Genomic DNA, 72,089 nt, shown 5'->3' on the forward strand with positions numbered 1-72,089 from the left:
AACATTTTCTTTATCTGTTTTTCCTCTCATTAAATTAGTTTTATAACAAAATAATGCAATTGATTAGAATGTGGTTATTCTGGATTTGTATTAAGGTAATAAACGAAGTATTACTCCCTTTGCTGTTATATCTTTGGCTCTAATAGCTAGTCTTAGAGTACTTGCTAAATTAGACCCTTCAATAGACAAGAATGATGGTATGTCTCTCTGGCCACCAGCTGTGTATGGGGAGACATTAATGCGCCATGTGGAAAATGAAGCTATAAACCACAGACTATTCCACCAAAGTTTTCTGGCATCAAAACCCAGGTGCTTGCAGCTAGTTTACACAGCAAAGAGGGTAGAGGAGAGTTGAGCCTGATTAACCTACCCACCAGCTCATACCCTCCTCATACCCTCCAGGCAGCTTTGCCAGCTTGAGATGTACTTGCCCTGAATGCATGTTTAAATGCAAATAGGAGAGGGGAAAAGTGGAGGGTAATACAGAGTATTTTTATGTGCCAGAATATACAGGGGCGCTGTGGGCAGTCTCAGATCTGCTTTGCCTTGTAGTCCTCTAACAGCACCTATGAGCTCAACCCATTGATGCAGGCTCTATCATGCGAGGTGCTGTGCAGCATAAAAAGGCTGCTCCTAGTCTAAAGAACAGTTAGGAAATGTATACATAAAATGCTAGAAGGGACACAGTGATGCTRATAGAGACGTCTGAGGACTTTTCAGCAGATCTTAGACTACTTCATAAGTTTCAGGCTTTATAAACTTTAAGTCTCATAAGTAAGTCTTTAAGCTTGACAGGACCAAAAGAGATGTCAAGGAAAAAAGATTCAAAGGGAATGATTGTAGATTATAGACTACAGAATAAACGTTTCACTTCCAGATTGAGAACTAACTGAAAGTAAGGCCTGACTGATATAAGTAACTGCAGGGTATAAATATTAGGCCTGACAAGTAAAGTGCATCCACTTGCCATATTTGTTTTAATGTAAACTTATATTAGTGATTAAATAACAAAAGAAGGGCTCTACCCTAGAGCAGTATTCTCTGTCAGTGTCAGTGTTCATGCTGTGGTTACTGTTTGCAGATGCAAGAGACTTCTGCTTCCTCACAACTTAATTTCTGAAGCTTGGGTGGGACACAGACCCAACAGCCCTTGTGAGTATTTCTTCATATCACAGAATGGTTGAGGTTGGAAGGGACCTCTGGAGATCATCTAGTCCAACCCCCCTGCTCAAGCAGGGTCACCTAGAGCACATTGCACAGGATTGCATCCAGGCGTGTTTTGAATATCTCCAGAGAAGGAGACTCCACAACCTCTCTGGGCAACCTCTTCCAGTGCTCTGTCACCCTCACAGTGAAAAAGTTTTTCCTCATGTTCAGATGGAACTGTCTGTGTTTCAGTTTGTGCCTGTTGCCTTGCATCCTGTCGCTGGGCACCACTGAAAAGAGTCTGGTCCCATCCTCTCAACACCCTCCCTTCAGATACTTGTACACGTTAATAAGATCTCCTCTCAGCCTTCTCTTCTCCAGGCTAAACAGGCCCAGCTCTCTCAGCCTTTCCTCATAGGAGAGATGCTCCAGTCCCCTAATCATCTTTGTAGCCCTTCGCTGCACTTGCTCCAGTAGTGCCACATCCCTCTTGTACTGGGGAGCCCAGAACTGGACGCAGTACTCCAGATGTGGCCTCACCAGGGCTGAGTAGAGGGGGAGAATCTCCTCCCTCCACCTGCTGGCAACACTCTTCCTGATGCAGCCCAGGATACCATTGGCCTTCTTGGCCACAAGGGCACATTGCTGCCTCATGCTTAACTTGGTGTCCACCAGCACTCCCAGGTCCTTCTCCGCAGAGCTGCTTTCCAGCAGGTCAACCCCCAACCTGTACTGGTGCATGGGGTTATTCCTCCCTAGGTGCAGGACCCTGCACTTGCCTTTGTTGAACTTCATGAGGTTCCTCTCCGCCCACCTCTCCAGCCTGTCCAGGTCTCTCTGAATGGCAGCACAGCCCTCTGGTGTATCCACCACTCCTCCCAGTTTTGTATCGTCAGCAAACTTGCTGAGGGTGCACTCTGTCCCTTCATCCAGGTCAYTGATGAAGAAGTTGAACAAGACTGGACCCAGTACTGACCCCTGGGGGACACCGCTAGCTACAGGCCTCCAACTAGACTCTGCGCCRCTGATCACAACYCTCTGAGCTCTGCCATTCAGCCACTTCTCAATCCACCTCACTGTCCACTCATCTAACCCACACTTCCTGAGCTTGTCTCTGAGGATGTTATGGGAGACAGTGTCAAAAGCCTTGCTGAAGTCTAGGTAGACAACATCCACTGCTCTCCCCTCATCTGCCCAGCCAGTCATTCCATCATAGAAGGCTATCAGATTGGTTAGGCATGATTTGCCCTTGGTGAAGCCATGCTGACTACTCCTGATCACCTTCTTTTCCTCCACATGCTTGGAGATGGCCTCCAGGATGAGCTGCTCCATCACCTTTCCAGGGATGCAGGTGAGGCTGCCTGGCCTGTAGTTCCCTGGGTCCTCCTTCTTGCCCTTTTTGAAGACTGGGGTGACATTGGCTTTCTTCCAGTCCTCAGGCACCTCTCCTGTTCTCCATGACCTTTCAAAGATGATGGAGAGTGGCTTAGCAATGACATCTGCCAGCTCCCTCAGCACTCGTGGGTGCATCCCATCAGGGCCCATGGATTTGTGGGTGTCAGGTTTGCTTAAATGATCTCTAACCCACTCCTCCTCCACCAAGGGAAAGTCTTCCTTCCTCCAGACTTTGTCTCTTGCCTCCAGGATCTGGGGTTCCTGAGGGCTGGCCTGAGAAAATCTGAAAATCTGTAAGACATTCAACATTAAGATTCTTTTCTTTCTGCTAAGTTTATAACATTATATCACTTAGGTATTTCTTTCACTAAATATTTTGATTTAAAAACAATTTTCTTTATTCATGGTTAATATTTCCAGCAAAACCTGGGGAAAAAAATGCTGCATGTATGCTACACCTTGCCTAGTCTTGCCTAGTYTACTAGACTTTCTGGCCTGACCTTGGTTCTGCCTCATGACTATGGATTGGTCTAGTGATCACTGGACTGTTGGCTGGACCTGGTTTCCCCATTGCACCTGCTCGTCTTGTTCAGGTAGTGTGGGACTGCGTGCTCATCTGTGAGGTTACAGCCCTGCCTGCCTTGCTGTCACCCTCAGCTCCTGGCTTGTCTTCCCCTGCAGAGCAGCCTGCTCCTGCTGTTCCCTGACACCTACTTGCTTTCCACTTGTGCTCCTTGTCACAGAGCTACTTGACAGCTTAGTGATTGACCGTGTGACCTGCTCCAGTTTCTGTGAGTACTTCAGTCCAGCACTGTGAAGTAGCACACCAGGTGCCTGCTCCCCTAGGCACGATGCTACCACACAGAGGAGCACATGCGGGGCTAGTCAACTTCTGCTGGCTGCCCACTGGCAATTATGACAGTAGTTTCTATCTACGACTGCTGCTGAATCTCTCCTGTCACCAAGACCCCTTAGTTCTCCTTCACAGTACAAGTCTTGCAGCCTTTACTGGTTTCTGAGCACTCCCTCTGTCTAAAGAAGAGCTTCACAAATGGCTTGCACTAGCTGCTCAGCCTGTGGGTGCTTTGCAACACAGGCAAGAAGTTCAGCCAGGGAGTAAGAGAACAGGTGATGCACTTCAGAAATCCATTTCCATAAACAGCCCAGACTGATCCAGGACAGATGTAGTCCTGCCCTGTGCAGGGACGGTTAGTTCAGACTTCTCCAGCTAGTGCTAATGGGGAGAAAGAGGTTCAGAACCTCATGTAAATCCACACCAAAATGATCTATAAAACTCTGCGCTCAGACAGTCTTCAGCTGCTTTTCCCTGGTGCACACACTTAGCTGCATGTGACCTGATGTACACACTGGCCTTTTTTCCCCATTTTTCATAGCTGTCAATGGGCAGTTGGCAGGCCTGCAGTGGTTCTTTCGCTCCCTTCTACTGGCTTGATGTGGATACCTAGAAAAGAAAGAACAGGCTGAAAGGTGCATACTGAAGCTTTTAAGAAAGCTGCAAAATTTCATGACCACATGAAATATATACCAAATTGAGAGCAATCAACAGAATTTGCCTGACATGGCAGTACAGATAGGCTGTAAGACTCTACCTCCTATTGCATTCCTGGCCTTCTTCATGCTGATGTTTCAGCCCTTTTAGGCGTTTATACACTTTTCGATCAGCAAAGATTCTATACAGAGATGTAAAAGGCTATACCGGGTTCACTTTAGTGTATTAGTGTTTTCTTTGTGATGGACACTCTGGGTTTTTTTTAAGTGGTGAAGTCCAAAATCTTGTCTATGGTAAGCAGCTTAAATATGATTGATATTCCTCTAAGAGGCAGCAGTTTAATAGGCTATTTTAGCATTTGGAACGTTTTTAGAACTGATACTGGAACAGTTTTATTTTGGTTTCTGGTAACATTTTGATCCTAGAATAAGAAATGTTAACATAATCTGACTTAAATGGAACAAATCATTTATATTTGGGTCACTTAAAATTACCTTCAAAGTTGTGGGGGCTAGAAAATTACTTATTAAATGGAAATTGTAATTCCTGAGCACAGAGTGAATTCTGAAAAAAACAACTAGTGTCACTTAATCATCATAAATAGGGCAAGGATCCAACTACAGCAAAATAGCACAAGTCATAAGCAACCTTACAGAACAGAGTGCCAAGAGCTGTGTTCTGAAATCCAGCTAATCTGTTTGTTTTGTTTTTCTTTCAGAATTCTGCACGTTGATTTGAATGCTTCACTAGGATATAATGAAAGATAACTGTTTTCTGTTAACATGAAAAATCTCACTCTTCTTGTTTAAGTAAGGATTACTTATTGAATAGTTCATTGGGAGCAACATCCATAGGAATAAAGATAGATAACACAGGGATGAAAGGCATGTTTTTGTAATGAATGTTACTGAGGTATCTAATACCCATACCCAAAAGCTAAGAGAGCATGCTAAAACACAGGGTTTGATTTCTACTCTTACACAAACAAATTGAGTATGTCATTTGAATACATCAGTGTTCAAGTAGAACAACAAACTGGTTAATCAGATCTTTGGCACTGGGGGGAAAAAAAAAAGACAGTTTTGTTATCTTCAAAGACTACCTGATTTTAAAAGATCCATGGCAGAGTTAAGCTGTTTGTGGGAATAGGTGGGAAGAATGCGAATTTGAAAACAGCTCCGAATATTTTTGAAATACCAGAACTCAAACTGGCTTGAAGTTTTTTGGKTTTTTTTTGACTAAGGATATTAATTTGGATTTATAGCTCAATCCTGTTGCAACTAGGAAGATGTTAGTTTCACTGAAGAACAATTTACAACCACCTTCAGAAACCAGGAAGCTTAGCATGCTGATAGATGTTTGCRTGAGTGATACTATGTGTGCAACAGATGTCTAGACAGGCCTAACTCCTAATAGTGCTAAACACTTTTTTCTGCCTACCTTTGGTCTAAAGATGACATAGGAAACAGTATTTGTAAAAAACCATAAARGAATACAGCTTTGTGGTCAGAATTCTAAGTCTGGCTCATTTAGATGAGCAACAACTGACACAAGTGAAGATATTTCTATTCATGCTAACAGATGCTGGGATGGCTAAGAGAATAATTTTGGCTTTTTAATACTAGCAGTATGAAGGAGATTTTGCATATACTTGCCCAGCTGAAAAAAGCTGATCTTTCAGGTATCAATATGTTCTCAGAAGACAACATGAAGGTCATGATTACATAATGCTCCTATGTGTTCTAGGACTCTCATCTATTGCCTCAACATTTTTTCTCTACTGAATTACTAATCTTACTGATTGTCAAAATACATAAACCGCTCATCCTGCTATGTATTTCTTGTATGATGCTATTGCATTCATTAACTGGCTCTTCTGTGACCACAATGCACATGATAATGTTTTCCCCACCTGAAATATCTACAAAGCATCACCTGTTCTACGGATATCCATATGAGTTGCTCCCACCTTACTGTGACCTTAGCACACTAGTTTTATTTTTAAAGGCTGTACAGTATATTTTTTATTTATATGCTGAAAGTTCATCTGGATAAATCAGGCAAACTATGAGCTTCAGTAGAGAATAGAGAACTGACTTCAGATAAGGAATTTGAGAACTTAGGAACTTCTATGCATCAAACATTTAATATCAAAGTTTCATTTGGCCATCCAGCCCCCAAAGAGGTGAGATAGAATAGGATGTTGAGTTTCTTGGACATGGGAATGATGGCACCTTTGTGTCCTCCTTTATTCCATTGCTCCAGCAACTCTAAATTGTTTCTGGCATTACTCTAAATATTAAAAAAGAGAATGACATTTTAACAGCCTAATTTAGCAAAATATGAACAACACTTCATGAGATGAAGGAAAGCACTTTTCTAGCTAAAGGGTATTCTTGAAGGGTTCCTACAAACATGGCACATATTAGAACTTTTCAAAGAAACAGCCGCAAGTAACTTTGTAACTGCAAGTCTGCAGCAGCCTATGCATAGGGATTCCTAGCACTGCCCATTAAAATAATCACTGAAACTACATCAAGAAAAGGGACCCCAAATCCTCTAACATCTCAAATAATATTAAGGCTAAAATTTTCTCTAACTGTTTTCTTACTGTTCCTTTGTTGGATGATCTGGTATGCAGATCACATCATCACTGTCCTTAACCTCTCATTCCTTTTCCTTTCACCCTCTGGAGAGTATTTTGCCTCAGTTGTGCTCATTCAGTTGTCTGTATAGCTCAAGTTTCAGGAGGAGATTAAATGAATCTGAGCCTGGGCTGCTGCTGCTGCCCTCTCTCCCTGCTACTTCCCTTGCGTCAGCTCTAGAGAACTGTACAGCTGTAGATGAACTGGATCTGAGAGCTGTTCTGACTGAAAATTGGCCTTTAAGAAAGAACTCTGTTCAGGGCGAGCACCCACACAAAGGAAGGAATGCAAGTACAAGGATGGGGCAGAGTGGAATTTGGGATTGCCTTTTCACAGTCAAAACTGACTCAAACCGTTGGGGCATTGCAAAGTAAATGGAATATGTGACATGATCCTTTCTAAAAGCACCTTCAAATTTTCAACTTCTTTTTTTTCCACTGACCTGGTTTGCAGCACAAACAACTGCAACAGCACAAGCAAGGGCATTGCTGATCTGCAGTACAAAGATCTGTCTCCACGCAACAACTGTGGAGACAGCGAGCTTTTTAACCTGAATTGCTGCCAGAGGAAATTTTTGTGGTGTTACATGGCAGGACAAAAGGTTGGAAGTCGAAGACAGAAAATCAAACAAAGAAATATACAGCCCTAAAATCCTTAATGGTAGGTCCTTAAAACGCTGCCCACCTCTACCCTGTCTGCAATTTCTGTGTAAAACTGATAACAGGGAAATTAACCAGTCTCTAGGAGTCAATGACTTTTGCTTATGTGTAGTGTATTTCTCCTCTGTTGTTAGGCTTTTAAAGTTGATGAGTGATGACCTTCACATCTTATACTGGAATTCTGGGCCACTTTTTTGCAGTGAAAGCACTTGGGCTGACCGTTAGAATGGTTTGCCTAGAGGTCAAGGTCCAGTCTCCAGCAACGCCTCCTTTCATGAAAAACTGGAGTATGGCCTATACAGCTGAAGAAGTTGGACTATTCTGATTCTATGTAGTTGATTTGTAGGCTAGCTGTATTTCTTTGGAAGCTGAATTAGACACAAATCTATTAAACATGAATCTACATTTTTATACCTGCTTGCGTCACTATTGACTGAAGCAACAGTTGATTATGAAAATTTCTAGATCACATTGGACTCAGAGGGCCTGTAACCAACTGTTCTTGTATCTTAAATCAAAACTCAAGAGTAAACTTTTAGCCTATGGGAATTATCTACACTAATGGTTTTTAACTCTGATTTGTGGTCCCCTCAAAATTTTCCAGTGAAAATGCAGAACTCATTATAAGTATCATATATGTAGCAACACATATTCTTAGCTGATAAAGGACTTCACAACTGTCGTACAGAACTGAGTCCCAGATGCCCGAAGGATGGAAATCAAACCTGTTTCTTTTAAGAACCAAATTAGAGGCCTCTGCATCTTCATTTACAGCATTTTCTTTGCTTAAGTTATTGAACCCATCAAGGAAAACAGGAAAGACTGATCTATATCCACCTTACATACTTAGTTTTCCATGTTTTGAACACTGAAATAGTTTAAATGACAGTACCATGAATGGTTATTACTGACATTTGAACTAGTAATACTTAAATTGAGTCTGGTGAGTTCCTTGAGCTATTCTGACTCTTGGCAAACTCAAGCATTAGCTATTCTCAATGCAATTTTTGAAAGGCTGATCTGCAGCTGTAACAGATGTTTTTATTTCATTTACAATGTGGGTTCTCAGATAATAAGTCGATAGGATGCATCATCATTGAAAAGAAGTCAAACTCTAATGTCAAACTAGGACTTACATTATTCATGTTGTTCAACAGTCAAACTGTGCCTTAGTTTACTCAATTCATTTAGTATAAATTTGTTTCCAGTCTCATTTGCCAGTAATCCATTATATTCAAGTCTCCGTCTTCCAGTTTAAGACGCATTTGCCTCTCTCATGACATTAAGAAGTCTTTAATTACAATATGATTGTTTTTGTCATTTCAAAGACTTACTTTCCCATCTTACCCCAATGCAGGTGAGAGCTGGTTAGCCCTGCCCAGCCGCACAATTATTCTCCAGTAACTACAGGGGCACCTAAAGCTAATGGCATTTAATGATCATCTCAGAAGGTAAGACCATGGTTTGTTTTCCTTTTCCTGCCGTAAGGTTAAGAGCAGCAATCCTCAGGCCACAAAAGGAAAGCAAACCAACTTCTCAGGTTAGTTTTTAGCCCGCTTGCTGTGGCTGCCAACCACCTTGCGACAACTCCAGTGTGTATTGCCTAATCCCACCAAAGCCGTCCAAGGGGCAGAGGTCTCCAAGAGCGAAATCGCCCTCAGCTTTGGCGAACAGCAGACCTCAGTGAGCGCAGCCGCCCGCGCAGGGCAGCCCCCCGAGCCCCGCAGGCGTGGGCCGTGCCGGCGGCTCCCTCAGGGGCCAGCTGACGCCTGCGGCCGCCGCCCCGCTGCCCCCACAAGGGGGAGGCGGCAGGCAGCGCTGGCGGCAGCAGGGACGCCCTCCCCCCATGGCCGCCGGCTGCGGCAACGGTCGCTCGCTGCGCGGCGCCGCGCGCGGCGGGTAGCGCGCGCTCCCTCCCCCACCTGCCGGCGGCGCGGCGCTCGAGCGTCAGGGGCTGAYGCAGCAGCCCCGCGGCTCGTGCCCGCCCCGCCACACGCGCACGGGCCCTGCTCCCCTCCCTGCGGCCCGCGCAGCGCCGGTGACGTCTCGGCAGTATGGCGCCCACGCAGCACGCGGGCGCGGAGCCGCCGGGTAACGCGCGCGGCGCGACCGTTGCGGGGGGAGAAGGGGAGAGAGGGGTCTGCGCGCGCGCAGGGAGCGCGGCGCGGGCGGGGCCGCCACCTGCCCCTTCCCCCCACGCGCGCCGCCGCCGCCGCGCGTGGGACGAGGCGGGGGGAGCCGAGCTGGAGCCCCACGCGGCCGCGCGTGGGGTGCGGCGGCGGGAGCTGGGCACCTCGGGAGAAAAGCTGCATGCGCTTTGCGGCGGCGGCCGGCAGCCCGTGGCGCGGGAGGCGGCTAGTCTGCCTGCGCCGCTCGCGCCTCTGTGGTCACGCGTGGCCCTAACGTAGCAAAATCCCCAGTTAAAGCAGTTCTAGTGCGGGTAACATAGGGATAGCCGTTTGTAATGTTTCGCTTCGATAAAACCTGCGTTTATGGTCCAGAGGCGTTGAACAGCATGCATTTAAAAGTATTATACCAACCAAAAAGTTCAACGTTGATGGTGTTACTTAATAAGGACATTTGTTTCAGAGGCCCTTAGCCACTCCCTTGCGTAATCAGTGCTTTGCGCGAAAAGGGCTTGATCTGGAAAGAGTTTTAAAGTGCCTGTAAGCCCACATGGGGCTGGTGGACAGAGTTAAGCTGAAAAAAAAAAGAGTGCTTTGTGATGCTGCTGCTTTGACGTAGGGCCTGTGTGTGCTCCACCTTTATCTGTTCATTGACTAAGCAAAAAAATCCATTTTTTAGATTACAAAAATAATTAAAAAGACATGGGAGAGGGGAGGGAAAGTTAGCTTCTAATTGACATTGCCGTATTTTAAATGGACAGTTCTTTTGGTGGGTGCTTTCAGCGATTCTGCTACATGAAGAGATCCCAAGCACGTTGCTTTTTAGTATTTCTGAGGGGATGCCTGCCTTTTCGCCTATGCTTCAGTCCAGGCGTGCATCCCTAGGCTTGTTAAAGTGGCCTGCAGTCATCCCCTCTGCAGAGTTGCATGCAGCTGCCACCCATGGAGGTATTCTCCGCTGATGCTGCTGTTATTGAAGGTGGTGCCTGTGACAGCAGGGGAGTGTAATTGATTCAAGGAGCCTTTTACGATCTTTTATATAGATATAAAATACATAGCTGAGGTTGCCTGGTCTTAGCACCTCACTGACTCTCGAAACTGCTTTTGTGTTGTGAGGTTCTTCCAGACTCTTCTGGCACAAGTGGCTTTGACCTGTCTGTCCCTTTTCCCACGCCACATAGGGTCAAACCAAGCATCCGTCACTAGTGACTGTTCTGCTGTTGCAGAACTGAGGGTGTTTGACTGAAGCAGGAAACGATAGAGGGTATTTGTAATGCTTTTGAGAAGTGCTGGCAAGTCAGAGAAGAGTTGGAATATTTTGTTGTGTGCATATGAGTGTGTCTTCATTCTGAAATGATCCTATGTAAATTCTAGAGAGGAAAATGAAGATAAGGTTCTCTTTGTTTCAAAGAAGGAAGAGATGCCACAGTTTTGTGGGGTGTTTGTTTGTTTGTTTTTTAAGGTCTCAGATTAGTGTTTTGGGTTTTGTTTTATGTATGGGTTGGACTTTYAGATCTCAAAGCATTAAAATACTATATCTTCATTCCTAATGACAGTTCTGCAATATCTGTTGCTTTCTATTTCAGTCAGTATTAGACTTACCCTATCCAATACCTTATTACTAGCATATGATTTGCTACATTAGTTTTCTTCTGGCATTGTTGTGGAGCAAGAGAAGATCTTCCTGTGTTTGTACAAAGAGCTTTATAAAGCCTGGGCATTATCTATTAGTGTGTCTGGGCATTTGCTAACTAGTAGAAGTGCGAAATCTTTACTTACTGTTCTAATCTTGGAAGGAGAAAGAGGTCCTGTGACTATCTGTGAATTTAGGACTCAGAGGTGCTTGCAGTTGAAGAACTGTCTCTGCTTGCTCAGTTTTTCTTTCTCTGCATCATTACTGTATAGTCAATTAAAGTAGAAATTTTTTTAAATGAAGTTTACTGGTTTCTGCTTTGCAGTTGTGTACCATTTATGGTATGGTCTCTGGTACAAAAAGAGGCAGTCTTGCGTTTTCCTTTTTTTTTTTTTTTAATGTTACGGCGATAGAAATTGTCATACTTTTCCATGTTGGAAACTAGATTGTAGAAAGACTTTAGTGTATGCCCTTGTGAACTTTCAGTATTCTGTTTCTGGAGCTGACTGTATGCAGGTGACTGTTGTACTTAGGCAAAAGACCAATTAATTCTAATTCTACTTGGATAGATGCAGTTGTTCCCTGACATTAAGTGATTTCTGCTCTGGGTGAAGTAAACCAATTATGGTTTGATTTCAATAGAGGATTAGTTATTTTATTCTGCTTCTTAAACTGGAAGAACGCAGGTTGCAGAAGTATGTACATATGGAATTTCAAAGCTGCTTAACTTCTGGGTTTATTTTCTTACAGTGAATACCCAGAAGAGTGTGAGAGAGGAAATTGAATCGGTTCTGCAGGAGCGGATAATGGTTTTGGATGGAGGCATGGGTACCATGATCCAGCAGCATGCCCTATCAGAAGAGGATTTCCGAGGGCATGAATTTAAAGATCATTCCAAGCCTCTGAAAGGCAATAATGACCTTCTCAGCATAACTCAACCTGATATCGTTTGCAGCATTCACAAGGTAGGGTGTTTTGATTTCTGTCTCTTGACAAGAGATGGAAGGAGAATTCAACCTCTGTGCTTCCCTTCCTTTCCCCAGGCTGCTGGCTCTCTGGAGTCTGCTGGGGATGTGGAGGAGAATGCTAGGTAACCACGTCAAAAAAAAAGAGCAGATTTGACTGTTCTCGTTGCGTAGGAACAGCATTTGTGTCTTGGTTTCTAACATCACCCAGCCAGTGTTGTTTTTAAATCTTTTTTTGACTTACATTCCTGATGCATTTCTATTAATTGTAGATTCTGATTTCTTTCATTATTCTTTCCTTTCCTTCTCCTCAGCTAACATTTAAAGTGCATCTAAGTAGGACAAATCTGGATTCTACGTGTGTGTTTCTATAACTGTGCACTAAAGAGCTGTTAAATGTGACAGTCTGAAGCAGACTTCTCCACAGAGCTTGAGTATACCTGTTTCTATGTGCTGTCTCCTAGAATACTGATTTGTGGCCCATAGAATAAATGGGTTGACCTTTAGGAATTTGCAATCAGATTTTATTATTTCCATATCATCGTTAAGACTTTTTGACTTGTCTTTTATTTCTTGAGCTGCAGATATTTATGGATCTTACTGTAGTAATTAGAACATTCAAATACCGTTGCAAACTAGTTATACAGTTGAAGCCTCACATCTGTTTTTCCAATCACTTACTAAAAAGATCAATATTTCATTGCTTAGAATCATAATTAACCTACAGTTGTGAAGCTTGGTATGCATTCTATATTTTTATATTCACATTCTAACTTTTGGTCTTTAAGAATGACAAGAATTGAAAAGAATCAGTGCGACCTATAGAAATTGACCTATAGAAATTTGATTGACGTGTAGAAATTTGAGGAGGAAACATTTCTAGATTGAGTTTAGTCCCTAGCCTGTTAACTAAGCTGTTGTGGTTGTGACCCTTAGAAGTTCACTAGGCTGCTGAGCTTGTAATATTAATTAGGTAAACTGGTATAACAGTTGAATTTTTACAGGTTTAGCAAGATGGAACACTACTTGAGAAGGAGTATTTTGAATTAGACCACTGGTAGCCTGCTGTCCTGTCTCTGACAATGGCCAGTTGTAGGTGCTTTAGGAAGAGTGGAAGAAAAGACCAAGTCTGTGGTGATCCTCATGCCTGCAGCAACTTGTGGGTCAGGAGCTTTCTGAGCCATCAGTGGTGTCTTCATATTTTATAGCTACCAGTGGGTATTTTTTCTGAGGAGTGGACAGAACTCAAATTAACAGATGAAAATATTTCTATAGAGTAACTGTAATCCCATCATATGCTTTTCTTTTTTTCTCTTTATTTATTTTTTTAATGGTCCAGTGAATCAGATCTCAGAAATCAGTGACTTTAAAAAGAAATATTAACTGTACCTTATTTGGCAAAGTAAGATTCAGTGATAAGATAGGTGACATTTTCAGAGACAGAACTGATTTTCCTGTTTAGAGCATACTACTTCCTATTATGGTGGTACACAGTAAAGTTGTAAAGGTGTTTGCCAGAATAAAGTTCTGAACTATACAAAAGAACTATACACAAGGCTATACACATTTAACAAATCTTTCTCTTAAAAAAGTAGTGAAACTCATCAGTCTAGGTGATGTTCTGAAACTCCATTACTTGGTTATTTGCATATATATAGGAGTCTGTATATTCTCATATTTGTATTTCCATACATATTCAGGAGAAAGAGTTGAGAGAAGCAATATCAGTTCKCAGCAAAACACATTTTAAAGCAAATTTAATTCTGTTCCATTGTCATTTGGATCAAGACTTTATTTGTCCTAATATCTCTTGAGCTCATCTGCTTCTTAAGGGAAAATCCCAGTGGTATGTTTTTAATGGTTGCATCACTATTTTTGATTCACTAATAGTTGAAATGTCTTTATCTCCTTGAATGTGCAGGGGAAACAATGTAACATAACTTGTTTACTTGTGTTGAAGCAGATTTTTTTTTTCTAATCATTTCTCTTCAAACCTAATAGATAAAGGGCAGTAATGCTGTCAAATTATTGGAAAGGCATTACAGTGATTGTTGTTCCCAGTTATACAAAAATATCTAAGAAACAGTTGATTCTCCCTGAGCTTGCTTAGTTCAGTTTTGATCTTTAAAGGGGCACTTACAGAAAGCTTATACATCAGCCTGAAGTTTCCTCTTAATTATTGTTATAAATCCACAGATGTGGAATAAATTGAATACTGGTGGATTAAAATCATGTTCCAATATATGATTTTATGTACTCTTGTCTCAGAATGAAAAATAGGGTGGTTCTTTTTTTCTATACCTTCAGTGGTGCCTGAAATGAGGAAGTGTTTCCTAAATATGTGGATGGATAATGTTCCTGTCACTGAAGAGTTAACCTGATCAGCAAGAGTAGTTAGGGAAAAAGGAAGGTAGTTGATAAAGGTCATCAAAATGCAAGCTAGAATCTACAGAAGTATTTCAATTTACATTGATTTCAGTTTACTTCACAGGGAGTTAGACAAATAACTGAAGTGGAACACTTAATTATTTTTGTGAGTCTGGGCCATTAGTTAAAGTTTAAATGTGATCTGCACAAACCATAATTCTCCCAAAGCTTGTATTCTGTCCCAATATGCTCTTCTGTGCAACTCCCTCCATGATGTTTTAAGTTTTCTATCCCTCGCTTGTTATATAACTACTGCCTTTTCTGGGATTGCCCACAGCAGACCCTGCTTGCTGATGGCAATTGGGCTGCTCCTCGCTGTGTCCCTGTTTGAAAATGTAGAGTCTGCTCCAGGCTATGAAGTCACTAGTGGAGCTGACTCTGTAAATGTCACCTGTTAATAGAAAGTGTGACTGACACTAAAACGCTGAAAACTTGTTATATGGAACACTTCTATTGCTTTGACCTTGTGCTTTAGACTTAGAGTAAGGACTTAGAATTTGATCTGCTTTGAATTAGGAGATGACTTGTGACTTCTTTCAACTGAATGTGACAAAATAATCGGGGGGCCTTCATTCCAGATCTCGGTTCTGGAAGTGCTGGGGATATATATATATTTTTTTCTTTCCTGTCTTGCAGGAATACTTGCTGTCAGGTGCTGACATCATTGAAACTAACACTTTCAGCAGCACCCGAGTTGCACAAGCTGACTATGGCCTTGAGCATTTGGTAAGAATTCTGATCTATTTAGGCATTAAAATGTTAATCAAGATTTTTGGCTCAGCAGCCAAGACTAGCTTAGTCCCAGAGTCCATCAGGATTGTGTTGACTGCATGCTGTCTCTTGAGCTATGTGACCAGGCTTTCTGCTGACAGCCAGAGATCATCCCAGTGTCTTTGCAGCTCATTTTCATTGTTGTAGACAAGAGAAAGAAAACAATTATGCTTGTTATGTGTAACAGTCATAGCATGCCACGTGTTGATGGAGGCACAGGCAGTAGTGATTTGGCCTAGATTTTGTTTGAGYGTTCACAGAAGGTCTTAGTTCTGTGAACAGGAACGTTTTGCTTCAGTGCTTCCAGTTTGCCAAGTGCTATGGTGGAACCGCTTGTTCCCGGTCAATGTCTGTGYGCTCAGCTCTCTGGCCCAGAGAGCTGTTGCAGGCAGGAGAGGATTGTGCTATGTGGAACTCCTCTTAAGTTTGCATTTATTTTATCTATTCTGTGGTTTATATTGTTTTGAGGTTGGAGATATTTTTGAAAGCAAATAAATGGAAATATGCCACCTGAATGAAAAGTCATTTTAAAAGTAGGTTAATTTTATCCACTTAATRTCCTGCTCTTGAGCTTCCATTGACTTCAGTAGGGTTTAATTAGTATGTTGCAGAATTAAATTTTACTATTAGCAGCTGTAGGGTGAGACATATGTGGGATGAGTTCTGTCATGTGATGCTGTTGCTCAGATGTATAAAACTGTTCCCTTTGAGGTCTTATAATAGTGCATGTGTGTATTTTTCTGGTTTAGGGAGCCTTCAGAGTACACTGCAGATACTTAATGAAAGAGTTGTGTTTCTTTGAGGAAGAGGTATTCTGTACAGAGCTAAGAGTTTGTTGGTAATTTTCTGTAATTGTTCTAGGCATATCAGTTAAACAGAGTCTCAGCACAGGTGGCCAGAAAAGCAGCAGATGATGTAACTGCTCAGACAGGTGAGCAATATTTATTTTAATTTCTTATTCCTTTATGTTTTTTAACTGTCTTGCTACAATTTTTGGAAAGTTGTTAGATGGAGGGTAACTTTGTGGTTTACATCACAGGGACACAGCCTGCAGAGACGAGCACACAGTAACAATCTTGCTGAAATCGGTGTCATATGAAGAAAGAGATGCATTTTTGCAAGGTGTGGTCCTTAGTATGGTCTGCAGGATGACTGTCCTGTGCCCAGCTGCTTTAGACTGCAAGAGATACACTTGCAAAATGACTTGAAGGTCTTCAGATGCATTTTAGAGAAGATAAATTCGGTAGTGACTGTTAGAAGTAGCTTAGGTTTGTAAGATACAGCTCTCATCTTTTTAATACAGAATTAGGATAATTGACTCTGGGTGGATGTGGATTACCAGTTACTCCTAGTGTAAATCTCTTTTTTTTAGGAGCTCGACAATGGCTGGAATTTTCCTAGTACCTGACCATCACCTGTAAATGCATAGTCTTTTACCTTTGTGGCTTTATTAATGCCTTCTTTCAAAGACAAGAAATTTGTTCTTGTATTCTAGCATCAAAGTGTATTTCAAGCTAATAGTGCTACTGTGTGTCCAGATACCACCTTATTGATGTGATTCATAATATGCAACAAAAATGTAAGATTTGAAACATGCTTTAAAAAAAATTTTTTTTTCTTTTGGATGAGTATCCAAGTCATGATATGTAATGAAAAATTCCAGAATAGTTTGGTGCAGTGCATTTGCAGTAGCTRAGTGAGGCTTCCTATGTAAGAGACAAATGATACTTTAAAGAAAATTTGAGTAAAGTAATAGCTTGCAGTTGCCTTTTTCTTAAATGTTCTTTTCTGTAGCGTGTGTATATACAGAACATCTTGTGGGATAAAATTAAACAAAGAAGTCAGCTGTGCTGGGTAATCATATATGCTATCCAGAGCAAAGTAAATTCTTGCTTTGAGACAGGAGTTTCTTGTATGATAGTTCTTCACCTTTGAATAATATCTATGTCTTGGAGACCTTGGAGGTTTTTTCTAATGATATGACTGTCATTGTGAAACCAAAGGTAAGTTGGGGTTTTTTGCTCTCTCTTGGTTTAGGAATTAGGAGATATGTTGCTGGAGCCGTGGGTCCAACAAACAGGACGCTCTCTGTGTCCCCCTCTGTGGAAAGACCAGATTACAGGAACATCAGTAAGTATTTGTAACAATCAAGTTACTTAACTTAGGTAATAGACTTAAAAAAGATACTTCCAGGTAATGTTAGCATAATTTCTGTTTTACAGCTTTTGATGAACTGGTTGAAGCCTATACAGAACAAGCCAAAGGACTTTTGGATGGAGGAGTGGATATCATGTTAGTAGAAACAATATTTGATACAGCCAATGCTAAGGTGAGACTCCTGGAAAAAAATCCTCAGTAATATAAGTATTTGGTGAACTGCCTAAGTAAATTCAGTATGGTACTTGAAAGAACTATCAGCTACTGCTTATTAAACGCATGAAAAGACTTCAGTTCATTGTAAGCAGATAAAACGTAAGGAAATATTTTTTTTTAATGATAAAACAACCTTTTCCACAGTTTTTTCCTTTGCCTTTTAATATATGCTGTTAATGTCTTTCTGGCTATCTGTGCCAGCTGTCCACTTTTATTCCAAGCAGCACTACTGTATTGCAAGACACCTCTGAATGTGTTTGATGTTTTTATTTTTCAGTGTAAGCATGTCTATCCAAAGGATGCTTGTGTTACACACTGGAGAGAGGATGTCCAGTGTGTCTGATTGCAGGAGTAGGAAGGCTTGTGAGACAGTCCTGTTAAAATATGTTTTTTGGGAACTCTGACACTTTGCAGGCAGCTTTATTAAAAAAGGGGGGGGGAGGGACAGGGAACCATGGGGTTAAAGCAGGTGATGAATTATGCTAAAATTCATCTGATTTTGATACCTCCTCATTTTTCAAATAATTGCTCAATGCAAGTGATGGAATTGTTAGGTAGCTTTTAACTGTCTTGCAATTTTATGTGGAAAAGTGTGGCTGGATATGCACATAGCATTCCTTCAGGTGTTTGCCACAGACTGATGTGCAGTGGAATTACTCATCCTTTGCAGAATTGACCAGTCTTCATAGAGGCTCGTCGTGGACCCCATAGGCTTGGCAATGCTGAAGGAAGTTTGTATTCACATGGAATTTCCTAGGGAGTCAGGAAGTTTTCAGGACCTTTCCAGGGGGCCACTGCAGTCCTTACTGTTACAATCTGTGGGGGTTAGAATTCTTCTCCAGGCTGCATGCCTCATCACATTCAAGGGCAGTTAATATATGCTGAGAATAGTATACACAGCCATTTTGAGGGTGGGGGTTATTCTGCAGAAAGGATTGATGAGTATAGGCTCATGTGATTTGGGGTTCATAAAAGCCCTGATCTTATTCGGTTACTCCATGATACTTACTTTCTCCTTGTTACCAAGATATGTTTGAAAATCTAGATGTTAGAGGTGAGGGAAACCTTTGAGTGCACTAAGTTCTCACAGGCAGTATGAAGTAGCAAGTTATATGAAGAGCCACAAAAACCTGGGGAAAAAAAAAAAGAAAAAAGAAAAAAAAAAAGGTGTTTGTGTGCAATAGACCAAACAGACAAAAAAATGAACTGAATAACCCCCAAATCAGTCATTAACATTTTGCAATTTATTATTCTATAGGCAGCTCTTTTTGCTCTCCAGAAGTTGTTTGAGGAAGAGTACGATCCCCGACCAATATTTGTAAGTATATATTGCTTATTTACTTATACTTAGGCCCAGTTCCTGAACTAGATGGAGGTGGCAGTTGATAAAGGCATTTTGAAATATAGCTTGAAATGAAGGAAGTCAGTGTTGTCTTAGAAATGTGCTTTTCTCTCCTGTCACATGGTTGTGTCAGGAGAAACTTATATGGGAAGCATTTCATGAAATCAGCCTTAAGTAGTTCCATCCAGCTTATCAAACTGAAGCTTAAGGAATGACTTCATTCCTGTGTCTGCATATTTATACAAGAAAAAGAGCTGGTAATAGGACTTTTTCAGGCTTACTTCCCAAGGTATAATAAGAACCAGTTCTTCAAAGATGAAATTAAGTAATTTTTTGCAAATATTCAAGCGATAGATGTATAAGAGTGGTGATTTTATGTCAAAAAAGGTCTGTCTAATGCCTTTCTCTGACAGTGGGCAATAATGAATGCATAGGGACAAATACAAAAACAGGATAAGCTTATTTTGAAAGGTTTTTTTTTATTCTTCCAGCTTTCTGTAGTTTGCAGCTCTGGCTTTCTGATCTACAGTTTGTATCTGTTCATATCTTCTGTTGAACATGTTTATTCCTTTCTTGAACCCATGTTCAAACTGTTGTGGGACCCAGGCATCCACAAAATTCAGTGTCAGTAAATTTTGCAGCTTAATGCATTGTGCGAAAGTGTGTTTACTCTTGGCTGTTCCACCTGATAACTTCTTTGGTGTCTCTCCCTTTCTTGCTTAAAAGAGCTAGTGAGCAGCTGTTCTGTGTTTCTCTTTGTTATGTGGTCATGGCATTTATAGATCTCTATGATATCCTCCCTTAGTCACCTTTTTTTTTTTTTCCATATTGAAGAGTCCTTGTCTGTTTAGTTGCTCCATACCATTCCTTCATCATGCTTGTCACCTTTCTGTTTGCAACTTCCCTGAATCAAAGGGGAATCAGAATAGCATAGAGTAGTCTAACTGCAGCAGGGATTTGTGTGATAGCACAGTGACATTTTCTGCCTTGTTCCATTTCTTTCTTGGTAGTTCCTGCCATTTCACTTGCTTTACTGGTAGGGAGCTTTGAGTTTGTCTTCGTAAAACTTTCTCCTGTTACTCAGATTTGTTTCTTGAGCAGTAAGGGCTAGTTCAGAATGTGTCATTATGTAAAGTTAGAATTTTTCCTGCATTCGCCACTTGGTATTTATCAACAGTGAGTTTCAATTTATTTTATTTTCCATTTAGTTGATACAGTGAGAGTTTTCTGATTTCTTGTAGTAGGCTTTCTGTCTTCATTATTCTGAATAGAGTTGTCAGTAAGCTTGGCTGCCTCATTCTCTACTCCCTTTTCAGTTCAGTTATGAATATGTTGAAGAGTACAATCTCTAGCACAGCATTCTTTGGGATTCCACTGGTCACCTTGACTGAGTAGTTTGCTGAAGCAAAATAGCATCGGCATTAAGGCATGTTTTGGAGGACATCATGGGTTTACCTTTGCATGGAGTCTTCTAAGGCAAAACCTATTCCAGCTCCTGGAAAAGGGCAATACTGTATAGATGTAGAAAGTCTTTTCTGGATCATTCAAATGCTCTTGGAATTCTGAGTTCTCAACATGGTTATTGTTACTTGGGGTCAAGACATTATTTATTATTTGCACATCTCTCTCTGTGTATAGTACTTAGTAGATGTGTGTCTGCTGGGAGATTGCAACATAGCTGATGTTCCCCTGTGACCAAAGGAGTCACTTGTTTAACATTTCCCCCTCTCTTGTCCCCACCCCCCCCCCAAAAAAAAAACCCACAAAACCTCCCCAAAAAAACAACCCTTAATAGCAGTCCTGAGACCTGAAATAACTTAAAGGAGGAGGCAAGGAATATGAGAGGCGCTGTGCCTGCTGATAGCTGCCTAAATAAATGGGTAACCACTACTAATTTCAAGCACCTAGGTTTAGAGGCCATCAGAGTGGTACTGCAGTACTAATGCCGCCTGGCTGTTGAGTGGTTTGTGGTAGCTGTTGTTGAGAGAGAGAAAACTGATTGGTCAAAGGTTTAAAGGCTTCCAGGGKATAGAAGATTTAATTTTTTTTCTTTGGGTTGTGTCTCATCACTTTGAGTGGAACACAGTTCCATCTATTTTGACTTTTAACAGTTAAACCTTATAAACTCTTGTCTTTATTGTTAATTTAATTCTTCCCTTTTCTCTGTGTCCCTTTGATATTTAGGTGTCTGGAACTATTGTAGATAAGAGTGGGCGCATTCTCTCAGGCCAGACAGGAGAGGCGTTCATCATTAGTGTTTCCCACAGTAAGCCACTTTGGTAAGGAAATGCATCGTTATGTTAGTAAGTTATTTGTAGATTGTGATTCTTTTTATTTGAACTCCTTGCTTACAGCAAAATCAAAGATATACTAGCTGTGATCATATTCAGTCATGTATGTTGCTAGTGTGTTGTTCTGTTACTGTTCCCTTGGCAGGAATTATGTTTCCAAAGAATGCTAAACTCCTTTTAAAACATTGTTCTAAATTTTTTTGTTTGTTTGTTTGTTTGTTTTTTCTGTTTATAACAGCCACTGAAATCACAATTAGGTCACAGCATTAAAAAAAAAACTCTTGAAACTTTGATTTGACACCCACTGTCTCAAATTCTGCAAAGAGCTAATTCCTGATGTATGCAGGACCTACATCTCTTTGTTAGAGGGAAGCAATACCAATTCAAAAATGTTTCAGGATGGCTTGAAAGAGCAAATCATAATACTTCCTTCTGGTGTTCTTTTTTCTAAATTCTTATCAAATTGCATACATTCACAAGAGTTTTTCTCAAAGTGCATTGCTGTTTTGAAAGTTCCTGATGCTTCCATTTACTTACATTCTTTTCTGTTCAGGCAAAAAAAAATGAAATAGGTATAAAATTAGAGCTGTGAAGAAGCAAAATATAGCAGATTTTGGTCATTGTACAATCTTGCATGTTTAATTTGCATAATATTCTGTTTCTCTAGTCTTTTGTGTTTCTATGTTCTTTTCTGCCTCTTCCTTCCCTCTTCTTCCTTTCCTACATTTCTTCTTTCAGGTTAGTTCTTTGCATGAAAATTTACACTGAAAATAGAATATTCTAGCAAAAAGACACCTAACTTAAAATATTTGACTCACTGGTAGCAGTGCATGCCAAGCACATTGTGATGAGCCATTGTTTGTTTTTACAACAAAATTCCAGCTAAAACTTGCAATCTGTCATCCTGGTGATACAAAAGCAGAAGACTGCATTCACAGCTTTCCTGACTGCCCTTGAGGCTCCACTTTCCCAGACCAGACGGTGCTCCAGAAGTAACATATGGAGCCTCTTGGAACAGGGTGGTAGCTGACTCCTTCACTCAGCATCACAGCCTAGCGATCCATATTTGGCATGAGTCTGCCTCTGATGCCTCTGAAGAGGAGAGAAGGGCACTGGAGCAGAAATCAGGAATTTATTAAACCATTTTTTTGTAAAAGCTGTCTTATGTGTTTGAATGTTTAGAGCTTGTTTCTCTTTTATGTGAAGGCCACTATATAGCAATGTGGCAAAAGGGTCTTAATGTAGGAGCACATTGTGTTTTAATTCTGTTTCTGCTGCCAAATTGGTACACAGTGACTTTAGGGTTGAGGAGAAGCTGGTTGTCTCCATTTAGTAATAGTATCATAGGGATCATCTTATATCTGTTTGCATGTTTCCAGTTGGGTTTCATGTCCTATTCAGGGTGATGCATTGCCCTTAAATCAGTTTGGTTTGAGGCCCATTTAAAAAGGATATGATCTGTGTCCTGTTGATGTAGCTAGTGGCTGAGAAATGTGTGAACTGTTCTTAAAGGAGTGTTGAAGGATGGGTGGCAGGCTGCTATGAAGGGTGCTCAGATGTGGCATGAGTTCCCTTTGTGCTATTTCAGATCCTGTGATTGTTTTTACTGTGGTAGTGTTAAGAAGACATTCTTTGAGTTCAGGGCCCTAATGTATTGTTTGTTCTGATCCCAAAGGTGCTCTGCAGTTTTAGCTTTCACAGGAGCTGATAAGTGGATGCTATGAAGAAATGAGCAAGGGAGAGATGATTTTCAAGGTGAGGGTGTGATGGTTATTACACTAGCAATGATAGTGTACCAGCTGCCTGGTTCCAGACTGCTGGCTTTTGAGGCCGGGCTAATGGATTTGCTTTCTCAAATATTTTCTCTCATAATGATGCTGAGTGGCACGTGAAGATGATGCTGGCAGTGGAAGCTACTTTTTGCTTCTGAATGAGTGTACATGTCTGTGCTTAGTTTGATTGCATAGTGTTGAAACAAGGCATGGATGGTGCCATGCTCATAGATCTGTTAACTACCCCTGCGGCAGGCAATCCTTCAGGCAGTCTGGAGGCGTTCTGGAGGGCTGGTACACAGTAAGTCAAGTGAGAAGATCAAAAAGTGCTCATTTGCTGAGTATGCCAGCTTGCTTTACGGTATCTCACTGCTGAGATGAGGTAAAGAGAATGACAGATGAGTCAATACTCAGAAACAGTCAGATGGATCTGAGATGAGGCAGGGAGTAATGAAGCTACCTAATATGAAAGACAGTTATCTTACGAGGGGAGAGGGGGAGAAAGTGTGAGCTGGAGGCTTGTAAATTGAACGTGGCTTAACAGTAGTAAATACATTGCATTCATCTACATTTGATTAAGACAGACAGTCTCATTAACAACTCTTAGCCTGCTTTGCTTCAGTAATCCTAAAGGATGAGCCCACACTGCAATAAATTCCAGATCTTCATTGTTGTAATTGTGTATTCCCTGATTTAGTACATGCTCTATATATCTGGGGGATCTATGTGAATGATTTAAATGTATGTAAGCACAAAATGGGGAGATGGAAATAAAGGATTCTTTTAAAACCTCTTCTGTATAAGTAGAATGGCCCATACAAAAAGCATCGGAAAAAACATTTTAGAGGTAGATGTGGCTATTAAAAAAAACAAGCTGTGGGAAGAAGGGGTTTGTGCATTGTTTGGTTCAGGAAACTGACTGTTCAGTGTTCAGGTCCCTGCTCTCAGATGGTGCTATGAGCCCCTTGCATCTCAAGGTTTTGTCATTCTGTCCAACAGGTGAATCGGGCTGCAAGTATTTGCTGCTGTTATCTGTGTAGTTATCAATACGAAACCCCCTACCTGCTCCTAGGAAACAGGAGAAAAGTAAAAGCCATTTTGTGCTCCCAGTCCTGTGCAGGGCTTTATTGCTTCTCACCTCTGGGAAGCTGAGTGGGCATATGTGCACTTTATTAATTTTGCTACTTCTGAGGCGGCCTGTTGTTCAGTTAGCTGGGAGATGTGGATCTTATCTCCTCCAGCCTGTGTCCTCCCTGAGACTGTTCTAGGAAAGGAGAAAGTTTTTTTGCATCTTCTTCTTCCAGCTGCACTGTGAGCACCTTTTGAGTTTTGCAGAGCTGTTAGGATGGCTACTAGAATGGTGCAGAGTGATCAGGAAACATCTGTAAAAGGTCTCCGACATACTTTATGAAAGAAAAGTTTCCCTTTTTAATATCAATATAGTCATTTTGAGTTCAAGTCACACTTATGTATCTGTGGTTGAATTAAAGAAAACAGGGTTGTACCTCTTATAGTGGTGAAATTGTTTAAGAAGCTTATTCATGTGAAAAGATTCCTGCTGTAGTGCTGTCTAGGTCACTAAGATGCAGGATAATACACTGAGCAGATTCAATGCAAAAGCTTAATGCTGCCATAAGGCATCTTCAGGGATGCACTCAGTTTCTTCTAGGGTTGACAAAATTTATGTGCAAATTTTAAAGAAAATTATAAGTTAACAGTTTGAGGCAATTCTTTGATCTTTCAACTTTTCTCATACTTCTTCCTGCAACACAGAACTCCTTTTCACTCTGTCATTCTCATTCCACCCCTTCTCTCTCTCCTCTGGAAAGTACAGAGCTGTCATGTTGCTATAGTTGCTGTCAGAATGCCACCACTTTCCTCCTGCACTTTGAAATGAAATCTTGATTTACCATTCCCAATTCAATTCAGTCCCTTCCTTGGGGACTCCCCCTTGCCCTTCTCTTTCACCCTCAGAAGCTTGTCATTTTGCTGAGATGGTATCTTCCCCCATCCATCCAGTCTTGCTGTGTTGATGATTATTAAAGAAAAGAGAGACCAGGGTGGTTGATTTGCAGATGATTGTGGGAATTAGTAATTACCAGCACTAACTTTGATCTCTTTTGTTTGTAATGGGTGTTTTTGTGCTTTACCTACAAATAAAAAAAAWTTTTTTTTTCTAGTGTTGGCTTAAATTGTGCTTTAGGGGCAGTTGAAATGCGGCCTTTCATTGAAACAATTGGGAAATGTACAACGGCCTACATCATCTGTTACCCCAATGCAGGTGTGTTGTGAGTGCACGTGCCCATATTCCTATGCTTATATACAGAAGAAATGTATTTAAACATTCTATCCCATTGGAAATAATAGAGTTGAATTAGCTTGAAAAGGTTGTTGCTACCATTAAAAGCAAATTAAGAATTTTTTAAGCTTCTAAAAGTAACTTTTAGTTCTGTGACAATTCAGAATGCTGTCTTGCATAGTTAGTAATAATCTATTGAGTAATGGTTGCAAGGGTGACAAGGCACTGTAGTTCTCATACAAGTGTAGATACTTTAAATGTGTCTTTTATGGAATTTAATTGTGCTCTTGTAAGGTTTTAAACAAATTACAATAGTAGGAAAATTATTTTTCAAGGTCTTCCCAATGCTTTTGGTGGTTATGATGAAACTCCAGAAGTGACTGCCAAGCATATAAAGGTATGTAATATTTCTCATAAACCTGTCATATCTGGCAAATTAGTAGCCATAGACATACATCTTTATATTTTATGTGCATTTGTTACAGTACTGTGTTAGTTTCTTCCTTGGGTAGCTCTGCATGTCATTTTGTCTGTTTATAGCCAGTAGTGCTTTTGAGGTGCCAGGGTAAGAGAAACTGTTTAGGTAATTCTGAAAACCTTGATTACTTTGGACTCCCTTTGCCTACACTAAACAGCTTTGTTGCAGCTTGATCTGCAGATATTTTTCATTTGCACTCCTACATTCTTGCTTGCCCATTTGGGAATTGTTCAAAAAGCTGAGCAGTTTTTATGAACTTGGCAGAGTTTTACAGAGTTGCATTTGTAGGAACAGCTGATACTGGTGGTGTTCCAGTGCAAGGTGTCCTTCCAAGTGCTACTCGATCTGTGTGAGGCAGAACTGTGTGGTTGGACTTGCTGTGTGTCAGCAAGAATGCAGTATCTTCTGCATGTTAATTCTATACTGTAGTATCAATGATCTCGGTATTCATCCAAGTTTTCATCTGGGACTTGGGCATAAAGTGGGCCAGTTTCAAATGTACTTTGCTAAAATTAGGTATCAAAATTGCCAGTTAGCCTTAGGCATCCACATCTGAAAACAAATCCTAAGAAAAAAAAACAGTACTGATGTTTCTTCATCTGATTTTTTTTTTTCATGTGATCCTCTGACTTGCTTAATATATGGAGAATATAGATGTTAGATACCTTTATTAACTTGAAACTAAATTCTTTTTTTCCCTCCGTTTTACAGAATTTTGCTTTGGATGGTTTGGTTAATATAGTTGGAGGTTGCTGTGGGACTACACCAGCACATATCAGGTGCTTTATGAACTACAATTTTAGATGCATTGAAAAGTAGATTAAATGCAGTTTCCTTGGAGCAATATTCTGTGGCATGTCTTAGAGTTTCCTTAAAAGATGGATCACTTGAATGAAAATAGCAGCAGTGTGTGCAGTAGAAATAATCTGGCTTTCATAGCCATGTGTATTTTGAGGAATGGGTGGAGGCATGGTTCTAACAAGGTTATATCTCTGCTGTTTTGTCTTCTAAAATTGTTCCAGAACCATTCCTCCTGCTTTACCATTGGATAGAATAGAGTTCCCATCTTTGTTCCCTTACTTTCTACATTCTTCCTCTTTCTCGGGCCCCTAGCTAGCTGGTAAAATGTCAGATTTTCTCTGATGGTAAAAGGAAGGCTGGGGGAGGGGAGAAAGGGGGGGAAAATCTATAATAGGTTTTGGGAGTGCTATAAAGTTGGTGTTAGTCCTGGCCAGTTGGGAGAAGTATTTCATATCTTTCTSCCTAGAACTAGCACAGAAAAAACCCTACCTTCTTCACTTGGGCTTAAAAGAGAAGGGGCCTTTATGGTTCATTTTTACCCTTATACAAACTGGGAGGAGGTGGTACATGAGTGTGCAGAGGACAGCGTGTGTTGTTCCTGACTGGAGTGAAAAGAAGGATAATAGCTCATGAACTTCATGAGTTGTTCTGGGATCTGAGAAATGCATCTCGACACAGAGTGATATTTGTCCTGTGTTGTTTCACTGCAATCAGCAATTGCTCAGCTCAGTAAATCATGAATGCGGATAAGAGTCACTGTAGTTGAAGGCTGGTACTGATATCCATCAGGCTACCTGCATGTGAGCATCCAGTTGTCATAGTTTATAATGTTCTACATTTGATAAATCTTCATCTTTGTACRTTCCCTGCAGATAGTTACATAGGATCTTCCAGGAGTATATTTTTGCCTTTGGCCACACAAGTGAAACATGTTCATTAGCCTTGTCTGTGAAGGGCTGAATTGGAGATATGGGGTGTGTGTCAAGTATATTCTGCTAGAGTCTTGTTTGGAGTGGTTTAATTTTATTCAAAACCTTTGAGAGTCTTTATCTTCCTCTTTCTGTAACTCAGGAAAATTGCTGAAGCCGTGAAATTATGTAAACCTCGCATTCCACCTTCTTCTCTCTCTGAAGGATACATGCTGCTGTCAGGTAAAACAGGGTGTAACAGTTTGAGCTTTCTAACTCATGTAACCTTCCTTTRTAAATGTATTTGCTATTCTCCACTAATCAGAATGGCTATGCGTTTCTGGTTCTACCTGAACCCTGCAAGCTTATGGATGTATATCCAGATGTAAACCTTGTTGCTTTGGCCTGTCTCAAGCTGAATCCAAAGGATTAATGGCACAATTTATTGCAGTCTTGTATAATATAACCAAGCCAGCATATATTTTACTCAGTAAATCTCAGACACTTTGTAATGGTGAGTTATCTTTATCCTTACTTTGCAGCTGGGGAGAGCTAGGCACAGAGAAGTCGGGTAATTTGACTACAGCTGGTGGCAGAGCTGGGGAGAGATCCTAGTTCATCTGCTGTGATGCAGCTGCCCCCTATGGCCTCAGACTTGGATCCATCTGCACTGGGACAATGTTATAGCGATACATGTAGCTCTATAATGTCTTTGTTTAAACAACAACAACAAAAAGTTTGGCTCTGTAGATTATTCAGCCAGGCCTTCTTTTAAGCCACTGGGCAGTGTTTTCAAATAAAACAGACCCTTCGTTTTGGGTTTGTATTTTATATCTCAAAGTCAAAACAGTTTAATATAAGTGAAATAAATCGTGGTTGCCCCATGGTTTCATGCAGGAGCCCTCTCTGTTCTACCGTAAGGTTTGTTCACCACTGAGCTGTTACCCAAGAGTCCTTCTTGGCTGTTGCCTGGTTTCTCTGAACTTAGATATGTGGTTAAGAGCCATCACTTTGTTTGGCAATTAATTCAGTGGGCTTCTTCTCTGGTGGTGCTAGAGTCATGAGATAACATAAGCTGGAAATGGAGAGGCATGCATGGATGCCCAAAGCATCACGGCTTCATGTCATTTTATATTGGACAAATCAGGTAATATTTACTGTGGGTCAGGTAAATTATTGACTCTCCCTGAGGAAGCATAGAAACCTTTGGCATATGTGTTGGAAGTGGCTGTGTATTTATAATTAACTTGTTTCATTGCATTGCTTTGCTCGTTACTCATTAGATCTGTGCATRTCCTCATATGCTGATAAACCTCAATTCCCAAAGAAAGAAAGATTTGTCTGTCACAAATTAGAAGGGGAATTTTGCCTTTCTTGCACAGTTTTTCTTCTTTTCTTTTCTGTATTTTTACAAACATGCTCAAAAATATCTTTTTAAGGTCTGGAGCCGTTCAGGATTGGGCCATACACCAACTTCGTTAATATTGGCGAACGCTGCAATGTTGCAGGATCACGGAAGTTTGCTAGACTCATCATGGCAGGCAACTACGAAGTATATTTTTTAACAATGATCTTTATAGATAATGCTCTGATTTTCATTGCTCTGTTGCACTGCATTAGTAGCTGCTTCTTTTGCTGGCACAAAGCACTACTCTATGTCAGTTACAAGAGGAAGAAAACAAGAAGAATTTACTTTCTCACTGCCCTTTGTTTCTGTGCTTATCAGCTCCTATTAAATGTGCAAGAAGGGTTTCACAAGGGCTTTTTTTGACAAGTATTGCAGGAAACATGATTTTCCATTTTGATTTTAGTTACACAGGGTGATGGTATAGAAAATGTCCTGGTCTGTGTTGTATCTGGGGTGGATTTACAGAGGAGAGAGAAAGAAGGAAAGGGATTGTAATCCCTCCTCCCTCACACGTGTGGGGTATATCTGACATGGGAGAGACTGTGCCGCTTTGCAGCCCCACTCTCCTACCCCTTCCTTCTCCAGTCCTGGTCAGCATCATGGTTGCATCTGTGTGTACTTTGATCACTGGCTCTAGCATGCTAAGTGAGAGTTGCTACAGAAAAAGGTGTTTAGAAAGTAATTGCCACTTGAAATGGCTATAGGGCCAAAATGAAAAGGCCAAAGGGCTCATTCTTTACTGGTGTAAATTGTTACTATAACTTTATTAAAACAAATAGTACAGTAATGTTTCTTGCCAGCTGAGGTTCTGCCCCAAAACATGCTCTACTGTTCCAATTGATGTGATCAAATTAAAGCTTTAGCTTGGCTTTACGAAGTCTAACTCTTAAGGTCTTACGATTCATTAAGCAAGTTAGACCTATTAAGTAAGGAGCTTAAATGCAGCTCGTTAGGGACTGTGAACAACTAAAAGCCTTTTTGTTTTGTTTTGTTTTGCTTTTTTCTCTCCTTAATCTTCAGCATGATTAAAAAAGAAAATTATGTGGGCTGGAAGGAAAGCTTTAGTATTTCCTTCTTAGCACTTGGTGATTATCCTGCAGCTGGAAAAAATGCCGAACAACCTCCAAAAATAAAGTACTCTGTGTTAAAAAAGAGCATAGCTTGTGACACCAGACCCTTATTTTATACCATCACAGAGACTGTTTCCTGTCATCATGTGCAATCAGAAATCCTTGTTACCATGCAAATCTTAGGTCTTTCAATTAAATATATGACCAACTGTCTAAAACTAATGGCACTATCAGCACGTGTAGGTCTCTGGTGCTGTGTTTTTGTGAATAAAATAGTTATCGATTGTGCCATGCTAATGACTTCTGTATTGCTGTACATTAAGGACTATTTCCTTATTCTCTTACAGATTGCCTTGTAAATTTTTAAGAAAGGATRCTTTTATTTTGATAATTTGTAGGGCTGCACACTTTTTCGGAAAGTGAAATGTTATCTTGAGAACGACTAGGCCCTGTTTTCTGCTGACTTGTTTTGGTTTTTGAATCTTTTTTTTAGGAAGCCCTTAGCGTAGCCAAAGTGCAAGTTGAGATGGGAGCCCAGGTTCTTGATATCAATATGGACGATGGGATGTTGGACGGCCCTGCTGCTATGACCAGATTTTGTAACTTGATTTCTTCAGAACCTGATATTGCAAAGGTAGTAACTGAGTTGCACCAAAGCACAATACAAAATATCTTGTTGAGCTGGAAGCTGCCTTTCAGAAGATTTTGATATTGATTTGTTTAGTAACCAGGTTAGATGCTTCGTAAGCAGGTGTAGATGTATAAAATGATCCTTCATTAGATGTGTAGTAAAAAAAACAGAGGCATCAGAGCACCCTGTTCTGATGCCTTTCTTGGGGCAGTGTTGGACGGTAGTGAAGAGGGGAAGGTACTGTAATAGGAAAGCCTTTTGGAGGAACTGACGTTTTAACGTTCTCTAACTAAACATATGTCAGTCTTTTTCATTGGTTAAAACTGCGTGTAGGTTTCTGCTCCAACAATTTTGAGCCACAGTCTATGTATAGGYAATGCATGACCTTAAAAATGCTAGGGATATGCGATCTAAAAGGTGCTCCTGCTAAGTAAGTGCATTTTCTAGAAATAAGTATCTCATTCAGAAACACAAGACAATACAGAGAGGAGAGGTCTCTGTGTGATGGAATATTCGTAGAAGCTCTTGAGTTAAATTTGCTCTGAGTTTGCATTTAAAGCAAAGTGAATCAACAAGTGCCATCTAGAAACTTCTTATTCATAAAAGCTGATAAATATTGTGCTTGCTTTTATGTCCAAATTGGCAAACAACATGTGGAACATTTAACTCATAACCTGTATGTATTGTCCTTGCTCACCTCTGTGTTATTTGCAGGTGCCGTTATGCATTGACTCCTCAAATTTCTCAGTGATTGAAGCAGGTTTGAAATGCTGCCAAGGGAAATGCATTGTGAATAGCATCAGTCTGAAGGAAGGTGAGAAAGACTTTCTGGACAAAGCAAGGAAAATTAAGTTGTATGGAGCAGCTGTGGTTGTCATGGCTTTTGATGAAGTGGGTCAGGTGAGTGTTGCTTTGTTAAAGGAGATATTTTTCACTGGCATAGGTGATTTAAAGAGGCCTCTGCTCTTAGCAGTATTTTTGACCCTGATTTATAAGCATTTCTTATGTTGTTCACCCATTTGAGGAATTCAAGTTTTGCTCCAAATTTACTGCTGTTAGCACAAGACTGGATTTTTTGCTTACTCTGCTATGCTGAGCTCTTCCTTCCTTCACAAAAGACTTTTTAATTCAGAAATCGAGTTTTATATTAGAGGGGAATCTTTGTGAATTCTTTTTTTTTTTTCAAAAACCAAATGTTAAACTTTGCAAAGGATGATGAAATGTTGGAGAACAAAATCTTTTTTTTCTTTTTTAACGGGTAGAATCAAAACTCCAGATACAGGCGTGGTGGTGGTGTTTTATAATACAAAATTCTTATGTATAATCCTTTTCTTATATTCATGGTGTTCAGATTGGGAATTCCCAATCTTGTAGTCACTAGGGCTGTAACTGATATCTGAGGACTTTGCTTTTCATGTTGTCTGTTAGTTTCAAGGAAGAATTCTTTTTCTTCCCCAGGCGACAGAAACGGAAACCAAGATTGCAGTCTGTACCAGAGCTTATCACCTCCTTGTGGAAAAACTGTACTTCAATCCAAATGATATAATATTTGACCCTAATATTTTGACCATAGGCACTGGAATGGAAGAACATAACCAATATGCCATGAATTTTATCAATGCTGCTAAAACCATAAAAGTGAGTTATAAGCTTATTTTGACTTAAAGTATTTTACTGGGTTTACTTTAAAAAAAATCTGACTGCTACAAAATAACAAGCATTTTAAATTAATGGGGGGGGGGGGTATTCCTGTGAAGTGCAGCTGTTCCCCTATATTGCTTTATTTCCAGTAGAAGACCTTTAAATAGTTCTGTAAATATATTTCAATACATTAACTCTACTGTAAAAATGCTATACTAATTAAATAAGGTARGAATCACATTCAGTGTTCTAGCCAAAAAGACCTCTTTGAAGGTATGTGAAAGCTGCTCTTTTTAATTAATACAGGTTCAATTACTGTGGATGGACTTTGTGCAGTAAGCTGACTTTTTGTTTAGCCAAAATGTGTGCATCAGGAGATGCAAAAATGAAGATTATTACCTGAATACAGCCAGGGAAGCTGTACCCTTGTATTTCAAAGGGTAAATAAGCTGGTCTGGAGATGTTCTGCCAGCAGCAGAACACCTCGCAGGGCATTTTGTYGGCATGTGCCTTTCTGGAGGAGGCTGCTCCCTCAAGATTAGCTGCTCAAGTACATGAGCTAGCTCAAGTTCATGAGCAGCTAACCATTCCTGAGGCATGCAGGTGGGCAGGGAGGTTGCTCCTGCCTTGCTGGCTGAGGGATGGGAAGAGACGCAAGTAGGTCTGCCGGGGGGAACATCTGGAATGCTGCTGTGCATTTAGAAGAGCACCAGTGACTACAGATACCATGGTAGTTGCTTACATGTAACTAAGGTGGATCTTTTCTTTTATTTGTAGTTTTTTGTGTAGAGATTTGAATTTCTTTTCGTGAGCTTCAGTAACTGTAGAAGGATCTGAAACAGGAAAGAGAAAAAGAGAGGGCATCGGCAGTGCTCCACAGCTCAGCGACCAGGTGTTTTGTGGACTGTTTACTTTGTTTAGATTTCCTTTTTGGAAACAGGTTTTCTAAAAATTTACATACAATTCCATCAGGAAACACTGCCAGGAGCCAGGATAAGTGGAGGCCTTTCCAACCTGTCTTTCTCCTTTCGAGGAATGGATGCTATTCGAGAAGCAATGCACGGGGTGTTCCTTTACCATGCAATTAAGGTATGGTGTGCTTTTGGCCCCCATGTATTTGCATTTGGCAAATGTGCAGGGCTATGTCTGAGAGCCCTGGTGAGGGGATTCTGTATACTTTTTTCAGTATGGCATGGACATGGGAATTGTGAATGCTGGGAATCTGCCAGTGTATGATGATATCCACAAGGATTTGCTGCAGCTGTGTGAGAATCTAATCTGGAACAAAGATCCTGATGCGACAGAGAAACTTTTACATTATGCTCAGGTAACTGCCAATTTTAAGCTTTGAATAGTGGTTAGCTTAGCACCTGGGTTTCAGCACCTCCCTGCTGATGATAGATAGAACAGCCTATAAAACATGTGCCAATATAACAGTGGGCATTAGAAGTTACTACTGATACTGTGTGCGGTTCAGTTACTGAAAAAGAACAAAACGTGAACTCTGTAACAGATTGAGCCTGTCCAGTTTCACAGGTGCCTTGAAAGATCCTGCACTGGAGTTTTTCAGGTGCTTCAGGAGATCAGACTGCATATGTGTTCTCTTAAAAAATCAAGACAGAAAAGGCTAACCCACAGCCAAACTAAACCTTGTTGCTGGAGCACAATCGACGAGTGCCCTGCAGGAGGGAAAGACGTTAAACATGTCTCTTTAGTGGTAAAGGTTTGCTTGGAGTATATATGAAAAGTTAAGTGGTTGGCTATGGTTCCTGGCTATGCTGTAGACTTCTAGTGCAGGATGCCACCCATGTCAAAATGGGGATCAGCTCATTAGTGTTTATGAGATACTGTCACGATGGTGGTGATAAAAGATACATATTACACTTGTGGTGGGTTCCAGATTATCAACCATAAGATTAGTGAAATGCTGTTCTAACAGAGCCAAGAGCAAAAATCTCTCTGGGTTAGGTGGCTCCTAGAGTTAGAGATGAGTGCACCTGAAAGTTGCATGCCCTTTTTGTAGCTCCTGGCTGCATTGTTTACATGTGCAGATTCATTTGTTCTGTAGCTTGCACCACAGTTACACCTGCTTTTCAGAAATGATGGCAACATGTTTAAAACCAGTACAGGAAGACTCTCTCTACACCTTGTACCTAGGCGGTTTTATAATGTGCTGTTAGTATCTCAGCAATTCACTTGTAAGTGATCTTCTGTGTGTAAGAAGATTCTTACTGTTAGGGTGTTTAGAGTTGCGTGGAGAGGAAGAAGAAAAACACACACATGCGCACACACACACACACACGCACACACATGCAAAAGAATAAAACGTAGTGGAAAGATGAAGGCCTTAAAGGACAGAGCTACACAACCATTGACACAGCATACACAGACCACTATTTAATGGAATTTTCAGAAATTACTTACAGGCATTTGGGATTTTAAATACCTTCTGTATGAATCTCTGAGAGCAACAGAAATACACTTCAGAGGATCACTTAAAATGAAACATTTCTGTTAAGGAAGTCTTAATTCAAGGTGACTTAAATTTGAAGAAGATCAATCACATAAATATATTTTTAAAAAGTTTAGAAAGAGATTGCTTAGGTAGTGTTTCTGCAGAACGTGGAACATGAATCTAAATGGAGCATGAAAAGTAAAAATGTGAGTGGACACCTCCTTTTAGGTCTGTAAGTGTGGGAAACTATTGTTGGTATTTCAAAAATTGGAATCTCTGTTCTTCCTTGTGGCAATTGTTCTATTGCATGGATAGAACAGTCCCCAGTTACAAAAAAGAAAGAATATCTTGATTCAAAACATCTTTAAAAGATGTATTAAAAGTTAGCATAAAATACTATTGAAACCAAAAATTTAAGCATGTTGATTTGGATATCATCCTGGCTCTGGAGAAATGCAAGAGGCTGGATACATTATAATTTACTTACAACTAAGGGAAGGGCCTATATAATATAAGACTTTGGAGTTTGGAGCGTTTTTCAAATATTTTTTCTGATCTTCCTCTGATTTAGTGCACTGGAATAACTCTAAATTCTTTTCTGTAAAGGCTTTTTTAAATTCTTTTTTAATTTTTTAAACACAGACGTGTATTCACCAGTCAGTAAGTGCATATGTTCTTTTTATTTCTGATTACTGCAGTTTATTCTGCACAAAGAACATAGAATGTGCAGTGTCATTTCAAGTATTGCACCTCTCATAGAGCTCCAGTGAAGTGTCCTCCTAATTCCTTCAGGTAATAGTGCGTGCCAGTTGCTTGAATGCTAGACCTTTGGGGAAAGCAAGGCATTTATTCCTTGTCCATTTAGGAGATCTGTTTACGTCTGAAGTTTGAGATTAAAAAACATTTTCCATCATGTGTACAGCTGCAAAATTCTCAAACTGAAATTTAGTCCCATTTACGGCAGTGGGAGTTGTGCTTCTGAAGCTGTTTTTTTCCTCTAGCATGCAGTATAATCATCCTGTTTTTTAAAGACCTGCATGTAGTGTTTGCTGCTGTGGTCCCTGCATGCCTACCCTACAGCTTCATGGGTTGGTTAAAGCAGTGTTATTTTTAGGTCAGGATGATCTCCTTGCTAAAATGTCTGGCCAGAGGTTCAGGAGCACTTAGCAGCTTTTGACAGAATCACAGAAGGGTGACCCTCGAGGCAGGGTCATCCACAGCAGGTTGCTCAGGGCCGTGCCCAGTTGTGTTTTGACTATCTCTAAGACTCCACAACCTCTCTAGTCAACCTTTTTCTCCTTCTTTCGTTCTCTTTTTACAAACTAGATCCATGAGGGGAGTGGGATTGGTAATGAGAAGCAGTGAAGTTAGCTAACATTCATATCAACACAAATGAGGACTTACTCTTGTTGTTGTTCTCATGAATGAGATCTTGCTTTGGATGAGGTTTCCGTGACTTTTTCCGCGGCTTTGTCTTTAAAGAGTTGCTAATGAGCACTCAAAAGTAGAGGAGGGTTCACAGGGAAAGAAAAACTTCAGATTATGAGGACTAGCTGGGGGAGAAAAAGAATCATTTGCCTGGAGTGTGGTAGTTGAAGTAATGGGCAGTGTGCTCTTCCATGAGCCTTCATCATGGGTGCTTAAGAGCCTTCTTGTACCATGAAGCCCTTTTGGCCTTTGCATTCATAGAGAAGGTGGGGGAGAAGGGGAGTGTAAGGCAGAGAGAGTGTGCGAGGGACCAGGACAGTCCATATGCGTGATAAACGGTAGCCCTTTAGGCCTTCTGATTGCAAAGATGTCTGTGATATGAAATAGCATAAACTGTCCCAGCAGAAACTGTTTTAGTGCCAAATTAATTAGAATTTTAAAATGAGGTGGCATTGTGTGGGCCAGGAATCAGTTTAGATTATGTTCCCAGAAGTAAAACCCTCAGGATTAGTCATTTCAGCCTTTTTTTAAGAATGTGAAAATTGTTAGAATTGTTCCTTTTTTTWAATTTTTTTTAACATCTTCATTGAGACATGTACTTTTTGGGATGTTGACCCACTAACTGTCTGCCCTACATCACATACATTTACAACGTGACTTGCATGTATGACAAACTCTTCAGAATAATTTAAAAATATTTTATGTACAGTACATAAAATTATTCTGACTTCTCTGAAACTGAAGTCCATAATTGTACTTCTTTTACTGTCAAGCTCCTATGAATGTCTTTCCTTTTCAGAATCATGCCCAAGGAGGGAAAAAAGTGGTACAGACTGATGAATGGCGGAAAAGCTCTGTGGAGGAAAGGCTGGAATACGCTCTCATAAAGGTGAATCTGTGTAGAAAATTGCCCTGCCCAAGCAAATGGCTGATGAGCACTCTCAGGCATAAAATTTCAGCTCTTAGACTAGAAGGGCCACTCTTGGCTTAAAAATCCTTCAACAACTATACTTTTTTAATTAATAAAGCTTCGAAATCAGTAAACCAGACAGAATTGTGATGATTTTAGTTTAAACTTCACAACTGAGGTCTTTAATTTTTGATATTTTATTCTGCTAGTGCTGGTAGCACTAGTTCATTGCTACTTACTGCTTTTACTATCCAGTTGTTCTCTGGTCCTTTAACAGTATAACCGTATTGCACTGAGTTGCACAYCTGCTGAGGGAGCAATCTTTATGCGAATGTCTTTTGACAAGGTTAAGAAAAACAAACAAAAACACTAATATTTGTGACTATTGCTTAGAATAATTTTATATGCCTTGGACATACAGTGTTTGTTTCCTAAGAAAACCTGTTTTAAATATACATTTGAAATATTCTTAAAGACTAGTAGTATGTAAAGTATCTCTTTATACTTCTGTTTTGATTTTTGGGGGAGAGAAGACAACTCTAAATATAAGCTGTATTTTTAGAAAGTTGAAAGCTTTTCAATTTTTTTCCCAGGGCATTGAGAAGTATGTCATTGCAGATACAGAAGAGGCAAGATTAAATCATGAAAAATATCCTAGACCTCTAAATATAATTGAAGGGCCTTTGATGAATGGCATGAAAATTGTTGGTGATCTTTTTGGTGCTGGAAAGATGTTTCTGCCTCAGGTAAAGAGAAAATTATTTCTTATGTTTTCATATTTCCCAAAAACTAGCATTGTAAAATGTAGCCAAAATATTCTATGCTGGCTCTCTTTTCAGATATAGCACTTGATTTCAGAAAATTGAGGTGCTGCTAGTAAGTTGCCTTAATTTTCTTTATTTTTGAACTTGACTATACACTTTTCCACAATTGTTTTCCTTTTCTCCTGAGTGTTTTTGCTTGATTTGGAAGGTAGTTTTAAATCAAGTGATGTTTGTTTGGATCTTCTTTTCTCTCTTGCTCTTTTTCATGGATTTTACTTAAAGGTACAGACTTGGAAAGTGCTAAACGTCATTGCCTGTTCGTAGCTTCTCATTCTGTCGTGAGTGGTCCCAGAGGTTGCACTGTGAAAACAAGTGTTGTGTGTGGACAATTAGTCCAATAGGACCAGCAGCCTCGTACCACAGAATGCTTTGCAAAGCTGGAATCTCAGTTTGCAAATGATGAGAAGTTTTGTTGCTTGTTTGAATGGGTATAGAAGAAAGCTATGAGAAGTTTGAGGGTATTCCTCCATCTGATTTTTTTTTTTTTTTTCTCCCTCTCTCCATTTATCCATTCAGGTGATAAAGTCTGCTCGAGTTATGAAGAAAGCAGTTGGCCACCTTGTTCCCTATATGGAAAAAGAGAGAAAGGAAAGGAGAATTGAACAAGGCAGCATAGAGGAAGAGGCAAGATACAGTCACTTGTGCTGTAACTCTTTCATAGCATGTCTTGACAGAAAATGAAATTGTTTTCCTAATGACATTTATGCCTGCTTTTTATGCCTGAGAGTTGAACAAGGCATACAGAAACGGATAATCTTGGCTTAATTTGAAGTGGAATGCATAAAGTGCAGAGTTTGTGGAATTTGCTTGGTATGTGTCTAACCTGTTCTTAAAAACCTCCTGAAGGGTGCCATAAGCTTTTGTAGGCATTTAATTCTAGTATTAGTTATTTCTGGTATTTTTGATCTAAGTCTTCCTTACGGGAAATTTTGCCAGTATCTGCTACTTCCTCTACCTTTGATAAACTCCATAACTCCCTCTTAGATGTTCAAAGCAGGTTACAATATTTTTCTTTAATCATCTTTCTCCCTAGCGCCCCCCCCCTCCTGCCCCAAACTGTTCTCTCAGCTAAAAACCCCAAATTCTTCTAACATTTCTGTATAGATCATGACTTCCAGGCCTCATGTTATGATAGCATAGTAGGCTGATTATATTTGCAGTCACAACCAAGTTGTGGGGTGCTATCAAGTATTTAAGAAAACAGGATCTGAATTTAGTCTTTTCATGTATGATTTTTTTTTGTTTTCTCAAGACTGCTTTGATTATAGTACAGTAGATACTAGTGCATGGTACTAATATGGAAGCAAAAATAACCAAATGGCACAAATAAAAGATGGAAAATGACTGGCTAGGTGGTAGCTTCCTAGAGAAAGGTCTGAGGGTTGTAGTTGTTACAAATGGCATGTCAGTCAACAATGTCATACTATTGCAAAAAAACCCACACCCTCTCCCCCCCCCCAAAAAACCCCAACAACTACCAAACTAGAATTTGTAAGTGTGWAGTGCAGTGATTTTTATGCTCCACTCAGCACTGATAGAAACACAGCATCCCATTTTGAAGGTGGTGCTCAAGGAAAATATATGAACTAATTAGAGTTTCAAAAGAGAGCCATGATTAGAAGCACAGAGAATGTAATCTTCAGTGAAAGTTTGGAGGAATTGAGTGACATATGTTTTCTTTCAGACTTTTGTTGCCTAAAATCTTCATCTTTATGAGAGATATCTGTAGGGAAGAAAAAAATAAAATCTTCACATCTTGTCAAGAGTAAATGGGGCTTAAATTTCAGTGGGAAGATACTTAGGTTAGGTGGTGGGGGGAAGGAAATGCTGTAATGATATCAAAGCACTGCAGTATACTACCTGAGAAAGTTATGAGCTATCATAAGTAAGTGACTCACGACTTAAGTGGCTTCAGAAGGACATCCAGTTCTGTGTCTGATTCTGTAATCCTTCTTAACATGTGGTGAGGCTTCAGCTGGATACCAGTGGCAGACAGAGTTGAGCAATTACCTTTGTTTCACGTAAGGCTAGTGCTAATATCTGGCATTCTGCAGCAGTGTGCCATGTGGTCTTGTATTGACTTTGCAGTCCACTTTCGTCCTCTAACAAATCTTGCAGTTATGTTGTTTTTTTAGTTATTCCCCATCTTACATTTTCTTCTTGATGCCTTTTTTTTTTTTTTTTCCCATGCAATACTCGGCAGTTCTGTTACGGAATTCTATCTTACTGATTTTAGGGATGCTTATTTAATTTGTCAAGTTAATCTTGAATCCTAGTCCTGTCCTTCAGCATCCATTCTCCCCTCCTTTGTTGTCATCTTTCCATTTTATAGATCATCTTAAATCACTGATGAAAATATTAAATGATTTTCAGGTTCTTGTGGGCTTCTCCTTTATAGCGTTTCTTGTTTGACAGCTAACAGTTGGTGGTTCTTCTTTGAGAATGTTTTTATCAACTACCTGTGCATATACTTGAAGTAATTTCTTCCAAATTTGATTGATGGAATATATGATGTGATGACCCTGGTAATCAAACCTGTGTAATCTTAATGAAAGAAGGAGAATGCCTAGTCTCTTTTCCCATTCTCTCTTGGATGTAAAGACAATGTCTTCTCTCCATTGTCTCAAGTGTATCTGTTCTTTCTGTCATGAGTCACCTTTCTGTGTATTATCTCCCTCCTGCTTATTCTTTCCTTTTCCACTGCTGTTCTTTTTTATTTTAATTCAGATGCACTACCGGTTTAGACTCTTAGAAGTGCCTGAGTTTGGCATCTTCTGCTTTATTCTGATGCTGTGTGAAGTCAGCAAAAATTACTTCCTCCATTGTTTTCAGTGGGCACTAAATTGGGACCTACTGTGAACCCTCTGGCACTTAAGTCTTTTCCTAAAAAGAAGTTAAATGGGGTTTGAGAGACTCTGAAAAATATAATAAGCACTCTGCAGAGGTTGTGAGGTATTCTGTGTTGCTGAGGAAAGCAGGAAGGAAAAAAGTAAGGCCTCTGTCCTGCTTCTTCCATCTTCTGCTGAGTGAGGATTGTAGTGCCTTCCTCCTCTGTGTATATTTTTTCTCTGCATAGAGAGTTGGAGAGAAAGAGGACAGCTGCCTCTGTCTCTGATGTTAGATGTTGACTTGGAGGCAAGTGATTGTGGTAGCTTATCCATCTAACGTTACTCAGCCTATTGAAACCTCCCAGACAGTTTTAGTTGCAGACTGCCAGGCAATGCAAGTTGCTGATCGTTATGTTTGAGGATAAGTGGCTGTGGCTGTGGATCTCTACCAAGATTTAAAAAAGAAGCCATCTGGATCTGTGCCCAGAACTTGAGGACCTCCTTGCTTGAGACAACTGAAATCAGTGTGCTGTAAACACAATTTATGTAAAATAGTGTGTGCTCTAGCCCATACTGCTTGCTGCCAAGCACAGATTTTCCTTCTTATTTGCAGATCAGTCAATTTTCTTCCTTGGATATCAATCACTAGTTAAATCAACAATAGTTATTGGATATGATGCGTGTGTATAGTGTTTTTTGTTCTTCCCCCAATCCTTGATTAAATTTTTTTTTTTTTTTTAGTTTTCTCTTATAGTACAGCAGTATATTTTCACCTGCAAAATTTTTCATTGATGTCCAGAGGTGCTGTCCTAAATAAAAATAAAATCTTGTGTTCTCAGTTAACTGGTCTTCTGAAAAGACGAGCACTGGGGAAGTGCTAGATTAACCATTTAAACAGCAGCATTGGTGGGGATGTAGGGATTTTTATTCAACAAAGGTGTTAGTATCATGGGAAATGTCACTCTCCCTCTTGGTAATATATAAAGAAGGTGATATAGATTCATGAAGGAGAGAGCTGCTTGATAAAGTCCAGAATGATAACATGCTTTATAGAAAGATCTAATCTACCAGTTCTGTCATCTGCAAAAGAGATAAGTTAGTGGACAGAAAAATGTTTTGTGTTTTCCCATAGAATGCACTCAGGTTTCCCCTTTGTATAAATGCTGTGTGATTCAAGTAGTCTGTTATTCCCCTTTGATCCTGAACAAATTCAAACATGGCACTGTGATAGCCTGGAGCTGCTCCAAATGACAGCACTGATTATACTATTAATAAAGTATCATGAAGGCCCATGTCCTGGTGGAGAGCTGCTGCAGGGAAGTTTCACTGTTGTCCTGCTGGTTAAGGCCCCTTTTGCAGGGTTGGAGGGTGCCATCTAACTTAGGAACAGTCTGTGACAGTAGGGCTTCCCTTCTTCAAGGAGATTCTTTTTCCAGCCTGTTTCGTAGTCTGAAGTCACCTGATAGGTACACGGGAATGTTTTCCTTGCTAATGATGTTGCATAAAAAAATAGACCCTTTTGCTTTTCCTAATTCCTCTCATTCTTTTCAGCACTGCATTGGGAGATTGCCCTGGATGCTCAAATGGGTGTGTGATTATGAATGTTCATACTCTCTTGTTCTAAATATGTAATCCATTTAAACTATTTATCGGGGGGGGGGGGGTTATGTTTGAAGCAGAGGTACTTTACAAGTTCGAGCATTGCACTGCACAAAATGCCATCCAGATCTGAAACTTTTTATCTGTAACTTTTGTTAAACCCAGATATTTGAATAACATGCACTCAATCTGCAAGAACATTTCTTTTTATTATTAATCATTTGTATGTTTAAGTGCAGGGTTTTATGACCAAGATCTTTTATAATAATTTTTAATACTGGTTACATCACATACACTATGTTTTACAATTACGTGTATTATCATAGGAGTCTCAGTTGTGGATCAGGATTCCACTGTTGAAGAATTTGTGCAAACGTTTTGAGGCTTCTGAGCAATTTAATTCCGATGTTACTTGTTCACCTTTCAGGATCCTTACCATGGTACAATAGTACTAGCCACGGTCAAAGGAGATGTACATGATATTGGCAAGAACATTGTGGGAGTCGTTCTGGGCTGTAACAACTTCAGGTAAAGAGATGAACGGTTATGTTCCTGGTTACTGTCATAATGTGTAAGGTTAGCTAATGTGTAAGGCTACCTGAGTAGTAGGTGAGCCTAGCTGCAGCTGCGATGATGACAGCAGATTAGAGGTGGACATTTTGTGGTTACTGTCTTCCTCTGTTCCCCTAGCTGTGACTGGGAACACTGATCATACCAGCTATTGCTAATGGGGAGGCAAGAGGGAATATCTCCTTTTTTAGTAGCCTTTTGTTCTAGTAAATCAGTGTCTGAGATGAATAAAGTTTAACATTAACTGAAACATGGATGAGATGATCAATTTTTGTATTTAAGAAAACAGGACAATTGCAGCAGGCAAGACTGCCTGCGCGTAGTGTTGTGTTTTGGAAAAAAGGAAGTCTTACTTGTAAGATTCTAATGAACCTTTTGGTATGTTTTTCAAGGTGTTTGCTAACTAAGGTTTTAAAAACTTATTGGAGGTGTGTTTTTTTTTTTTTTAAATAAAGGACAAGATTCTAATCCTGAGTCTCCAAAAGACTTTAAGAAAAGTCAGCTCTTTCCAGGCCTGTATGCATGCTGCTGAATCTGCTTTGGAGTTGCATCTTGTCTCATCAACCATACTTTTTTTTTTTCCCCTTTGTGTTGTTTTTGACTGTGTGGCTGTAACTTATTCTACAGAAGAGCCAAAGTCATCTCTTCATTAAAGCAAAAGTGTTGAAGCCAGCAACAGTGCTGTGTACATGCTATATATTCCATTTCAGTGTTGCTTTAACTTCTGTTGATTATTTCAGGCTTCTTTGAGCTTTATTTAGAATGAGCCACTTACTTATAAAACACCATGGCTTCAGTTCACTGTGAGCATGAGTAGGAGTGAGGCTGAGTGAAGCCAGCAGGCTGGGGTGGCTCACTGGAAATAACAAACAAACAGAAATGCTGGCAGTGGCTAGGGATAATAGCAATAGAATGCTAGCAAGGAAAGTGCGATGTCTCATTTCACAAAATGTGGGCTTTAATAATAAAGGGATACTTAATATAAATCAGCTTATATTCCTGACATAAGGTACGATGTCCACATCATATCCAAACCTTTTAGTATTGCCCAACTGACTTCAGAAATAACATGAAAAAGTAATTAAAAAAATTATTTTAAATAATTTAAATGTTTTTCTTTGGTACTATATCATCTAAAATTCTAGTGTGCTGAAAATTATTGCAGACCCAGAGGTTGTTTCCTACATTAAAATTACTAGCAGAAGTTTTAAAATGAAGATTTTGTTTTGTTTTGTTTTTCTTAGCTTCAATATTAGGTCAGTCATTTACCGTAAGAGCAATGTTTGCCCTTTAACAGAAATATTTGACTACTTTTTAAAAAATACTGTGTCATCTCACTTCTTTTCACAGAGTTATTGATTTAGGAGTCATGACTCCATGTGATAAGATATTGAGAGCTGCTGTTGAAAACAAAGCAGGTATAGAGAGATTTCATTAGTACTCCTGAATTGCTTGATTTTTAAACCCCACTTGCATTTTTTTGCTACTCGTTGCATTCCTATGCTGCCTATGATTTGGTCAGACTACCTTCGAATAAATCAGAACTTGTACATTAACAACAGTAATTATTTAGTATTTGGCACTTCTGTGAAACTTATCCAAGGAACTGAAAACATTTATTACAAGGACAAGTCCAAGAGAGATGTTTTAGTTATTTGTTTTACAGATGAATAAATGGAGGCTTGGAAAGGTTAAGTAACTTTGTACTGAGTCTTAAATCCGTAAAATAACTTGATATTCAGCCTTCCAAACCAGTGAGTGTGAAAACCAGGATGAATTGTTCTAAAAAATAATGAAGTTTCTTTCTGACCCAAGTTACAGTTGCTTTAAAATTGTGTATTGCATCTTGGAAGAGGTGAATTGTGTGGAATATAAGTGGTGAAGTTTGAAAGTGTTTGCTGACCGTTTCTAAGAGCAGAGCCTATAATTATTTTGTCTCATTTCATGTCTCGATGAAACTCCTAATCTTACATACCTTGGCTAGAAATTAGGTTTTTTTGTTTTTTTTTTTTAATCTCTTACCCCCTCAGTTACTGCAGTTTCAGCAAAGCGACAAACCTCAGTGAGGTATGAAGCTTGATAATCAGAAGTACTGTGTATTTCTGTCTGAAACTAGAGCAGTAGGTGCTCAGCAGCTGTGAAGACTGGGGATTTGGAACCACCTTCATTCTTGGAAATCTTTGACTTTGTAATTAGGTCAAACCTAGCTTCCAGGTTAGCGATTACCATGCTTTTATCTCACTATGTTGTGTCTGATGCATGAAGCTAGAAATGAAACATTTTCTGTAATAATTTTTACATTTTTCTAGAGTGGATTTGCTAAATCTTTTTTGTGTGTGTTTGTAAATTTGCAATAGATATAATTGGCCTGTCTGGTCTCATCACCCCTTCTTTGGATGAAATGATTTTTGTCGCCAAGGAAATGGAGAGATTAGCAATAAAGATTCCATTGCTGATTGGAGGAGCAACTACTTCTAAGTAAGATGTCTGGGTTGGGAAGATGGGAAAACATGTATGCAAATATTGGTAACTGGGAAGAAAGGAACTTTATAGTCATTTCTTTCCCCCTTTCCCTCATTTTCCCCCAACACAGTTATTGTTATGCATTTACTCAAAACTGATAAAGTTATTTCTTATATTAGAGGTGCTGGATTATAGTGGTAGAATGCAATTGGGACACAACTAATAATGGACACCTTAAACATTTCCTTTGTGCAAGTGCTGTATGTGCTGACCTTAATCTTTCTGTCTAGAAGTGCACAGACATATGCATATGAATAGAGCCCTGTTCTTCTAAGGGGTCGAACAGTCTGGTTTCGATTTACCAGTGAATAGGCATGATTTTTAGCCTAGAAATGATACTGCTGACAGTGGGCAGTTAACTATCTTTAGGAAAGTTAGCGTAACTTTCTGGGTTGTTGTTCAGCACTTTGCAATGCTGAGCCCCCCAGTCCTGCTCAAGCAGGCTTACAGGGGATGTGTTCTAGCTGCATACCTTGAAGTAGTTATATTTTTGCGCTTGATAGACTGAGCTTTTCTGTTGAGATCTAATTCTCTCAGATCCATTCAAATGAAATAATATAGCTGCTATGATGTACTGAAGAACAGTGTTGACAGCTGGCTGACACCTAGTATTAGCCTTACCACAAATGTGTTTTGGGCATGTGTAAAGGCCTTGGGTCACGCTTTGCTAACTGGTTTATGTCCAATATGTTTGAGTAGGTGACAGCTCAGGAGATTGAAGAGGTCATTTCTTGTGTAACTAAAAGCTGTTAGTGGTGTTCATTTCTTTACCAGAGCAGTGCATGTTCTGATCAGAACCAGTAGGTCCATGAATTCTGTAGTTTCAGCCTTAGCAAATGACTTTAAGACTAATGTAAAAGTTAGCATTTGAAGTTAACATAAMTTTACAGATAGTAAATAGTAGGATTATTGTCTGTCTTTATTAGTTCTGTAGTTATAAAGCAAGGTTAACTGTGTCCTTTTTCTCCTTTTTCATGGGAGCCCCTTTTCCTATAGCTTTGACACTTTGAGAACAAACATGGAATTTTTCTCTGCAAAAAAGCTTTATTCTAAGTGGACGGCTTAGGAGGGCCCCTTCGTCATATCTTTTTAGTGTTTGTGCATTGGACATTGTGTCCTAATAGCCAATGTCACACAGTTTTGTAGACTTCTTGGAGATGAATGTAACCAACAGCAAGGCAGCATAAGTTTTATTGCTGAATATGGAGATTATTGAATAATATATGTATAATTTTATTTACGTAAATAATAATTTCTTCTTCACGTGAACTGTATATAAATATATACACATGCACCTGCCCAGATAAATACAATTTCTGTGAAACAGATGTAAAGGAAAAGTATTCTTTATGGCATACTGGATAGATAATAAACATTTAATTTTGCTTCTTTTCATAGTCTTAAGTTTAACCACACATGTGCATTCTGAAAGCTTGTATATGTTAGATGGTTCTTCATTAGCAACCTCTACACTTATTCTCCATAATGAGTAGATCTCATTCTTTGCAATGAGTGGACCATAAATACTTGGAAAGGGGGGGAAATGAGGTTAGTTTGAAAGAAAGAGTCTGGGTGCTGCCTACAGAATGTATGTAATTGAGTTTCTTCTTAACTTACTATGATGTTTGCATTATTATTATACTGCTTGGGTAAATTCAGATGCTGACAAATAATGGTGACAGTCTTGTTGTGGCAGTGTTTATAAAAAATAGTTTTCATTAAATGATACAGAGCCACTGTAGGACTATGCCCTATTTGCTCTGTTTTTCTGCTCCTATCAAAATGAAAGATACAATATCTTGTTTGTAGTGAATGGATCTGCTAAGATCAAAAGTGCCTTGTCAAGAAGCAGATTAAGAAGATCCTAAGCTATGTTGCACTGTGATCAGTAGCCTCTGTGTCCAAATGCTTTAAATATTTGACAGAACTTGAAGAAAAAGGAGATCTTATCTTCGCTGTGGAAGATCACATCCTGTGTTCTGATTTAAATCAGTCAGAAAATGGGGTTTGACCTTAGGACTCAAGAAAGCAAACTGAACTTTTGTCTGCAAGATCATCGGTCCTGCACTTACTTGCACATAGTTTGGCAGGACTGTGAGCAACTGCGGTAGTCAGCTGCATTTTGTATGTTAGCTTAGGCCTTGGTTAGGACTCCAAACTTTGATCAACAAAGCAATATAATAGGGAAGTGATTCTTCATTATATGCTGAAGTATTTTGATGAGTAAGGTTGGAATATGAGTAAATATTTAATACTTGGATGAACTGGGAGTTTTTCATTATTGCATATGACATGACTGGCCTAGGAGGAACAAGTTTTTCTGTTTATTGACCACTAACAGAATCCCTTCTTCAGGTGAGTAGAGAGCTTATGCTTCTGGCTCTGAGATAGAGCACTGTAGAAACTGAAGTAATAGTCATTAGAATATGTTAATGCAAGTCTGTAAACCTAGAAACTTATATATGGGAGGGAAAAATCTAAGAAGCACCAAAAAGGTAAATTTCTGTAGTTGTTGGTAGGCTTAGCTTGGAATGTTTTTCCTGAAATTTCCTGAGATTTGAACTAAGGAGTTGCTGACTTTCAGTCAATGATAAGACAGTGAGGGAGGGTGAGTAAGTTGGAGTATTGCTTATAAAGCATTCTGATACTCTTCGAAGGAAAGTGTTTATGTACCTGTTTATTATAATCTGTGTTTAATCATCCAAATGTAGCAGATGGATGAATTCCTTTCTTCTTTTGAAGTTCTGGTCTATCCATTAAGTCAGGATTTATCTGACTGTAGAGAGAAAGATTCTGGGGTTTTGTCTGTTTTTTGTTTCAGTTGTGAAAATACTCACTCTTTTTCTTTTTCATTTAAGAACACACACAGCTGTTAAAATTGCCCCACGATATAGCGCACCTGTAATTCATGTCCTGGATGCATCCAAGAGTGTTGTGGTTGTAAGTTCTACATTATAGTTTCTCATCCATGCAAAAATATATGCCCTGTTTTTCTGTTATGCCCCTCATCCTTTCCTCTAAGGCTTAACATTACAGCAGAAAACTGAAGAGGCACTACAGAGACCACGGTTTCCAAACTACTGTTGCTTGAGTTATTTTTTGCTGTTGCTTGGTTATTTCATCAGACTTATTTTAATTATTGTCATTGAGTACCTTTATTTAAATGCCCRTTTCTCCAGTGACAGTGACATGATTCAGTTTGAGGCCTTTATCGTAGTTTTCAGACATTTCTTAGTGAGAAGTGATGTGATTTGGTGACATTTCCTGCTATTTGTTCTCTAATCTTTTTGTTCCTGAAGTTAGTGATATGTCAATAAAAAAATGTTAGTGCTGTGAAGTGGCTGACTGGAGTTTTCTGTGATAGATGCTCTCTCTCTTAGATGAATGGGTAATGTTAGTTGGCAAATACCTACTGGAAAGAACTAAGCCAAGCTGTGGAGGTGTTTCTAAGACTATTCAAGCTCTAAAGTCCTGGGGTATCTTCCTCTCAGATTTTTCCAGAGCCAGATTGGTCTCTCTTAATACTACCTGTGTAGTAGGGCAGTACTTCCAGTAATATTCTTAAACATGCTTTAAGTCTAGTTTGTAGATTAGTGGTGAGGCTGAGTTTAGCATTGTCAAGTTTAATTAGGTAAGGTTCATGAAAACTGATGGCTTAATCTGAAGTTCATGCTCCGTCCTTACTATTCCATGTTACAGTATCTATCTAGTGCTTTCTCTTTGCTTTTTTCAGTGCTCCCAGCTCCTAGATGAAAGTTTAAAGGATGACTTCTTTGAAGAAATATTAGAGGAATATGAAGAAATTAGGCAAGAGCACTATGAGTCTCTCAAGGTACAAATATGATTGATTTAGCTTCTTTTCTTGTCCAGAGTGGTTGCTACATCATTATTAACTCTCAATTTCAGTTTCTTATTAATGACTTTCAGGTCTGTTTGTGCGGATTTAAAATATACAGTAGAATTGATGGAAAACTTACAGAAGTGAATATGAAGTCAAATTTTCTAGCCTATAAGGGAAAATTCTGCCTGACCATCATAATATTCTTGGGAAAATCAGTGGTATTCAGGACTTGTTCATGGGGCTGGCAGTCATGCCAACCTGCAGGAGACCTGTGCTCTCCTAGAACAGTAGCTGGAAGCAGAGAGATACAGGGGTAACTAAAATGGCAGTGGTTGCCTATACTGGTAGCTGAGCCATACTCCATTGGATATTTTACAACACCATGTTCTCATGATGTGTTCATGTTGCCTAGGCTAGGGACCTAAGCAATCTTGAAATAATTGAGGTTGCAATTTCAGGAGAATTAAGAGGACGCAATGAAATGTGGAGATAGACTGTGCAGACTAACAACAGGAGCCAAATAACAAATTACTCTTTTAGGCCTTCTCTGTAAAGAAACCCAGAAGCCAGCTGAAAGTCATCTAGCTCTTACATGGTCTCTTGATAAAGAAAGATAAAGCAGGAGGCCTCTTGCTGTGAACGTTTTGCCCTTCTGAGCTTAAGACTGTCTTTGGGCAAGGAACCCGTTCACCAGGCTGAGATCAGTGAGGGCAGCGTTCTCCTCTGTAAGGAGAGGTCAGCAGTGAATTCATGGACCCCACTGAAGTTGCTGTAAATTTTCCATGGGTTTCAGCAGAGCCAGTGATTTGCCTAGAGGCATGCTGATGTCACTGGTGGTGTTACCACTGCAGTCGTAAGCTTTCTGCAAGTATTAGGACAGCATCTTGCTGTACCTCTGTGTTCATGTAATTTGCAGTAGTAAAGGAACTTACGGTATAGTTCAGAACTAGAAATCTTGTAGGCAAGTTCCATTAAAAGCATGCAGGAAAAGATAATGGTATGGTATAGCTAGTTTGTTGTGATTTCATTTTACCCATGCAAACTGGGAGTTGAGGGAACTGAGGTGTTTCCCAAAGACTGCTTTGAGTAAAACTGTACAACCTCCTCAGTGGTTACAGTTTATCTGAAAGATAAGAGGCTTTGTAAAAGTATCCTTTATGTTCATACAGGAAAGAAGATATTTGTCTCTAGAGCAAGCTAGGAGAAAAGGTTTCCATAACAACTGGCTCTCAGGCCATAAACCAGGTCAGTTTGTATGTTTTTGTTGTGTTGTTTTGTTTTTTAATTGAATTACGCTTCATTAAACTTTAGGATATACGGTAGTAGCGTTTTGTCAGGAAATGTATGACAACTTGAAAAAAATGTTGTCTATTTGACCAGGGTTTTTTTTGTTGCATAAGTTGGATGTTGCTGTCCTGTTTTTACTCCATGTTTTCATAAATATATTCAAAAAATTCAGTAAATCTTTAACAAAAAATTGGGGGGGGGAACCCCAAACAGCAGGTTACCCGTAACGCTGTATGATCAAAGATAAGTTTAACGCCCGCTTTCTGAAAGAATGTTGGGCTAGATCATTATATTGTGAACCTTGTTAGTTCACATTTAGAAAACACAAGTTGTGACACAACATTTTTATCAAATTCTACCTTAAAATTGAAGGGAGGAAGAGTTAAAGGCTTTTTCTACCCCTCCCCCTACTAGTTTCTGTACCAGTTTGTTTCGATTTGAATTTTTTTAAATGCTAGAAATCAGAAGTATAAACAGCATTTCACAAGAAGTCTTATCTTGCAGTGGCATTAACACGTCTCTGCTTTCTGCGATTTCATTTAGAAGACTCAAAAGAATGCTAATTTTCAATAGCTCATCTTAGTAAAGTTCTTGTTATAAAGTAGCAGACAACATAGATGAAACACATGCAAAGATTGTGGCTACATCATAACATGGATCCATCTCTCTTTCTCACTTGTGCATATGCATCCTACGAAGTGTGTGGCAATGGCAAAAGCTCTTAGAAAATTCATATTAGTTGTCAGAAATATCCTAGAATACCCTAGCATATAGTATGTCTGTATATAGAAAGCAAGCTTTATAATTATGAATGTCATGTGCACATAAAATATGTTAGATATGGATAAGTTGTGTTATTTTTTCTGGTCTTCTGTTAAATATTTTGGCCAATGAAATAAGTTCAGAAATCTAACAGCTAATTTATCTATATGAATCAGTAAAAGGCCTTAATTTTCATATTTTGATTATTTTTATGCTTAGCAGTCAATATATCACATCATAATTGTAGAGTATGGTATCACATGGGAAGAATATGGCAGTAAGAATTCTAAGGCAGTACTTTGAAAGAGGTCGTTTGTAGTGGTTGAGGTTGGTGAGCATTGGTTAGGCTGCACATATAAGAATAATATGCAATTATTTCCTTCATGTCAGATTGTACTTCTGATTCCTACAGTTAAACCAAGATTCATTGGCACAAAAGTCTTTGAAGATTATGACCTGAAGAGATTGGTAGAGTACATTGACTGGAAGCCTTTCTTTGATGTCTGGCAACTTAGGGGAAAGTATCCCAACCGAGGTTTCCCAAAAATCTTTAATGATAAAACTGTAGGTAAGTATTGAAATTGTATTTACCTCATGTAAGTAATCCTATTAGACATGACAGGCTGCATTAAAATTCTGAATGTTTTGAAATACATAGGAATAGTTAAAAAATACGTGGAAACTTAAATTTCACTGAGATCTTCTGTATGAAGCAACACTGACTGAAGGAAGTGTTGGGATGCGAGACTGAAAAATAATGGAAAAATGTTTAATTATCTTATTTGGAGTTCACCTGGATGCCAAAACACAGGGATCTATTTTAATGACAGAAAATGGCAACAGAGCACCTAATAGGTCTGTGTCCCTGTTGTGGGCGAGGATGACAAGAAGGCTCTGTCTCCTTTTGAAACTACTCAGTAGGCCTTGGAATACATGATGAAACTGAAAGCATGACACTGAAGTTAATGTTCTGATCTGCTGCGCTATGATAACATAGGTGCACACACATTTTCCCTATCACTCATCTTGTTCTGCATCTTCTGCCTCTACTAGAATGGTGCTGCTGAAACATTTATTTCAAGATATATGTTGTTAGAGCTGTATAGACATAGTCACAGTGATGTCTTCTCTGTTTGCTGTAGCTGATAGATTGTCGCAGTGATCTGAGAATTATGTGGAAAATGAATCAATCTTGAGCTCGTTTAAATAGTTGTGAAAACAGGCCTTTTCTAAAGTTTTTTTTTTTTTTGATAGGTGAAGAAGCAAAGAGAGTTTATAATGATGCTCAAAATCTGCTGAAAACATTGATTAATCAAAAGAAATTACAAGCCAGGGGTGTGGTTGGATTCTGGCCAGCTCAAAGTGTTCAAGATGATATTCATTTATATGCCGTAGAAGATGCAGTAGGATCTATGGAACCAATAGCAAAATTTTATGGCTTGAGGCAACAGGTATAATGAAAGAATATTTGTTAATTAAAGTAAAAATTTTTGTGGTGAATTACAAGAACGGAACAAAATGGTCCTATTAAAATCTGTGCAGAAAATGCTTGCTGTTATCTGACTTCATTCATTATCTGTTGCCATTTCTTTCTCTTTTAGTAATAACAAGATCTTGTTAGTGATGACCCAAGCCTAATATTTGTACAGAAAGCTTAACAGCTTAACAGCTTTCTGTACAACAGAGTTGACATCCTCAAATATGACCTGTGTTTTCTGTCTCTGTTTTAATATTTGAGCTGTCCTAAAGCACTCTGCTCTATAAATTCATCACATAGACCCTGTGTGCTAAATTAGAACCTAATGAACCTAAATTCTCTAATAATATCATTGGATTCTGCCTTACATGAGAAATTCTGCTGGAATGTGTTAAAGCTTAAAAAATACTTATAATATATGGAAAATAAAGCTCAATGAAGATAAGAGTTCCTGGTAGTCTTAATTTTTATGTAAAATTCCCCATATCCAGTGGCAGTTTAGAATTATTTTGTTGGCTGGTAATTGTGATCGAGAGAATCACTATTGTAAGTATTAATGCTTCAATCATACTTACACAGATTGGCATGTATCTTGATAGGTTGAGCAACATTTACAAGATGTTATGCCTCTCCTTCTCCCCCAAATTCTGATTTGGCTTCTTTATAGTTTATGTATTCAGAGTCATCAAATGTAGTGGAAACAAATTTAAGATACCTCAGTTTTTGGAGTGCAGTGTTCTGTGAGGACAACCCTATGTCAGTATTGCAGAACTGTAGTAAAAAATTAATGGCTTTAGGATTATCTGTTCCAGTTCCTTGCATGGATACAGCTCTAATGTCCCTTGACAATCCATGGCAGATGTTTATTTAAACTGTTCTCACAAACATCCAGGGAGGGCTGTCTTAAAACTCCTCCTGGTAGCTTGTTCCAGGGCTTTACAACCTAGTTAAAAGTTTTGATATCCCATCTAAATCATTTTTACTACAGTTTCTTTTCTTGGCATTTTCCCAGTGCTCTCCCATGGAGAATATCTGATTTGTCTTTCTTTTTATAGTGGTTTTTACGTGTTGGAATACTGTTACTTTCCTTTTTCCATATTCTTTTCATGTCATATATTACCCATTCTTCAGGTTTTCTCAAAGGTTAAGGTCATGAAACTCTTGATGCTTTTGGGGGTACCATTCTGGACTCCGTGTATTTTATCTGCATCTCTTTCAGTCCTGTGCATACAGTAATTCAGCTGAGGCTTCACCAGAGCAAAGTAGAAGAGAATAATTGCCTCTTTCTACTTACATAAAACATTTCTTTCAGTACACAGGATTTTCTCTGTGACATTGCCACTAGTAAGGAGTTGATGTAAATCTAAAATTTGTAGATGCATTTAATATTTTTTAACTGTGATCATTAAAAGGGAACCTCAAAATTAGTATTGAGATCATCTGTGTGGAACAAGCTTTTATATTTCTTCACTTTTATGATACTTTCTACAGCCTATTTGGTTATAGAACAAGGCAAACAGTTGATCATTTTCCTCTATTTTCCTCTTTTTTTTAAATTGCTGTTGGGAACTGGATAAAAAGTGTTGTTAATGCCAGAATGCTGTTGCAGAATAAGAAAACTTGGTGGAGAATCTTGTGAGTCAAGTGATACCCATGAAATAGCTTTTATCTTCTTGTAAGTTGGGCAGATTTCAAAAGCTGTGCCACTCTYTAAATAGCAGTCCTGTTACTATAGTGAATATGCCGATTTGATGCTCAACTGTCAAATTTTGTTTTAAATGCTATTGCCAGCATTCAGTCAACTCTTTCTCTTTTCCCCTTTTTCTATTTTGGGAGAGGCCCCAGTGAGCAGGATATTCCCTTTTTGCATAAACCCTCTTGAACCTTGCTTGGGTTTCACCTTTTCGGTGGTGGTAGGTACATTTTGTTTGTTAGCGTGTGGTTAGTGCAAATGTAGAGTTTGGGGCATCATTTTGTCTGGATTACTGAGCATGCGGTTTGTAGCTTATGAAATTATGAGTGTTTATAAACTCTCAGAGGCATTCTAAAGCGCTAAAGAGTTGTTGAAGAATTCTGCGGTTTGAGTAATTGGGATGCAAGCTATCAGCCCTCAGTTTTGGTAACAAATGTGCAATCAGTGAGTGCTGGAAATGGAAAATTCCTCTTCCCTAGTGGCTGGCAAAAGTACGTTCCTCATTTTGTAATGCTTTGTGTGCAGAATAAACTGTTAAAGCTTGCTAGCTGTAAATAGAGGCAAAACATCTCTCCATATCTGTTCAGTGCAGCATCTCTTTCCAAACACCCTCAGAGGAGGAGAGGTGTTTTTCATCTAATTCAAGCACAGGAAAGACATCATGTCTCAAAGGCTAGGGTAGATATTTTTCAGAAATGGGTTACATCCGTTAATCTTAAAACTCTACTCTTTAGATCGATAGTGATTAATTAATGTTTTTTAAAATGTTCTGATTTATTGCATTATTTTTGTTATTTTAGGCTGAAAAAGACTCTGCCTGCACAGATCCCTATTACTGCCTCTCTGACTTCATAGCACCGCTAGATTCTGGCATTTGTGACTACTTAGGCCTGTTTGCTGTGGCCTGCTTTGGAGTAGATGAGCTGTGCAATGAATTTAGGAAACAGGATGATGAGTACAACATCATAATGGTAAAGGCTCTTGGGGACCGGTTAGCGGAGGTACGAGGTTTTATCCTATGTCTCTGTGTAAGTTTTCTCTGACTCTGTTTGACAAGTTGCTATTTCAAGTTCTAGACTGTTGCCTCTGAGGTATGCTCTGCATTAAATCTGAAAGTGAACTGCTTCCACTGAACTTGTCTCGAGAAGAGAGTCGTCTTCTGAGCCTGAGGGGAGTCTGCTATTCATATCTTTCAGTTGCAAAAACACCTCCCAGTTCTTTATGTGGATTTTGATAAAATTTAGTAGATTTTAAAACAAGACAATTAAAAAAGATCTTTAAAGCTTGCTTTATTTAAATGAGAGAGAGTGTTTGGACCCAGGTGTGACCCACTGGTTATATTCTTGAATTGCAGACAGGCCTTCCTCTTGCTTTAATGGTAGCCATGCAGATGTATCCAGGCTACAAGTCTTTGACTTCACATGTCTTAGGCATAGACAGACATGCTCGTAAAGCTCTAGCTGAAGCAATTTAGAAWGTCCCTGTCCATGCATCTCCCCGCCCTCCTCCTGCCCCAACTGACAGCCCCAAGCTTACACCTAAGTAATCATGTTAAAACTTGCAGCAACTTAAGTGCAAAGTGAACAGGGTTAGCTTCAGTTGTGTATCTTTAGCTATAACAGAGTTTCAGAAATTATTATTTGATGCCATCTGAACATATTTACTGAAGTGGGAATTTGTCTTGAATGCAGCCATTGCTGGCAAAATTCTGGTGTAAGCTGTAGGAGCAGATAAGAAAAGCTATAGCCCACTTTCAGCTAGATGAAAGCTCTTCTGCTAAAAAGAACAGTGGTGCTTATTTATATCTGATGCTAGCATGAATGCAAGAATGATCTGGCCTTCCATAGCTAGAACTGGAGATGTCCAAACTAGTCAGCACCTAATGTCTTCAGTGCTATAGTGATATATCATCACCACATGCTAATGTACTTCATCTTTTCCTGTTATTGCCCACATCTTTACATCTTCAAGCAGATATGATTTTAAAGCAGGACAACCAAAAAACTCAGTCTACCAAAAAGCAAAAAATCTAAAAAACCTGAATAGGAAAAGTTGTATGTGAATTTAAATTTAATCCAATTTCTTACCTATAATAAGATCCCCCTTAAGAAATAAAAGGGGGACAAGGAGAAAGCCTCTTATCTTTTTTCATCTTAATCAAATGGCTGTTGCATCAGCCTCCACAAACTAAGAAAATCTTTGCACTCTATTCCAAGGCATTTGCTGAGGAGCTCCATGAAAGGGTTCGAAGGGAATTCTGGGCTTACTGCAGTAGTGAGCAGCTGGATCTCTCAGACCTGCATAGAATTAAATATGAGGGAATTCGCCCTGCCCCTGGATATCCAAGCCAGCCAGACCATACAGAAAAACTCACCATGTGGAAACTTGCAAATGTTGAGGAAACAACAGGTACTTCTGTACATTTTTCTAAGATCCTTTGGCTTTTATTTATTTGTTTTTTTAAAAGTAAATTAAAGATTGAAAYGCTAACAAAACAATGACATGGGCAGTGCAGATCTATGTAAAAAATCAAACTGAAGCAGTTTTGGGAATTGCTGTCTTTCCCCTTTCATTGCCATTTTTATTTTGCCTCATTCAGGGAAGAGTTTGCAAAATACTGCCAGTGCTGTTGATGAAGGAGGTATGTCCCTAATTAGCAGATTGCGTGCAAACAGGGTTCTGCTGCACAAAAAGAAAAATTCTAGCATCCTTATGGCTGCAAGAAGACATTCCAGATATAAACGGAATAAAAGCCAATTCATTAATGTCTTTCCTGGACCACAGAAACCTTGAGATGGTAACTCTTAAAAAGGAACAAATTATTTCGTTTGTTTTCCTCTGATATTTTAAATGTCAGCTACTTCACTGCTAATTTCACAATCCCAGAATACCTTCCTGTGTGTCAAAGCTCTAGCTACCCTTCTCAGTTGCCAAAGCATCCAAGTTTTTCCCTTCAAACAAATTCTAAGTTACTCTACAGTAACCCTATAATGAAAGCCTGCAATATATGTAAAGCTATGCCTATTTTTTGGAATAGATAACAAGTGGAAAATGGTTTTGTATTTTTAGTGCAGTTGAAAGCTTCTTGGTTTTTGAGTTTGGCAGAAGCTGTCTCAGGATTTCTGGTCTGCCCAACAAAAGAGGCTCTGAATTGATAACATGCATAAATCAATAAATCAATTCAGAGAACAAAAAAGTTGTTCATTCTCTTTTCCAGGAATTGGTTTGACTGAATCACTAGCAATGACACCTGCTTCTGCAATTTCTGGCCTCTACTTTTCCAGTCCCAAATCCAAATATTTTGCTGTTGGCAGGATATGTAAAGATCAGGTAACTTGCAACTGTGCATTATAATACTGTTATAGTTATTCACAAACACCTTGTGGCTAGATGTTCCAAAATTTTTTGGAAACAGTAAAAGCTGGAGATTCCAAATCATGTTTTGTGCTCCCTTTGCAGGTTGAAGATTATGCACTGAGAAAAAATTTGCCTGTGCCAGAGGTGGAGAAATGGCTGGGATCCATCTTGGGATATGATCCTGAATAACTGTGTGTGTGTATGTGTGTGCGTGCGTGCCTTGTGGGCAAGCATTTTCCTTTGATCAGTCCGTTTCCCAGAAGGAAGAATAGAGTGGTGTCTGTAATCCTACATCACTGTTCTTTGTATTCTTTGGAAATGGTTTGTATTGTTTGTCACTGGTCTGTCCAGAAAAACAAACAAACTCCCAACAAATTCAAGTCCAATAAGAAAATCCTTCCTATTGAAACCAGCTCTTTCCGTGCCCTCTTCCAATACTTTGTCTRATTGTTTTTACTTTTGATCGAGGAACTTTATATTTCAAAGCTGCCCTGTATTCTTGCTTTGGGACTATGAATGCCTTGCAAATCTCTTAGCCATAGCAATATGCATTTATTTATTTTTATTTTTTGCACAAGTACTCTAGCTGAGCTAGATCTACATGTGAGATGTGGGAGTTGCAAAGCTCTCCTGTCCCAAAGAAGGCTTTGAGATCGGGGACAAGAATTTGTATCCCACTGGCTGTGGATGTACATAGAACAAAACTTGGCTTCTATTTTTTTAATGTCTTTTGGCAAGTCAGGGTACAGAAATATGATGCATTTTTGTCTCTGAAGTCAGAAAGGGTTTTATACTGAGTGATCAAGAACAACTGAAGTACAACAGATCTCCTTTTTAAAAACAAAAACAAAAAACAACTGTCTGTTCCATGTTTAGGGCTTGTGATCTGGAATGTACTGTTGCTATGTCTACAGAACAACTCAAGTTTTTAAATACACTTCATGATGATGACTGTAGTTAGAACTATCAAAGCTGTATGATGGACTGGAGTAAAATCAGATGCTGTATTATCACAAAACGTTAAATGGGATGATTGAGCCTGTGGAGTTGTCACCTGAGCAATCATCTCATGCTTCCTCTCCCTTTCAGCAAGCCACAATCTGTTTCTACTCTGTATAAAGGGTAACAGTATTTCCTACCTCACAGTTATGCTGTGGAGCCTGATTCATTTTGAAACAACCTTTTTTATGTGAAAAGTACGAGAGAAGCATGACTATTGCTGTAAGTACACAGACAGCAAGCTTGGAGCTGACTTCAGTGTTTTACTAACTCTAAGAGTCTGGGTACCTGGATTTTAAAAGCGAATAGTAGCAGTGCTATTCATTGGGCAGAGATGTTTTGAAGGCTCTCATCTTTTTATTTTCTTCATTCATTTCATGTAGAAAAAATGTTAAGTAGATTAAATACCTACATTTCATGCTCAGTCATATCTTGTCATATCATACTATCATAAATAATAGCTAACCCTGTAGTTTTATTCTTCACATGCATAGTTAACTTTGAGCTAATTGTTTGCAGCTTTTAAACTAGTTCCACTTTCTTGAGATTATTAACTCAGGTATTACTTAAATGCTAATTCACTAAAATGTTATGAGGGTGAAATCCTGTTTTTCTGGTCTCTAATTATCAAGAAAACACCAATACTATGAAGAGAATGTTCTTCTAAATAGTTTATCTGTAATTATTAATATTTATGTATTTTTTTATAATGTCTTCATCTGACTTTATACTAAAAGAATCATAATGTATCAACAGTTTAATAAAGGTTAAGCTGTCAATAGTGTTATCCTTTAAATGGCAGCAATAAAATCTGTGCAATGATATGAACAGATGATGGTGAAATTAATATTCACATTGTAAGGTGAATCTGAAAGTATAAAAGCTGCTATGGGGTTTTTTAAGTGGCTCAGTAAGTGTGCTCTCAACTGAATGCTTTAGAATATCTCATCCTTTAATGACTTACAAAAGTCATTTCTAAATGAGTCTCTCTCTTCCTCCCTCCCACCCTCCCTCTCTCTCTTCTTTTGAAATCTCTTTTGATATTTGATATCCTCACCATTCTTCCATATCTTTGTAGTTGGAAGAAGAGTGCCTTATTTGAAGTTGTGATTGTGGGAATGAGGTCAAAATTTGACTTGCACAACTTGGTATTTTTTGTTATAATTGTTGCTTCTGTTGAAATCGGTAGTTCATATTCTAGTTACTACAGCTGCAGCAGAATCAGACCCACAAAGCAATGGGTGCACCAGCATATAACCCAGTGGTGGTGTTACTTTGTGTGCAAGAACTTGGTTTCAAATGGTGTGCTGTTACTTTGTCCTAGCACAGATGTATAATGCACTGACAAAAGTCTTCATCTTTACCTGCATCTCTCGTTGTGAGAATCTGTTTGGAAGAATTTTTCATTGTTATTATGCAAATGTTTTTAACCAGGTCAATTTCTTCAAAAGTTTTTTTACTTCAAATTGTCAGTTGACATTTTGAATACGACAAGTCTTCGTTCTTCTCTCTAGAACAAAGGTACATTGTGAAGGAAAAGGTTCTCATGGTTCTACCAGGTAAGATTATTTCACTTCCATGGAACCATGTTGAAAAACCATAGAATGTACCTCTTTAAAGTAATGAATTGGAGCTGATAGTGTCCAAGAAAGACCGATAGTTTTAGAATACATAAAAGATTTTTTGCTGTGCTTTTTCAAGTATGACTAATGAAAATGCAAAATGTAAGAGATTAGAATTGAGAATGATTTGTAAACAATTCTGTTTTAATCCTCATGGGTAATTCCTTTGCATACTCATGTTGCTTTCACTTTTTGGCTGTAAGTCAGGCCAGCAGTCCGGAGATGAAGTTTTGAGGCACATACCTTAGTCTGTGGGTGTCAGGAGGGACTACTGTCCCTAAGTCTGCATCCTCATTTTGAGGTCTGTTTCAGTGCTGCTGTTATTCCTGGGAAGATTATAGTTCAGTTTATTTTGTGTGCTATAGGTTAGATGTCACCCTTCTGGAAAAAAAAACAAAACCCAGATTTATTTGTTGTGCAAATATTTGAGCATTTTTTGTGATAAAACTTGAAAATTGTCTGCCTCCTTGTTCAACAGTATGAACATCAGCGCACCCTTTCTGTTTTTATCACAGGAACATCCAGGACTTCTGCCCCTGTGTTGTGCTTGATGCAACAGGTGGAGTAATCTCTGCTCCTAGATCTCTAAAACATGTGTGATGCCCAGAAACTGAGGGGAGGAGTGAGAGGCCATTGAGGGTAGTGTATTAACTTTTGAAAGTTTTGCTTTTTGGAAAGGGGCTACTTATTAATAACTGTGACTGCGTTGCATAAAATACACTTTGAAACATTGGCTGATTTACCTGAACGTGTCATGACAAAAATGGATTTAGCGTCTTAGAGTTTGAAATGCAAGACAAGAAATAACCTTACTAATTAATCCAAGAAGTCTGTTCTGTACAGAAGCAGTAGCACTTGCTCTCAGTTGCTGGAGAAATGATTCCTGTGTGTGTCCATGTCTTGGTGTGGCACAACTTGTTCTGCCCTCTTTAAAAAGCCATTTCAGTTGATTTTCAAGCTTCTGTAGGTGCCATTTTTCAAAACAAAATATATTGTGAACAAAATAAATATATGTTTGTCCTGCTTTCACACATCATTGATCTGTTGAGCAGCTAAAAGCAGAACAGAAAAACAAATGCAATAGGCCTCCATGTTCTTTTGTTCTATTAATACTACCATGGCTGAATATCCTCTGAATATCTTCTTTGACCAAGTGACATGCCTGATATAAATAGCTATGCAAGGAGAATTCAGCTGAGATTACCAAACTTGGTACTTTGGATTTGAAATTCAGCTTGAACCAGGATGTTTAAAAACAAGCTAATATTAATCATCGCTAGCCTGAAGTTGCCATGATGGCTGACAAATTAAAGGCCACATTTCCAAGACTCTCTCTCACAGCACCAGGATGGTCTGTGCTTAAAGCTCTTGGTCAGGCTAAGGGGGGGTGTGCTCAAAGCAGGGTGGTCTCTGCCATTCCTTGCTACAGACAGCATGAAGTAAGTGGAGGGACAGTGGAAATTCAGCCTTACCTCATCTTCGTCCCTTTTCTACCCCATCTCCCTGCCAAATCAGCCTTTTCCTCCTCCTTTCTCTTCCAGCAGTCCCCCTTACTCTGGGTGCTGATGTTTTCTCAGTCAGGGTTTTGCCCAAATGCAATTGTAAAAGGTTTTAAAGTCTCTTCTAAAGCCAGAACCAGTTATCTGTGCACTCAGGTATTTTGCCTATAGCTTAGGCAAATCAAGAATCAGACAAACGTTTCCCTGACAAACAGTACTGGTTTGCTGAATTTCAGACCCTTGCTCCAAATCATGATGTTACTTAAAAAAAAAAAAAAAAAAAAAGTCAATTTGCAATGAATTTGTACATCCATACAATATTTTGTGTTTTGGCTGAAAATGTTGGCGTAACAACAAAAAAATTAGGCTTGGAGAGATTCATGTGGTGAGCACTGTTGTCTAAGTGGGCTGAAATTCGGTGAATTTAAAACCAAACGAAAAGAATTTTTTACTGGAAGGTGTTGGATGACATTAAAAAATGGTGCTAGTAGCTCTGCCTATAGCAGCCTTTTATTATGTGTGTATATTAATAGCATCCTTTGTCAGTGTACTCTTTTAACAATAATACAACTAGTGTCACTTTGGACTGAAGTATTTTAATGATATGAATTGTGAAGATGAAGCAGAGAATTTATCTATGCCCTGACATTATAAACAAATGCTTTTAAAGTTCTTTACAGATAGTTGGAGGCTTAATTATTTTATGGTGAAAATTTTATCTGAGCACAAACTCAAGTTACAAACCACCCATCTTTGCATTGGTGTCTAGAAGTAGCTGATAAAGTGATTTAGTTAGGAGACTGGAAGATGAGCTGCACTATTTCAGCAAATTACTATGCATATAGGATTGCCTACATGTAACAAAAGAAGCTAGAATAGTGTGGGCTTCCCAGAGAGTAACTTGATTTCAGAAGAACGAGCAGTTCTTTAGGTAGGAGGTGCAAGATTAAGAAAGAGTTACAGCAAATGTGTCTTTTCAAAATATGGGTATTTTAAATATTTGTCTTAAAGTAAATGACAGTTAAGGCTGTAGCCCATAATTATGTCTACTATCAGAATGTCAGAAATACAATTTGACAACATTTTTAAGGAGCTTTCAATAATTTAATGCATGCTTGGGATTCATGAGTTATATTTGTGTGCTTATGTATGAGAGAAGAAGGAAATGATAATTAACTTGTAGTCAGCTTATTGCTAGAGGTAAGTTACAAGCTCCTGGAAGAAGGAAAGAAAAAAACCACCTGTTAGGAGTTGTTGGAGTCATTACTTAGAAGAAAGTTCTTGACAAAATTTTCAGTTGACACTGGTGTTCCCTGACTTTGGCAGAATATTGTGGTATGTGAAAATAAAACATCCTTCCTTTTCCAGGACTGTCGATTTTAAATATGTAAAAACTCTGCATCAACTGTGTATCTGCACATACACTTCATCAGCAATTTTGATCTTATGCTTGCTTCAGTCTAGTGTATAAAACAGTACCAGCGGTATCATAGATTTAATCTTCATTCTTTTTGTTTTCCTTACTCTTAAGGTGTTTAAAAGAGTTAATTTATTTTTTTCTTTATGTGGAAGTGCAACTTTTCAATTTGATGTTCTTACCTTACTACTTTCCCGTACTCAGTCTGTATACCTCCCCCTTTTCCTGCCCCACAAGTGTGGAGATGTAACTCAGAGCTCTCTAATGGCCGGTGAGTGCCACCTGTTGCCTTTCTTTTCATACAAACTATATGTTGCTTTGTTTGTTGGATTTCAGCAAAGTTCTTTTCATGTGGCCTCTTCCCAGGAAGTGGATGGTTTTATTCCTTTTCATCTGGGCTATCAATTTTAACACTAGGTTGGGTTTCACAGGTAAAGTGCAAATATGACATCTAAAAAGGTGTCAGTTCTTTGTGGCTGTAGACTCCTGCCCTTTTGTTTCTGTTATGACCTCGTGAGAACAAATATCTCTGTAGACAGGGCAATAACGTTACAGGAAGTAGAGAGATAAAAAGCTGCACCGGACAGGCAAGAGAGTTATTTAGCAAACTCTTCTTTAGGGATACATTGGTGCAACATGTACTCTAGCTATTGTCGTAAGTCATGCTCCATTTTAAACTCTTGCCTCATTCTTGTCTGTACTTAGCTGCTTTTACTTCAAGAAATCACTACTTGTGAGATCTCATGTTTGCTAAATACTGTACAAGGTCCTYTTCACCTAATCAGGCTTTTATAGTGAATGGCTTTGCAGTAACTATCTGCTATATTTTTGGCTTTCATAAATCTTTCTCTAACTCAAACAGAGATGGCTTTCTTCAGAATACTATTATGTAGTAAATACATACACCGTTTCTCTACTAAGGCCTGTAAGATCAGATCTGATTATCAACACCTGTCTAACAAACCTACTCATGTGGTTATGGATTTGCAAGACCAGTCTCCTTAGTCAAGAAGTTTACTGCTTACAAAACCATGACCATCTTTATGCGCTTTATTTAAAAAATAAATGTAAACAGCTAATTTTTCTGCTGTGTTACTTTCTTCCAAATATTATTCCTCACATCAGGACAGCTAAAAAAATGTTTCAATGCAGTTGTTATAATACAGTCTGTACACATATGGTGAGAAGCACTGAAGCAAGAGATTCAAAGCCTAATATGATGTAAAAGTATACCATGCACTTACTTAACACTATCTTGTCTCTTCAGATAAACATTAAGTGAAGATGCTATAAAACAGGAGGCAGCAGTCAGCTAAGGCTAACTGAGGATTATGTACTTTCATGTGTTGGATCAGCACCATTTCATGTCATTTTAGGCATTACTACATGCTTTGCTTCACCCTTTCATGGCAATTTCTTCCACAACAGAATCCTCCTGCTGTGTCCTAGTCCTCAGCATTGATATTCCTGGTTGTTTCACAAGAAGAAATGCTTAACATGGGTTTTGCTGAAGGTTGTTCACTTTCAGGATTATTCTTCCTAAAGAGTTTAAAGCACCACCCTGTAGGTTAACATTTCAGGTTCTTGAACTTTCAAGTACTTGTTCTTCCCTCAAAAACAGTCTCTAGTTATTGGTGCGCTTCTTAGCACTCAGTAAGCCTAATCAAATAACTTGCATTTCCTCATAGCTCTGAGTGTGTTGGAGGAGGGAGTGAAGAGAGGAAGGCAATTTTATGGTACTGTTTTATTCTCAGGTCATGACCAGTGTATCTGTCTGCTGTCATGTTCATTACTTGGGAATTGAAGTGAGTGCCTCTTAGGAGCAATTCTGGTGTCTGATCCAGCTGTTATTAAAGTCTATGGAAAAATTACTACTTACCTCAAACACAGCTTGGTTTGATCCTAATGCAATAATCAGGAAGGAAAATTCAGAGTTAAAGTCCTGTCATAAAAGCTGGAAGATTAGCAGGATGTGCAGTTAAACCTCCTTCAGTGACTCAACTTCATTGAAATAGATGGCTGTGACTATAAAAGTAACTTTTATCCTCATTTTGAAACGTTTATCTGACAGAAAGTTGTGCCCTATCAAGCCGGGAACAGATGAGCTTTTCAGCTGCAGGCCCAATATGATCAATTGTGGCCATCCATCTCGGGGAAGCTGGAGGGAGATTGCAGCACAAAACCAGCAGCATGGGTATTGATTCTGTTTTGCAGTCTGAATGATTGAAGGTGTTAAGGCGTCCTGATTCAACAGACAAGGGCTGGCAAATGCAGGCAGTTAAGATCTTGCTCTGAACACATTTTCATGAGTTCAACCCTCTTGTGGCTTTAAAAAAAGTGATAGTTTAATGAGATTTTTAAGATTTATAAACCTTTATTTTCCTATGAAGATATGTTATGCTAACTATCTATATGCTGTTGGAGTGTCATTTGGCCTTATTTTAAACAAGTGCTGCCTGTTAGTTAGGTTTCCCCATAAATTTCTTTCTGTTTCATGTTATGTAATTCTGCAAATATCAGTAAAATTGCAGCACTGTCACATTTTTTCATGCTGTTTGTGCCTGCAAAGTGCTGAAAAACAGCAAGGCAGCTGCTGTACTATGACTACTGCTAATAAGTCTGAATACATTTAAAATAGAAGTGTGTTACGGTTTCTCTCCAGAAAGGTGAGTATGAAGTATACAAAAATCTCTTGCTTTTGTAATTGAATGAAATCTGTAATGCTGTGAGGTCTGTAATAGTGCCAAGTTCTTGATGTTATCTGAAGCATCTTATTATGCGATCTCTGGATCTATGAGTAAAATATGCCTTAGTGTAAGTGAAGTAGTAGTTCTTTAATTTTCTCATGATACCTTTAATGACTGTATACCTTCTTGGAACAAAAAGCTCCATTCATCCTTTTTTGCTGATCCTTCCATTCTTGTCATTAGTTTTTAGTTAGCTTCCAGACTCTTCCAACTCATATCTTCCACCCATGCTTATTGGCTAAATAACTTGGAAGTCAGATTTACTACTTTGGTATCTTCTCTTGGAAATGGCACCAGTCTTGAAGGGACTGGCTCCACGTTGCTGGCTGCAGCACGTGTGTTGGACAACGCCTGCCTGGCTGTGCTGCAGAGACAGCTGAGGCTGATGCTCTGCACAGATCTCTTGCTGTGCACAGATCTCTCACTGTGCCATGTGGTGCTGGCGCTGTCCTAGGGAGGAGTCTCCTGACAACTGCATTTGTTGGTCAGTGTTTGCCACAAGTGTTTTGCTGCAAGGGAAATGGGCTGGATGTTGACTGCAGGACACAGACTTTCTGGTCTGTTCATATTCAGCATGTCTTTATGCCCAAACATGGGGGTGAGAGCCAAGTTTGCACTTGGAGTACACTGCAGACTTGACAGCCAGAGCTCAGTGAAACCCAATTCCAGTATGACGCCTCTTTTGGTTTACTGTGAAGCTACCACCAAAATTCTCAGMACAAAAAGCAGATCCCTTTCTTCTAATTTTTTGTATGAATTATATTCTTGGGAATCTTCCACAGGGATGATTGGATTCATCTCAGTGGCTGTACCTGTTGTGGCAACAGGTTCCTCCTCCTGCCAGAAGGTAGCTGCAACAATCGCACAAGTTTTGCCTGCAGAAGCGACCAGCTTAGTGCAGCGTGCGGAGGAACTGCAGCTAGTTAAAGGAATGGGGAGCCAGTAGCTGGCTGGCCACACGACAGAGTACTTAAGATGGACTGCTGCGTCTTACCAGCCTGCAATTTGTGTTCCAATTTGAGCCAAAAGAGGGTCTTTTTAAACTGATGGATTGTTAACTACATACACATGAATAATATATTCTATATAATCTTGCGATCCTTTAATCAGAGCTTGAACATTTGCTGAAATCTAACTTGTAATATAGCCCTGATCCATCTTAGAATGTGATTTGCCTGGCTTTAAAATATATTCTGTAGGTAAAGAGTAATTAGACTGACTTTTCACAGTAAAAAACAAACTTGCTTAACACAGACACTCAGTTGTTCTGCAGAAGCCAGATCCACTGAACTGTAGCTACACATTTTCTTGGCCGGAGAAATTATTACTGATCCCAAAATTGGAAATCTGCTACATATTCTTTTTTTTTAATTCTAGAATACATGAACAGTGGATGTTAGATTAGTAGACATAAAGCATAGCTGAGCATGTTTCATTTCCAAAGGCACGATAAGTAACTCCTTGATAGAAAAATGGTGTATAAGCATAAAATCCTTCCTGCTGTCAGAAAGATAACCAAACAGTATTTATGTGAGCAAATGAAGTATGTACTGTGTATGCACAATGTGAAAAGAACAGTCTCCTAAAGGAAGGCTTGCTGTTGGACTATCAGCTTTGGAGAAGTGGTGCTCGGGCTCAGACACCTCGCAGTTGCTTAGTGTACTCAATATTATTTAATCAGTACCTCTCTGATGAATGCTGCTTAATCTGGACAGCCAGATTGGATTTTATTTCATAAATATGTATTCAGCTGGTGTGCCTTCATATAAGCACAGCCTTGTTCTCCATAAGGGAGGGCTAGAGGAGCACAGTGTAATTAATCACCAATGCTTGTGTTGATCAGTATGAATATTCTTTAGAATAACTCTGTTTTTAGCTTGAAGGTTTACTGCTTTTATATGCTATGCCTTTAGAGTACAGCTGATAAGAGTTCACATGCTTTGTGGGGAGTTTGTATTCTTTGTTGCTTGTGAAATAGAAAATGCCAGCCTCTGTTGCAACAGAAATGTTTATTAGGATGATTTGTTTTTTCACTGGAGTGAGAACTTAGTCTTAACCACARTTGATTGTCTGAAGGATCCAAGTGTCATATAAAGAAGGGATAATTAACAAGAGATGTCATTCATCTGGGAAGAACAATCTGACTTGGTTGACGTTTTAATTATCAAGGTCCTTATTGAAGAATTCCTATCATCCATCAGCCAAAAAGATTTGGTTTCCACTGATAGCAACTCTACTTTTTATGTTTCCTTCCTCATCCTTGATATTGCAACAAGTACTGCAGATTTATAGGACAGGCACTACATTGTTGAGTACACGTTGTGAAACTGCTTAGCATCAGTGAGGGTAAACACTAATAAATACATGCACCATTGCATGTATAAGTCAGATAAACAGTTTGAATTTATAGCTGACCAGAAATAAAGGTTTTGATATATCCAAACTCTGGTTTGATATTTGGCTCAGATTATGTTCAGATTTATATTCTTTTTTGACTACTAATCCCATTCTTCTGATTTTTACTGCATGTTGGTAATCCTCTTGAAAGCATTGGAAGTGTTTTTGGTAGGGTCTATCCAAACACTGAAAATGTAGCTCTTGAGACTGCTCTGCACCATTGCCTCCAGAATTTTGCCTGCCTTTATTGTTTCCTACTTGGAATCAGATGTGTTTAGCACAGAATTAATGACGATGTTAAGAGAGATGCTCTTGGATGAGGTGATGTGAGGCTTGCCAAATGCCTCTGTAGAATATATGAGTGCGCAGCGGGTTGCGCAAAGTGGAAGTCTGCCAGCGACCTACTGCTGCGGTTCGTGCCCTGAAGCCGGTGCTGTCAGTGCCTGTCCCTGTCCGCGTCCCCAGCCACAGCTCCCTTCCCTGCTGGCACCAGTGCTGGGGGCTGAGGGGAGGTGGGGCAGGGAACTGGTATGGCTGCAAAACTCTCTCCCGACCCTACTGGGAAACCAAACCAACTGAGAATAACCTCACCTTATTTTACTATATGGCTGCATACTGTGAATTAAGAGACATGCAGATGTGCACAGGAAACATGCAGAGAGAAAGGTGGGCAATGTATGAGAACTGCTTTTATGTGCTAGAGGTGTCAACGTAAGCACATATTAAAGCATGGCTCAGGTAGCTTTCTAAAGGAGTTATGGCTCCACATAGTTGAAGTTATGAACATGGAGGTAGGGGGAGAGAGAGAGACAGTCTGTCTTTAAAAGCTTGAAGGTGTAACGGTACTGACAGGACACCTAACTTACCCTGCAAATGTTATCCCTGGTTTGTTGGTGGTGTTTTATGCCGCTCACTTAAACTATTCAGAAATGCTTGCCTGAAAGGTGTAATGAGAACTGGCTGAAAAATCCACAGTTCAGATGTAGACTTTTCTTTGACAAAAAGAGGCTTAAACTGATTCTTATCCCTTGAATTAAGTATTTCTTCAGTATTGAAACACTCTGACAACTAAGGACTGTATCATGGTATTGCAGTGAATTAAAAAGCATAGTAAAAATATATGTGGGAGATGTATAATAGCAAGAAGTACTGTGTGAACAAGTACTTTAGGCTCTTAAAGCTCTTCTTTTCTGTCACATTCAGTTTATCGTAAGCACTGAAAACTAAAGGCTTCAGAATGACTGAACTATCTGAAGGAGGAAATGCAGAAAGAAAAGTATCAGCAATTTTCAAAATCCTCTGTGGAGAGAAAAGATTTCCTGAGAAGATCCAAAGCAGAGTCCTGACCAAATGTGGTCACTGAAGAGCGCATGGTGATTTTCACAAGAGCAGGGAGGTTAACACCGGCAGTATTTCCAGGAGGGTACAATCATCCTTCCTGAATTTGACGTGCTGTTCCATAGTTCCTGTCTTAAATTGCTGCATCATGTTTTTGTGAGCTATCAAACACCTGCCACCCTGCTCAGCTGCGGAGGGGCTCTGCTTTACACAACACTATACTGAGAGTATTCCACACCATACAAACAAGCGATGCCAATACGAGTGTTGTTTTCCTGGTGTAACTGTGTCTGCACTCAGGGATTTGGGTTTTTTCCTGTGCCAGGGAGGTTACTGCATCCTCCTGCCTATCTTGCAGAAGTCTGTAGATCAAACTGCAAATGAAATATATACCTTTATATTTTAACAATGAGAGTAATGATGTTTGAACGAATCACTGAATGCTAAAATCCTAAGGGTTTTTTAACATATAGCCTATATACTGAAAGATACCAGTCTTTTCATCTGCAGTTACTGTGCAAGAATCACCTGGTGAAATCGCAGTTGTGCTATTGGGAAGTCAGCTAACGTGGTCAAAATGGTCTGTTGAAATCTGGTCAGTGAATTTGTAAGTGGGGTGATGCTTTGCAATGGCTCTGTCAACACTATGCCTAATTTTAGGCAAGAACTTTCTCCCTTTTTATGCTTATTTTATCTTAATAGTACTTATCTTTGGCTAGGCTAATTTAGGGATTATCTACTACCCCCAAAATATATCTGCACTCAGTGGCCACAAGTGAACCAAAAGCTTCCTACAGTGGAGACAAATCTCATGAGTTTAAGCTACAGAATAACTTGCTAGAAAAGATCAGACTGAGCACTGTGCTTTTGGAGCATAGTGGAAAGCCAGTCATTTCACACAGCTTCTTCTACTGGGAGTAAGGGAGCAAGGCCTCTCCTCCTTCTCCTCCTCCTCCTTGCACAGAGGGCTGTGGAGGAGGTGAGGCGAGAGAGGTTGCACCTAGCCTGATCGCTGTGCCCCCTCCTTCTGCTCTTATATCCTCATTCTAGAGCTGGTTCGAGCATGCAACATCTCCCTTTCACACATCTGTCTCCGTTTTCTTGCCACAGCAGCACACCAAAGGAGGGCAGTGGGGCTGAAGTCACAACATACTGCCTAGAGTGAAGCTGGGGCTTACAAATGCTCCCAGGTTGACTGCTTAAAATATAGCCCCTCACACCAGATTCCTGGAGTCTCCTACAGCTCCTTGAAAAACATCACTATCCTCAGTCCTGAAGCGCTACCATCCCCTTTCCTGTATCTTCACCTCCTTCAAACCACTGGCTGGTCCGAGCTCTCTTCTCTCCCAGCCTAAAGGCCCCCTGACGCCTCGCTGTGTGCTGCCTGCACAGCTGAGCGCTTGGCCAGCTCATCTGGGAGAAGGAGGGATTTATGGCACAAGTAATGTTACCCCAGATGTACTTTATTTCTCTGGACCTGTTGCTCGTGCACTGGGACATGAATGGGTAAGCACGGGAGCCCTCTTTCAGTGCCCTCTGGTCCTCCTGTAGCACCTGGATGTTGTGTTAGTGGTAGGGAGATAGCTTTTTTTTGACATCCCAGCTGGYCATGTAAGGCAACAGCAATACAGCRCTTTCTGGCAGATTCATGTTGTGTACACAGGTTTCCACTGCATGCAAAACATTGCCACTGCATGAAGCAAGCCTGCCTGTGAGTGTGCACTCTGCTATTTGCTTCACATGGCAAAAAGGCTGCCTTGCTTGTGGGTTTAAGTGCATGCTATTCTATGCACAGGAGTATTCCCATTGCATAACTTCAGGCACCTAATTTAGAAACCTAACGGTGCTAGGTTCCCTGTGTGGTCAGTAGAGAGAAAAATCCTTCCTCAGAGAGAGATTCAGGGCAGCAGCTGAGCTGCTCTTCCATTCAGCACAATAAAAATGACACACTAAAAGCCCTAAGCAAATAATTGTTATAAAAGGTTTTTACAAGTTTAAGTGGTCTGGTAAATGCCTATATTTGCTCTCTTATACACAGAGTTGTAAGGTCTGTATTCCTTCACAGCTTCTTCAGTCTGCTGTGAATCTTTTAAAGGACTGTGGTGTGTGGAGTGGAAAATTAAAACTTTTGATTTATGTGTTGCTGCTTTGCCACTTTCAGCCACAGTAAGATACTTATGAATGTGAGATGGCAGCAAAGATTTAGTCATACAAATAACTGAGAT

The 72,089-nt window shown here is 39.4% G+C and overlaps 1 protein-coding gene across 1 annotated transcript; it reads left to right on the top strand.

The window, feature by feature from the left end:
- The first annotated feature begins 9,381 nt into the window (after positions 1–9,381).
- On the top strand, positions 9,382–59,553 carry MTR (5-methyltetrahydrofolate-homocysteine methyltransferase). The gene is made up of 33 exons (XM_026085110.1): positions 9,382–9,446; positions 11,865–12,079; positions 15,143–15,232; positions 16,139–16,208; positions 17,315–17,407; positions 17,500–17,606; positions 18,909–18,968; positions 21,177–21,271; positions 25,236–25,336; positions 25,690–25,751; positions 26,544–26,611; positions 27,705–27,784; positions 28,981–29,093; positions 30,513–30,653; positions 31,365–31,550; positions 32,109–32,288; positions 33,264–33,380; positions 33,478–33,618; positions 36,974–37,063; positions 37,678–37,830; positions 38,425–38,532; positions 42,763–42,863; positions 44,256–44,323; positions 45,263–45,383; positions 48,287–48,368; positions 49,162–49,260; positions 50,439–50,514; positions 51,731–51,886; positions 52,573–52,769; positions 55,289–55,489; positions 56,705–56,897; positions 57,706–57,818; positions 57,948–59,553. Exons 1-33 carry the CDS (start codon positions 9,410–9,412, stop codon positions 58,032–58,034), a joined length of 3,801 nt encoding a protein of 1,266 aa, XP_025940895.1. The 5' UTR covers positions 9,382–9,409; the 3' UTR covers positions 58,035–59,553.
- The last annotated feature ends 12,536 nt before the right edge of the window (positions 59,554–72,089 follow it).

Source organism: Apteryx rowi, unplaced genomic scaffold, assembly GCF_003343035.1.
Source record: "Apteryx rowi isolate R43461 unplaced genomic scaffold, aptRow1 scaffold_66, whole genome shotgun sequence".
NCBI lineage: Eukaryota > Metazoa > Chordata > Aves > Apterygiformes > Apterygidae > Apteryx > Apteryx rowi.

Excerpts from the sequence above, each read along its gene's own strand:
- MTR (XM_026085110.1), top strand. The coding sequence starts at position 9,410 with ATGGCGCCCACGCAGCACGCGGGCGCGGAGCCGCCGG. Across the intron at positions 49,261-50,438 it reads AGCACTATGAGTCTCTCAAG|GAAAGAAGATATTTGTCTCT; the intron begins GTACAAATATGA and ends ATGTTCATACAG. Across the intron at positions 55,490-56,704 it reads TTGGGGACCGGTTAGCGGAG|GCATTTGCTGAGGAGCTCCA; the intron begins GTACGAGGTTTT and ends CTCTATTCCAAG.